The 72,089-nt window shown below is 33.5% G+C and overlaps 5 protein-coding genes across 9 annotated transcripts; 3 read left to right on the top strand and 2 right to left on the bottom strand.

Annotated features, from left to right (window-relative positions):
* Nucleotides 1-26,255: 26,255 nt before the first annotated feature.
* Nucleotides 26,256-27,866, top strand: IAA2 (indole-3-acetic acid inducible 2). Its single transcript, XM_011075182.3, has 4 exons — nucleotides 26,256-26,703; nucleotides 26,801-27,000; nucleotides 27,112-27,211; nucleotides 27,327-27,866. The coding sequence occupies exons 1-4, from the start codon at nucleotides 26,507-26,509 to the stop codon at nucleotides 27,400-27,402; spliced, it is 573 nt and encodes a 190-aa protein (XP_011073484.1). The 5' UTR covers nucleotides 26,256-26,506; the 3' UTR covers nucleotides 27,403-27,866.
* Nucleotides 27,867-36,554: 8,688 nt separating this feature from the next.
* On the bottom strand, nucleotides 36,555-42,090 carry LOC105158423 (uncharacterized). Of its 2 annotated transcripts, none has more exons than XM_011075180.3 (7): nucleotides 41,853-42,090; nucleotides 40,930-41,059; nucleotides 40,694-40,821; nucleotides 39,920-40,058; nucleotides 38,433-38,562; nucleotides 37,146-37,209; nucleotides 36,555-37,060 (listed from the first exon to the last, which is right to left on the bottom strand). In XM_011075180.3, exons 1-7 carry the CDS (start codon nucleotides 42,021-42,023, stop codon nucleotides 36,767-36,769), a joined length of 1,056 nt encoding a protein of 351 aa, XP_011073482.1. In that variant the 5' UTR covers nucleotides 42,024-42,090; the 3' UTR covers nucleotides 36,555-36,766. The 2 variants fall into 2 exon arrangements, with proteins under 2 accessions (XP_011073482.1, XP_011073483.1); XM_011075181.3 differs by having other exon boundaries at nucleotides 38,457-38,562; nucleotides 41,853-42,087.
* Nucleotides 42,091-44,853: 2,763 nt separating this feature from the next.
* Nucleotides 44,854-46,206, bottom strand: LOC148788796 (zinc finger BED domain-containing protein RICESLEEPER 2-like). Its single transcript, XM_088878141.1, has 2 exons — nucleotides 44,997-46,206; nucleotides 44,854-44,897 (listed from the first exon to the last, which is right to left on the bottom strand). The coding sequence occupies exons 1-2, from the start codon at nucleotides 46,204-46,206 to the stop codon at nucleotides 44,854-44,856; spliced, it is 1,254 nt and encodes a 417-aa protein (XP_088734267.1).
* A 7,388-nt stretch (nucleotides 46,207-53,594) lies between these two features.
* LOC105158422 (geranylgeranyl transferase type-2 subunit beta 1-like) lies at nucleotides 53,595-59,217 on the top strand. The gene is made up of 10 exons (XM_011075178.3): nucleotides 53,595-53,748; nucleotides 55,818-55,872; nucleotides 56,212-56,362; nucleotides 56,567-56,683; nucleotides 56,970-57,036; nucleotides 57,182-57,330; nucleotides 58,193-58,326; nucleotides 58,427-58,525; nucleotides 58,642-58,717; nucleotides 58,864-59,217. The coding sequence occupies exons 2-10, from the start codon at nucleotides 55,819-55,821 to the stop codon at nucleotides 58,956-58,958; spliced, it is 942 nt and encodes a 313-aa protein (XP_011073480.1). The 5' UTR covers nucleotides 53,595-53,748; nucleotide 55,818; the 3' UTR covers nucleotides 58,959-59,217.
* A 3,881-nt stretch (nucleotides 59,218-63,098) lies between these two features.
* LOC105158421 (Tetratricopeptide repeat (TPR)-like superfamily protein) lies at nucleotides 63,099-70,886 on the top strand. Of its 4 annotated transcripts, none has more exons than XM_088878805.1 (5): nucleotides 63,099-63,374; nucleotides 63,766-63,894; nucleotides 65,496-68,567; nucleotides 69,489-69,903; nucleotides 70,510-70,886. In XM_088878805.1, the coding sequence occupies exon 3, from the start codon at nucleotides 65,527-65,529 to the stop codon at nucleotides 68,341-68,343; it is 2,817 nt and encodes a 938-aa protein (XP_088734931.1). In that variant the 5' UTR covers nucleotides 63,099-63,374; nucleotides 63,766-63,894; nucleotides 65,496-65,526; the 3' UTR covers nucleotides 68,344-68,567; nucleotides 69,489-69,903; nucleotides 70,510-70,886. The 4 variants fall into 4 exon arrangements, with proteins under 4 accessions (XP_088734931.1, XP_088734930.1, XP_011073479.2 ...); XM_088878804.1 differs by having other exon boundaries at nucleotides 65,472-68,567; XM_011075177.3 differs by lacking the exon at nucleotides 63,766-63,894.
* Nucleotides 70,887-72,089: the final 1,203 nt, after the last annotated feature.

Below are 72,089 nucleotides of genomic sequence, written 5' to 3'. Positions count from 1 at the left end.
AACTAATAGATGTTGTGCAGTCGTATTTAATTATTATCCATTGTAATTTTTTGTTTTTAATCAAAATAATTAACTATAAAAAATCATATTTTTCTAAAGTTTTATTTACAGTAGATTATAAAAATATCAAACAATGGGAATCAAGTTGTATCAGTACAAATGTACGTACATCCCACTGCTTACACTATGTGAATGACCACATCGTCTAAAAATTTAAACTGTTCAAAAGAAGAATAATGGTGTAAATATTAAAAGATCACCTTATCTTTAAATTTATAAATTTTAATATTAATATCCTAGAACGCTCCTCTCACATGTAAACTCTGCTCGTAAAATATTTCTTTCACAAATGGAAAGTAGTAACAAGATTTGATTAAAAAATCTCTACTGTGTGGTTCATATATCATGTTAAATGATTGCCTCATTTAAATTTAAATTATTATAAAAGATATAAAATTATTTAGTATTAATATCTTAACAATCAATTTTAGTTCAATGTTTTTGCACTCAATTAATTCATCTTTTATATGCATGACAAGAGAAAGAAATCAACTATGATACATGAACATGGACATAGGCACATATATTATACAACACAAACACAACGATACGAAAAATATAAAACAATTAAGATATGACATGGCATAATATATTTTTTTTATTATATATATTGTCAATTTTCTTAAAATATAAAAATAGCAAGATAAAACATAACATAAACATGTCTTATATCTAAATTTTTAATCAAATATGGCTTCAAAATATTCCTGTTAAATTCCATGATAGGAAAAAGCATTAAGTTCGCAAAAAGCTTATTTGAGAAGAAAAGAATGTTAATTTGGAAGAATAAGATGCCGGCGACCGAAGCTACGAGGATGAAGACGTGCAACATGTTGCATGTTGGACATTGACATAACCATTTGTGCCCTTTGGTGTGAAAAGCAAGAGAAGCCCCTGTTCGGGACAAAAATTCGGGTCACATAAAATAAACCTGAAATAGACCAGGACAAGGGAAAAAGAAAATTTTTTTGCAGAAAGAAGTAAAAATTAGAAAATATAAAAAAAATAATTGTAAGATTGTCGGCAGAAAAAGACAAGGGCCAATAATCAGCATAGCAAGAAAGCCAGCTGGAAATTACATGACCGATAAGCCATTATGACCAACAGCTGGAAAGGACAAAGCAATAATGAACTCAGTGACGTCGTTCGAACGAGACAAGATGATGGCGAATGCAATGACGTTATCAAAAAACAAGTATGGAGTCCGAATTTGAAATCCGCGTACAACTATAAATAAAGATGCAATGAAGCAGAGGGGGATCATCATAAAACTTGTCCTACTCTTCAAAGCATTAGAGTTTTAAGTCTTTCAATCTTTTGTAATATTTTATTTCTTCAGTTTATGGGGATTTCTCCAACAAGTCAAGCTCTCTATCATATGAGAGGCTAAACAGTTGTCTCCACCAATAGAGAAATAATATTTATGTAATATTTCTATATTTCTTCAATAAAAGTAAGGCTTCTGTTCAACTTGTTCGTCCAAAATTCTATTAAGTCCCTATATTGGAGTCCTTTTCACGCCCTAAGGTAAGAAACAAAATAGGGCTGTACTATTTTGTTACTGAAGGAGCCAAGTGCCTGCGAACCATCTACTGCGGTAGTGTGGTTGTAGGAAATCCGTAAAATCGAGAACTTGAAAAATCCAAAAATAGAGCGGTTAAGCAATGTACGAATTTATGGGGTCTTAATTTATTTTGGAAGCATGTTGGGCCATTTTTATAGCATTAAAATGGACTATTAGGCTTATTACCAAAGAAGGGCAAAATGGTGATAAAAGTGGCTGAAGGATCGAATCTAAGCAAAAAGAAAAGATACAGGACTAAAGCTAATATTGTCAAAGTTAAAGGACCAAAACAATTTTAGGACATAAATAGAGGACTATTCGAATCTTTTTCTCTTATATTTATTGTAATTTTGTTAATTAAATTTAATATTATAATATATATGTGTGTGTGTGTGTAGGAGTCATCATTATGTTAAGACAGTTGAGGAGATGGATGTATGAGAAGAACCTTCCGCATAAAGCGACTCTTACTTCAAAGTTTCAGGATGGTGTTGCTACATTTATAAAATAAGCCAAGTCTTAACATGTAAATATGGACGGTGAGAAAATTAAGCGTTCTTGTCGAAAGTGTCCAGGCATACACTGCGAGCGAGAACTTCCAGCAAGAGTCCTCGGAGAATAAGGTAAACCGGGCAGCGAACCCCACGACGTCCTAGACTGTGTACCCGAGGGGGGGGGAGTCTTTCTCAGTTGGCATGCAAGAGGAAGTTGGTAAGTAAATAATAATATTTTATATGACTTATCATTATTTTTAAATTTGATGCAAACTTTTTTTATCTTCTACAGGAGATAGAGCTCAGTCGGCTTCCCAATTAGATAGAATTATTCGAATGGTGCTACAAGAAGAAAGACGACGGTAGTTGGAGGGGGCTGAGGGCGGTGTAGGTGGCGGTAAGTAGCTAAATTATTAATATTATTTTTTTATAATTAATTCTTCATTTAATATAAGTACTAACAATTTGTTTGTTTTGCAGGAGACGTTCCAAAATATGCTGGAGGATTGTCAGCCTCAACTCACGGACAAGGACCTCGATGCCCCCACTGAATCGGAGGCTTCGATGGTGATGACGGAGCAGCAAATGTGGCTGGCCACAGTCGATGGAAATAACAAGGGCCTAGTATTCGACATTTGTTTTGAGGCCCACGTCTCCAACAACACATTCACATCACCATCCCAACTGCCACCGCCACCCCCAAACCCGGCCATGGAGGACCTCATCGGTCCCCTCGAGCTCGTGATGGCCATGATGAGGGGGATGCGGGCCTCCTCCTTGACCGCAACACCGCCTTCGATAGACCCCCGACTCAAATTAGGACAATATAGACGTTGCTGACGAGGAGGGGTTAGATTAGGTTTTATATTTTTTTTTATTTTTGTAATTAAATATACTTTAATATTAATATAATATTTTTTTTAACTATTCATGTTTCATAATGTTTATTAAATTTTATTATTTTATATTTATTCAATAAATTAAATTTATAAATACAATTAATCAGAATTTCATTAAATTAATTTGATTTTATATGAAAATTTATTAAAAAATATAAATTTATTAAATATGTTAATAAATTATAAATTAAAAAATTAGTAATGATTTTAGTAATGATAAAGAAAATATTCCGTTCCAAATACCATTACAAAGACAGTCCCATAAAAGTGTTCCTAAACTGAATGGAACGTTCCAAATACCATTGTTAAAACCATTTCAAACAGGTGTTTTAAATTAGTGGATAACCGTTTCAAATACCATTGCTATTCCAGTCTCTAATATGTGTTCCAAATTATATGCTATCGTTCCTAATACCATTACTAAAATAGTTTCAAAACGTGTTCCTAATTAAGAAAATCGTTCCTAAATCCATTGTAGATTACAGTTCCAAAAATCGTTCCTAAATTAGTCCCAGTTACAAAAAAAAAAAATAGTTCCAAAATTCAAGTATGAGTACTACAATGTCCTCCCCAAAAGTTCCCCAAACTAATTTATTCGTTCCAAAACCCGTCCCCAACCGTTCCAATTCAAAAATTAAAAAAGATTTGGACAAATTCGACATTAGGAATGGTTTTCATAGACATTTACAGCTACCGTCCCAAATAGGCATAGTTATCAAATAACCGTTTCTAGTTGGGACGATAACTGTAGCTGTATGTGAAAATCGTTTTTAATGTCAAATTTGTCCAAATTTTTGTAATAACGCTGACTTTAAGAACGGATTCTATCCATTCCAAAATCATTCCAAATCGCTCTAAATAAGGTATGTGTTCTAAAAAACTGTTACAAAGACCAAAAAAAAAAAAATCATTTCAAAACCCGTCCTAAATTTTGTCTTTTTTTGTAGTGCGACTAAATTCCCAAACTATTATATGTAAAAAAAAATATTTTCAGTTACACCTTTTCTTCCTTATATATGAAGACAAGAAGTCCATCATCATATCTGTCTTTTCATCTTATTGCAAGTTAGGTGGAGTCGAAATCACAAAAGAAAACAAAAGGCTGTTTTTGGCTCTGCGAAAATCCACAAGTACTTGAAAAACCCTCTTCATTATCTACAAAAGACAGTGACTCCCCCTTGAGTTTGCTTTTGGAGTAGTACTAATTATTTCTTTTTCTTTCTACAATATATTTCTAGTGGTCCAAACACACCCTATCAAGATATATACATATTTATGTGGTGACAAAATATTTCAGGATATTATATATAATATGTATATATGAATGCATATACCTCTTAATATTCATTTCTAATACCCATTATGTTATACACCCTTTTGTATCCCCCATTATAATTTATAATTATAATAGTTATGGTGTATTTTGTAACCACAATTTTGGTGGTCTATAAATACCACCATGTATTTCATTTATAGATGGATTTTTGGAGAGAATAAGAAACATATATTGTTTTATTTATATTCTATTAGGAGTGATAGGCCAATAAACTTAGAATTTCTCTAAGTTTATAACACGTTATCAGCACGACATGACGAGCGATCAAGGTAGAATGTTAACTTTTCTAGTATAATTTTTATTCTTTGTTTGTTTACCTCTACAATATCATAGTTACTTTATTCTTGATTATTTCATAATAAAATATGAGTAATTATATTATATATATATTTCAATGTCTCCTGATGTAGACATATATATATTTACATACATAAATTCTTGATTTCATCCTATGAAGTGGATGTAATATTGCCTCCAGAATTACGCATATAATTCTTGATTTTATCCCTGAAGTGGATGTGATATTGCCTCCAGAAGTAGGCATACAATTTTTGATTTTATCCCCTGAAGTGGATATGTTCTATAAAATTTCATTGCTTCCTGAAGTAAGTAATGAGTTAAAATAATCTCCAGTAGTAGGTAAAATATTTTGTACCAATTATGTGCAATATCATCCCTGAAGCGATGATAAGTAATGTTTTGATTTTCTCACCACCTGAAGTGTTTTGAGATAATGGCTTGGTCAAGAAGCCCGACGCTTCTTCGTTTATTTATTTGATTCGTTATAATTTTTCAATAACATATTATAGCTATTGTTATTAAATGACTAACTTGAAGTTAATTTAATTAACTTACTTTACCTACATAGTTTTCTTTCATATGACCATGTATGTATTTTGCATGTTTGACTAATATATTTATGTGCAACAAAATTTATTTGTTAAGAAAATAATTTTGGCATGAATACCATTTTATTTTATTTGTAACATTATAAGATTTAAGCCAAACTTAAATATATTTAATTCCATGTATGCATGCCATAATAATTCATACTAATTACATGGTAACTTATATGTAACTTAATGTTAGTAATGTTTCATGTCATTTTTACTTTATATCATGTGTAATACATTTCATTTTACTTATATGTATATGTTGAATATTATGTTAAAAGTGTATATTAACTTATTGTAGCTTAATGCCCAATCTCACAAAATTGGATTTCGTTGCTCTTAATGTTTCTTAAAAAAAAACTACCTATCATGGGTTCTTGATGCCGAACTACATTTGGCAAGTAGCAAACTGGGAGAAACTATAAAAAAAAATAGTAATGCTTCTGAGCAAGACTGTGCTAAAGCAATGATTTTGCTTCGTAATCATCTTCATGAGAGCTTGAAGTCTCAATATTTGACAGTCAAAAGTCCTTTCAACTCTGTAAAAGTTTAAAGGATCGATTTGACCATCAAAAGATTGTAATCTTACCACGTGCAAGATATGAGGTGATACAATTGCGACTGCAAGATTTCAAAACAATTGCTGAATATAATTCTGAAATGTTTGTATCAAAATTGAGGTTATGTGGAGAAGATATGATGGATGAACGAATGTTGGAAAAAAATTTTTTTACTTTTCATGGATCCAACCTTGTACTCCAGCAGTAGTATAGGGAACATGGGTGTGGGATGTCCGGACACTTCCCGTACCTGTCGTACGGTACAACATCTAGTCAAATTATACCAGGCTTCTATGAAAGCAAAGGGTAAAAAAATTTAGACTAATTTTGTTGAGGTTAGAATCTCAGAGAATACCCACATGGATGCTTTAGATTTTTTTCAGTCTATTGAAAATGATGATAAAAATCTCTCTGAGCTGCCCTTACAGTTTGGTGACATTATTGAGGATTTCGACATGCTTGTTGATTAGATTTGTCTCATATGTTATTAGTATGTTTTCATTATTAAGTTATATTTACTTTTATTTGTAGGGAATTTCTTTTAATCTTGTAATGTTTTTACATTTTATGAATGAAAATTTTCTTTTACTTATTATATATTTATTTCATTTATATAGAACGGATCAAGCCATTACAAATCTCAACGACAAGCAGCATTGTCTTGTTGATAGTGCAACTACGCATACAATTATGAGAAACAAGAAATTTTTCTCAAACTTGTTAATGACAAGAACAAATGTGAGTACTATTTAAAGAGTTAGTAATCTTGTTGAAGGCTCTGGAAGAACTACTATCTTGTTACCTGAAGGAACAAGATTATATATCAATGATGCCTTATATTCTAGTAAATCACAAAGATTGAGTTTTAAGGATATTCGACAAAATATGAATGAAAATGATATCGAATATTTGTACCTTACAACATATAAAACTGACCAGAAGCAAGTTTTAGAAAGAATGAGAATATATACTTCTAGTTTATATGGCACATTGATAAGCTCCGTTGAAACACATAGTATCACTAACCCGAAGTTAGTTGATCAAAGTATTTTTACTTTGTGGCATGATAGACTTGGCCATCCAGGTAAAATAATAATGTATAAAATCATTGAAAATTCACATAGACACCCACTAAAGGACCTGAAGTTTCTTGTTAAAAGTGATTTTATATGTTCGGTTTGTTCTCTTGAAAAATGAATTACAAGACCATCTATGACGAAAGTGAATGTAGAATCTCCTATGTTTCTTGAACGAATTCAATGAGACATATGCTGGCCAATAACACCGTCATGTAGGCCATTTAAATACTTTATGGTGTTGATTGACGCATCAACACGTTGGTCACATGTAAGCTTGTTGTCAACATGAAATGTTGCTTTCACAAGACTGTTAGCACAAATTATTAAATTGAGGGCTCATTTTCCTGATTATCCTATTACAAGGATAATGTTAGATAATGCGGGAGAATTTACTTTGAGGTTATGTATATGGGGACATCTGGTGAGAGTAAATATAAACTTTTGACGATATCTATTACCTTTTGTGATATTTATATATTATATTGATAAAATAAAATTTATGTTATGGTTTGATAAGAAATTACTTATAGAATGAGTTGTAGTTAAGGAAAGAACGAAATTGTGATAATTAAATATAGTGAGTAGGAGGTGCTACAATTTTGGTTAGAAAAGTGGATTGAATTGTGCATGTGACACTCTAATTTGAGAATTTTCGACCAAAATTATCTCAAATTATTTTTTTTTTTAATTGCAAGATCAGATCGAAATTATAACCCTTTTATATACAGAATTAAAACAGTAATTTCCCATTTTAGTAAAATCATATAAAGAATCTACAAAATTATGGAATTCAAAATCTTAACTTTATAATCATAGCACGTCAGTTTTCCCATCATCAAATCAGTACTCGAATTGGCGTTGAGTTTGAACTTTCTTGGAAGCTGGCACATAACGAGTTACGAAATTAATCATCGGACAATATATATATATGTTTTATTTGTACGACATAGTGGAAATAATATGTCGGTAATACCTAAATAATCACAACCATACACACATATATATAATTATCAGGACATAATTATAAGGATCATCACCTAGTACCAATTGCGTTTGGTACATTGTTCAATCATATCTCATTAGGAAGCAGACTATTATTATTAAGGATAACTATATTAATACTTTTTAATTTATAATTTATTTACAAAAATTCTTTTTTTTTTTTTTATAATTATAACATCCGTCCATAACAGCTAAAAAATAGGGATAGTTTATGTAATAAATATCATTAAGAAAAACATATTTATAAAATTTTATTATTTAATAAAGTCTATATAAAATAATAAATTAAGATTAAATTTATAGAAAAAAGTGACAAAAAATGTATAAAAATTAAAAAAAAAAAAGTAATAACTATTGAAAGATAATGGGGGAATGGAAAGTTAGATGGGTGGATGGGAAGTAAATAAATGAATTAATAAGTTAAATAAAATATTAAAATTGACATACTAAAATAATTAAGACACCATTTCACCCTTCTTTAATTATATATAATATAGATGTCTGTGGAATGATTATTAGCCATTATTTTTGCAATTGAGGCAAAAACATTAGTTACAACTAAGATTCATAGCGAAAAAATTTCGTTATAGTTAAAATCATGACAAATGTTTATTAACCATAGTCGAAACTTTATTTCTGTGTCGATTTTAATTATTTCACTGTGTTGATATTACTGATTTATCATTATTTTTATGTTGTGGTAATTTTAACACAGGAAATAGTTCAAATTTTGGTAGTGAACTAACCTTACTTAAAAGAACTTATAAGCTCATACATCTTACAAAATATTTTCAAAACTTATAAAATCTTAGAATTTATTTTAGAAATAAGCTAATGAACTATTTGGATAAAATAAGATTATGAAGCTTATAAGATATCAGTATAGGAATCTGTAATTAATTTCACTGAGTTTGTTAAGATCTTAAAATAAGTTAGCAACTTCTTACTTTTAGAGTTTATAAGTTCTTTTACTAAAAAATCTATCAGATAATTAGTTTGTAGTATCTTATAAACTTTCAAACATCTTATAAAGTGTTTTATAAAAAGTTTATAAGTTCATCCAAACGCCCTCTAAATATATATATATATAACGAAGCAGAATTTAAGTTAGTACATTTTGTTTTTATTTTGGTTTAAAATCTTAAAAATGACAACTTTAACTTCTGTTGTAGTAAAATGTATTTAAATCAGTAAATGGTAATATAAAAATAGCAATTCTACAATCTTTGCTGCATAATTATAGTTTAGTAAATATCTTGAAGACTAGTTAATTAATCTTGAGGAATATATATGTCCCATAATTTATTGTTCAAGATATTAAATATTTAATAGTTTTCTCTTTAGTAATTTAACTTTTATGGTATGATATTCAATATTGTCCCAGAATCGAGGTGATAATTTTAGTCACGTATGAATTTATTTTAATAATATTGTTCTGTGATTTTTAAAAATTTCGAGTAGCTGAGGACAAAAATGGTTAAGTAGAATTAAAATTTCTATAGTTCTGAAATAGATTTGTATTGAATTAAAATTATTATTTTCTTATATTGGTAGGACTAAAATTATAATTTTTTATTTTGCAGTTGTCTTTATTTTTTGATCAAAAAGATAAGTAGAATCATTTAAAATTGATAGGTATAAATAATAAAGCTTTCACCTTGACATTCATTTTGCTAACTTTTAATTAAAATAGAAAAAATAAAAAATATATAAAGACCCGTTAATTAGTGGTCAACTAATTAAAATAGCCAAATAGATCTACTAATGCATGATTAATTAATTAACTTTAGTTCCCTCTTGATTACATATTTAAAGGGGACACTTTAACTACATCAACTAGCAAAATAATATTAATTAGCTAGACTAAACATCATTATGATTAATAATTAATTTGATTTAATTAATAAAAGTGTGGCCCACAAATGCAATATAAGAGAATCTTGGGGCACAATAATAATTATTCCAAATGTTGGTTGAAGAAGGGACAAAGAGATTCCCATGGTGGGGACTCATCAAACCCACTCAGCTGCTTGGAATGTCTTTAAGCTTATTCCCACCAACTTTATTTTCCCATCTAACACACGCTTTTCTGGTACCATTTCATTAGTTGATCCCATTAATTATACACCGTAAATTGTATTTTTCGTCCCATAACTTATAATTAATATGTATTTATTGCTTATATGATCTTTGAAAATAGTCATATAATTTGCAAAAATTTTAGTTTCAATTTTCATATCATTTTCTGTTAAGAAATTGAAGACCACGTGCAAGTCATGTGGCCGTTAGCTTTTCAAAATGGCGGAAAACAGCAACATGACTCGCACATGATTTTTTTTAGTTAATTTTCTAACGGAACTTAATAGAATGACTGAATGAAAGAATCTTTTCAAGTTATGAGGCCTTTTTTCGATAATTTCATGAATAATAGAACTAAAAGCGTACAAAAATGAGACTTTTGTTAGAAGAAAGGACAGAGAGTTCGTGAGTAGCATTTAGCACCAAAATGAACCAATATTTATTTATTTATTTTTAATAAATCGATCACAACCACACTACGATTCTAACTGTAAAAATCAATATCAAATATTTAAGTACTCAACAACTACCAATGATAATCTTAGCCTAGTAGCTGCGGTTAAAACTAAGGTCTTATGAACCGGTTCGATGTCATAGATTTCAGTTCCATCGAACGTTTATTTATTTGTCTCACTTTATGTGAGTTATTGTAATTTATTTACAGTTATATTGATGTACTGATTAAATAAAAAATTATTATAATTTATTATGTACTGTTTTTAGCATATTAATATATTAATTGAATAGGAGCAATTCTTAAAAAGAAAAAAACACTACCCGACAAATACTAATTAAGCCAAAAGCTGGATTCTAGTTTGATTGCTTCAACCCATAAGTCAAGAATGAGGAATTTGGATGTTCCAAACAGATTACGTGAAAAAAGATGTGCAATTTTCAGCAAATCAAACTGTATCCTGTTGTGTGCTCTTCCTTGTTTCGTGGGGTTGAGTTCTAAAGTTGACGAGATACCCATTTTGATTTTATAGATAATTATATTTGTATTTTCTAATTTATGATTTATTTACATAAGTTATTTTTGTATCTGTATAATTATATAAACCACCACCGACAGTTAAGAAGGGAAGGTAGTTTGTGTGATGATGTTGATATTTTTAGATACTGTATGTGTAATTTTTTAAAAAGTAGGGATAATTTGTGTAAATGATGTTGACTTTTTTATTGATGTATTTGTAATTTTTCAAAAAATAAAGATGATTTATGTAAATAAACTGTAGATGGATAGTGATAATATAATTATTCATTGATTTTAGTGATGAAAAGAGTGTTCAACCTCCCATAATAAAAAGAAAAGAAAAGGAATAATAATTCTTCTTTTTAATTTTTTTTTTTTTAAAAATGAAAAAAGGGGTTGGATATGGCAGTTGTGATCTCGCTCTGAATTGTTTTTATTTGTGAAATAGTGTTTCTGCGTGCATATGATAAATAATTTTTCATATTTTTATATATATTATAAATAAGAGTAAAACATATAAATCAGTACATTACACTAAAAAAAGAAAAGAAAACTAATTTGTCAGTTAATGTAAAATTTGAAAAGTTGAATTAGTTAATTATTTTATCAGTTGAAGGGTATTTTTCACTTCAACATAAATTTATACGGCAGTGTCATTAACCGTCGTTTGTGAGTGTGGGGGGTCTTTTCTTTTTCATATTAGTGTAGATTAAATTAAAAATTTTGTTCCATTCTAAATTCTTAAGCACTCCTATTGATTGATGCAGCGTGCAACACGATCGATATTTCATTATGTGAGGTATTATTCGCATTGATTTTATAAATTTTATGATTTGTCCTTAAAAAGGCATTTTAAGAAATTAGGGCTCGAGGCTTTTGAAGCGCACAAATTTATCACCTATAATTTTAAAGAAAAAAGAAAATAAAAAATTGGACCGACTTGGACCTACAGTCGCGAGCTAACTTCAACTGCGTACAATTTTAATTTGGGTGAATAGCAATTTCCCCCCTTGTGATATTAAACATGAGCACATTATCCCCTATAAAAAAAATATAGTAATTTATCCCTTATACTATTTAAAATAAAGCAATTTACTTCCTTATACAGGGAGATAAATTGCTTCATTTTAAAAATCATAGAGGGGTACATTGTTGTATTTTAAAAAATACAGGGAGGTAAATCGCTATTTATTTTTTCGTAAGGGGGTAACTTGCTCATTTGTGATATCACACGGGGTTACTTGCATTTTTCCCATTTTAATTTTATAGTGATTAAAATTAAATTAAAATCTGATTATCCTTTTAATTTCTAAATTATTTCTCTAATGAAAGTATATATTATACATCTGAAATACAATTTCCGACTTCCTAGTCACACAATATGTGTACATACGGACGCACATATGCACACAAAAAATACTTGCATATATTCGTGTCTATATATATCTATATATATATATATTATAGGAATAATTATGCCGCTAGCTTGTGAGATTTATTATAATTACACATAAATTTCATATGATTTGAAAAGTTATATCTAGTAACGCTGACGTTTATTTTTGTCTAACAAATAAATTCTAAAATATTTTTAATGAAAATCAATATTGACCCTGATTGACTCATTATTGACTTATTATAGATCAAACAAAACTTTTATGACCAAACTATCCTTATACATCTTTACACGCTAATGAATGTGATAAGTTATATCTTCACCCTTATAAGAGTAGTTTGATTAGGAAAAAAAATTGTTTGATTTGCAATAAGTCAATCAATAATAAATATGGATTTGCAGTAACCTTGTTTGCTAATATCAGTAAATCCTGTGTATTTTAATTAACAAAGAGATTTTTTTATTGGACAAAAGCAAATATCATAATTATTAAATATAATTTTTTAAATTATAAAAGATTTGAATATAATTACATCAAAATTGGGGGAGGAGGGTATAATTATCCATAGTATACAACAGGCGTATAAGATCAATTTGGGGGTCCAAAAAGATGAGGTGAATCAGCTTCTTTCGGATAGAATCTCCTTTACAAGTATTATTGGAGCTATGTTCGAAATTCTAAGGATCTTTTCCCTATCAATCAAATTCGCCACTTGATTTTGTGTTGTGTACATGACATATTTGCCCTTTTGGAGCCTATTTGAATAAAGGGTTGTCTTTATTTTTTTTTTTAAAATACGGTGACACACGCAATATTTATGTGCATAATTTTTAGTAATATTTTTAATTTTATTAAAGTTTATAATTTGTTTCATTATGTTGAAATTTATTATTATCTTACAACGTTACATACAAAAATTGTGTGATCTCTTTTTAATACAATAACCGTAAATATATATATTTTAGTCAAATTAAATTAAAAAATGACACTTTCCACAATATATATTATATTGATAATGATTATTATATATATATAATTATATATATATAAAATAAATATTAATATGTTATTTAAATTTCAATTAACAATAAGGTTAAACTAAATGAAAGTAAATTAATTTTCGAGTATATGTAATTGCATGGAATTAATTTTCTAAAGAACTTGATTGAGTGGTTAATTCAACAGAGTTGGGAAGTTGAAGGGTATTTTTGGTATTAAAACAATTTGGTTAGTGATATCAAAACTACCACTTTGAGTTTATAAAGCTTCTTCTCTTTAGAATAGTTTAGAAGAAGCTTTATAATAGTTTTAAGTCATCTACTGTACATGTGAAAAATGGATGATTGCACTCCTGTCCCTTGAGATTTGGAGTAATTATATGTAAACCTCCTATGGTTTGGAAACTACAACTAGTATTTTTTAGATTTGTTTTCGTCTAACAAACAAGTCCCTTCCCATTGATAAAAAATCACTGAATTTACTGATATTAATTAAAAATGGGATAAAAATTCTATATTTACCTTCCATTGACTTATTAATGATTTATTGCAAGTCAAACAATTGTTGGAATAGGTGATCAGAAGCCAACTGGATTAGCGATTTTGGGAACTATTCAAGCGATTTTTATTCAAGTAAAATTGCCCGATGAATATGGAAAGTATTCATCTTTGGTATATGTATCTGTTATGCTTACCAATTACGTAAGCATTGCTTCAATGTCAAAACAGCTGCCCACGGACCATTTAGATAACCCATGTAGTTGGGTTGGGCATTGGATAGTGGCTATGAAACCAACTTCTGAGGGTTGGTTTGTAATGTTTCAAGTTGAGGATCTCGAGACTGAGCATCGAGAGTATTATTGAGACTTGCATTCAGTATTGCATTCATTGGATGAATGCCGTGTTTCATCGGGGAAAGACGTTGGACATCTATGGAATTTCAGTGGGTTACAACATGGTCAACTGACTGTATTGAGTCGCGAGAATCATCATATGGATGTCTTGGAGGCATAGTCGGTATGACTTGAGTCCCCAGCTCCGATAGTATGGGAGTAGTCCTTAAACTTGAGAAACTATGGTAGTCCCGTGGACAAGATGGCCATATCTTAGATCTATGGGAGGTGATTGTGTCACAGACATGATCATTATAAGCTTTGTCCGGTGCAATGGGAATGTGTAGTGAGGGTGGTACATTCCAAAAAGAGGATCTTTCCCCTGTCAGTATGTGGCAGCGGTATCTTTTATGCACTTGGAGACTCGTTTACGCCTCACAAAATCTGTAGCTACAGTGGTTGTTTGAATAGGAAATGATTTTCTATGTCGAGCAATTAAGAGAAACATGATCTTAAGTATTAAAACATAGTTGCCTAGTCTAGGATTGGAACCAACACCAAATTTCATGCCTTAGACTAAATCCGGGAGACGGTAGACGGAAGGACTGTACCCGTATGGACTTGGGAGCCTAAATATTCACAAAGATGTTCACCTAGTCTCTAGAGCCATGCACCGTTGCTAGGTGACACCATCCATGGTAGTGGGCTTTCTTGATCAATAGTTGATAAAAAATGATTAATTAGATTGAATTTAATTAATTGGTAGTTTTGGACACTAGTCCAAATCTAGCTGAAAGGTGAACTTAAAGAGTAATACACAAATCACCATGGAAGCATTAAGAATTAATTTAGAATTAACTCCGAAAGATGTAAATAATTGGATTATTTACATGTGGGATGATCCACTGGATGGATAAAGCCAAAATTAATTTAAATGGAATTGTCTTAATTAATAATTAGATTTATTAATTAACGAGAATTGAGCTTATATCTTTAATTAGATTAGATGACATTGGATTTAATTTAGTTTTAATTTATTAACTTAGATTTAATTAAATTCATTAGGCCTTGGATTTAATTTAATTTAATTAAAATTAATTATGGTCCACTAAGTTAAGGCTTACTAGCAATAGAGTTGACTTTTATTGTTGGAAAGAAGGTTGATCAAATTGCACATTTGGAAAGTATAGAAATTTACAGTGCTTTTTATATGGCATGATTGAATCATACCATATAGAAAAGGGGTTGCCTTGTAGGTAGATCGAATGTAACTAGACGCATTTCCACCTTCTCAATACAAAGCATATATATGTGTGTTATCATCATTATTCACTAAATGATAACACATAGTGAAAAGGGTAGAGAACGCACTCATCCTTTCTCCAAAGCATGAAATTCGACCATCTCCTTTTCTCTCCCTCTCATCCCTCAATTCTCTAACTCTCTTTGATCTAGGACCAAATGAAGAGTTGTAGAGAATTTGTGATGAAGAGAATACACTAATTGATAGTGTAGTTCCCTTTTGTCAAATTCCAACCAATTTTGATTTCTTCTAGTAAAGAGATCAAAACTTTCTTGCAATGGTGTAGTGTGGATCATCTCTAGAGCCCGGGAACACCAAGGGTACACCCCTTGCTTGGTTGTAAAAATTATTTTAACTATGCGTATATTTTTACAGCTTTTTTTTATTTCCCCGCTCTTCCGTTAGCTCGTTCCCAGGCCGATCCGTTTGTTCTTTCCCTCAAGTGGTATTAGAGCTTGGTTTGGTATATGACTATACATTATATGTGTTCTTTATTTGATGAGCATGAAGAACATTTTTTTCGGCTATTAAAGCATGATTTTATTGATGTATTTTGATGATTATATGTTAGAATTAACTTGTTCAATTTTGAAATTATTTGGACATTTGATGTATTTAAGAAAATTAGATTTTCTATAAGTACTTGGATTTTATTTCAGTTTAAAATGCTAAAACAAAATAACAAAAATTTTAAAACTTGCTATAGCAGCGCACTGCCAGCCGGTGCTGGGTAGTGCGCGCACGGCCAGGCACGCGCGGGTGAGAGCCTGCGGGCTGCCTGGCCAGCGTGCGCACAGGTGCGCCCGCGCTGCGTGTAGGCGCAGGGCCGCACGCGGGAGCGTAGGCAGTGGAGCCTGTGCGTTGACGATTGGACGAGTGGGTTGTTTTTCACTGTTTTTTTGAAAAACTGAATTTGTGGGTTTCTGCATATTTTCTAAAATAATAAATTTTACTAATTTAATTTTGTATTAAATTGGATTTTTTTAAAATAAATTACTTAATTAATTTGGTATATTTTTTGGATGCACATGTTTTATTGTCCATTTAATTGTAGTTTTAAACTTCTATTTTTCTACATATAATTTTAATTTTATGATATTGGATATCATAGGTTATATAATGCATAGTATGTATCAATTAGGGACTAGCAATTATAAGATGAGGCATTCAACCTATTCAACAAGGAGAACAAAGTTGTTGTTCTTGGCCCTGCATACGCAAGAGGAGGGGCCTCGTAGATCCATTGTTTTGGGAAAGACCAAGCATGAGGAGGGATGATGAAAAAATAATTCTTCTTCCAGTATTTAGGAGGATGTGGAGTATGCAAGAATGGTACCTCCTTCCCGGGAACGAAGCAGAAGAACCTTTTTTCAGCCTTTTTGAGGTGATAACATTTAGCAAAAAGATGAGCAGTTACAAGATGACCATGGAAATGAAGAACTATAAAAAATCCAGCCAAAATATTGAAAGAATTTGGAGTCAACTGATTTAGAGGATCTTGAAAAATCTTTGCAACATCAAAACGAAAAAGAGGAACCTGAAAACGTAAACCCGACCATAGTTGTGCAGCAAAAAACATAAACAGTTAGGAGGAGGATAGAAAGGGCGATTTATCGGAGAAGGGGTATATACACCGAAAGAAGGAAGAACATGACACTCTTGAAGAAGTTGGTCTATGGAGGAGGTTCGTAAAGTGAAGGCCCCCAATCTATTGGTGATTGAGGAACACTCTCTTCCTCTTCGTACTCTTGAGGGACTACCCTCTCTTCCTCTCCTGAAGGAGACTCAGACGCCTTATCCTCAGAAGACGACTCAGGTGTCCCTGCCTCCTCAGTGGGGACCTTACCCCCCTCTCTTGCTCAAGGGAAGAACCCTCACCCTTATTCTCTCCCTCTTCCCCCTCTATGTCTTCATCTATCAAGCGACAGGCGGCTACAGTGGCCTGCCTCAAGCTCCTCCTCTGGCCCCTTCCAAAACGAGGCGAAACAGGGTCTGCCCTCTTGGAGTTTGCCTCAGAGGGATCATCACTTAAGAAGATCTCCTTAAGGAAGCGTATAGACTCGATAGAAATATATATTTTTTAAGACAAGATGAAACTCTAAGAAGATGAAAAGAGAATACTTACAAAGGCAAAAACTGCTACTGGGGTGGTTTTAACCTACGTTCCCTTGGCAACCGCTAGAGTGAGGGCAGTTACCACAAGCGTGGGAGAGAAGGAGCCAGACGTGGCTACTGCAGTTACCAAAGGAAGCGCCCCTTGCCATAATTACAACCACCAAATCGGCCTGACAAAAGACTGGAGATACACTTTTCCCAAGAGGCTGCAGCAAACAACGAGAAAAGCGTGTACTAGGCTAACAAAGATGGATCCCTCCTTCTCAGGCTACAAGGACCCCCACTTTGGAGAATTAGGAAGCACCCTCCTTCCTTATAGAAACCAGGCTAATAAGGACAGGTTCCTTCTTCTGATGATACAAGGACTCCTACTCTAAGGAGCTTAGAGTGGGGTAGACTGAATGATGGGTATGGTCAAAAAACGATTGGCCCAATTAGGAATACCAAGCCCAAGCCAAGTTCGTCAGCCCATGATGAATGTCGTCCGCCCAAGAGTGCCGGGCTTAGCCCCCTACAATAGGTTCGGCCTAGGAGGGAGGCCCACTACACTCAGGCCAAGAGAGAGCCCACCACGCCAGAGTCTGTTTAAGAAAGAAGCCTACTGCACCAAGTTTGCCCCAAAAAGGAGCCCAATAGAAAGGCCTACTACACCCTCTTAACACCAACATGGGAGAAGAGAGGTGCCCTCAAGAAACTCGACTCCTCAGCATAAAGGGATTCCTTGCAAGGCAAGAGTCTTCAGAAGAAGGAGTGCTTCCTTATCCGAAGACGTGCTGTTCAAGAAGGGATAAGGTGCAACCTTATCCACCAGAATCCCGCCTTCCTTCTCGGATACGTGGCTCTCTCCAAGAGTCTCTGCAAAGAGGGACTCCCCGTTATTACTATAGACAGCAACCCTCAACAGACCCCCCTTCAACAATCTGAAAACTTTCTTGAGATCTCTCTCTCTTTCAACTCGTGTTCTTGCTTACGAAATTCTTATTTCTCTCACAATTTCTGATTATAATTTATCTCTATACTTATTTACTCTTAAATTAAAGATTAATTTAAGCATTGGAGTGCTAATGTGTTGTTTTTTTTCATTTTTTTCTCAAGTGCTTTATCTCAATTAGCCCAAATCCAATATCAAGATCCAAGGACTTTGGACTCATGCTAAAATCGCACGTATCACTATTATAAAAAAGTAAATTAAAATATTATTTAATAAATCATAAGAAAAAGTATGCTTCGCACGCATTTAGTATTAGTTATATAAAAAGCAAAAATAATTTTTGTAAACGAATCATAGGTTAAAAAATATAAACATAAATATACCTAATCGAAGTAATAACATTGAATATAACTGGATGCACGTTTTCTTTTCTCTATTAAAAACACACACACACTTGTAAAGATTGAATGGTGAGTGTGCTGTGGACGTGGCAAGAGCACCAACATGCAAGAAAGTGTGGTTGTACGATTGGGAAAGTATCCTGTGCTTTCCGAGGATTGAAAGGTACGAGGGCCCTAAGCAGCCTGCCACTGACAACCAATACATGGGAAGAAAAGGGTCCACGCGCATTAGAGACAGTTTTCCTGTGCGACGGGTTGGCTGGGGGAGTGGGTGGGAGGGTATGAGGCCCCTTCTGTTTTTGATGGAGGGAGAATTTGACCGAGGGTAGACCGTATAATTTGAATTATCATGTAATTATTGGATTATTTTTAAATAATAAATTGTATTTATAAATTAACAGTTGGTAAAGGAGTAGAATTAACAGTAAAAAGTACGGGTAATTTGTACAATTATATTAATATTTTTTAGAGGTATATATTTAATCTTTCAAAAAGTAAAAGTGAGTTGTGAAAATAATGTCGACGTTTTCGATAGGTGTATGTGTAATTATACAAAAGACATAAATGATTTATGTAAATTAACAATAAGTCAAAAAATATAAACGTAACTATCGCGTTTTTATTGCCCATCTTCATTTGGCATATTTAAGATAGTACTAGTAGATGGTTATTAGTCATGTCACGGTGGGTTCAAAACATAAATATGTGCTGAACGTCGATGTGTGTGCATACTTGAGAGGTATTTTACTATATTTTTTTGTGCCTTCTTCCCAACTTATTCGAATGTCGTTCTTTAATAATCATCATTTAAAAATATTTCCTGGTCAAAATACTTTTATAAGGGTGGATTTATATCATCTCACGTGCGTTATCATGTGAATATGGTAAGGGTAGTTTAATTTGAAAATATTTATTTGACCTGCAATATATCAGTAATAAGTTAATTAGAGGTAAATATAGTTTTTCATTCGATTTTTTCGTTAATATCATCAAATTCAATGAATTTTAACTGACGAATCAATCTATTTATTAGATAAAATAAATATCAGGAATCTAAATGTAATTTTTTAAATTACAAAAAATCTATATTAGTAAACAAAACCTCAAGAGTGCAGCATAATAGTCAAGCCACAACTTCACATAAAACGAGATTTTTTTTTTTAATTCGCTTAATCGAAATAATAAAATTGGATTTATTTTTGAAAGTTTCTTTTTATTATTTTTTATAAAAACAACACTTTTGATAACCCTTTGTGTTTTTTCTTTTGAAGCTTTTTCAAGTAATTTTATTTTTCCTTTAAGAACTATTATAGCTCGAAAATGCTTATTTTTTAATTTTTTTCAAACTTTTTTAAAATTTCTTAAAAATGGATTTTAAAAAAAAAAGATCACTGTCGGGGAGAATCAAAAGGAACTTGAGCTTCCATTCCCCAAATTGCTAAAAAACAAAAATCATCTTTTTTTTTTATTAGATATTTCTGAGTGGAAAATCTATGTTTTCGCTCGATTTTATTCAATCGTGGTCAATAAAAATTATTTGTCATAATTTTTAGTCCATAGCTATTAAAATTGTAGCCAATAGTCAATTCTTTTCTAGTGAATGAATTGAGAATAGAGATGTACATGAATCGAATCGAGTCGAACACATTATCGTTTAAACTTGTTTGAATTATTATTGAGCTTTAAAAATTATATTTAAATTTGATTTGATTATTGATCTAATCACCTCAAATGAGCTTTAATTGGACCAACATGAATCGAGCTCGAACTTTGATATCTTTAAATATATTTTATTATTTCTACACTAATCAAACTGAGCTCGAACCAAATTTAAAAATTTACTGAAAAAAAAAATCTTATTCAAATTTGATCTCTTAAATTTAAACACTCATATAGTTTTAGCATATCTAAAAAATCTCGACATATGGACATCGTAGACTGCTGCAAACGACATGGGACCATACAGCTGAGTACAAAACTTTCTATACTTAAAATAATAGCAATGCAAGAAAAATTGTATTTTCGTTGTCCTTTCCCTTCTATTTTTTAAGGTTAAATTTTGGTTTAATTAGACACGAGCGACCCTTTTTAGTTTTATTAGGAAAAAATTAAATGACAAAATGAAAATTTATAACTATTATATTTCCTTGCGATAATTGTTTGTCTATATTATATATTAAAAGAGAGTATTTTTGTAATATCTTTCTTTTTCGATTTATTTTTTTTTCTTTTTCTCTACACAGCTTTCGTATTTCACTCACTATCTACAATTCATAAAAACTATTTTTTTTTAAATAGTTGTTTACTTTTAATTTCATTCAATTATTTATTTATTTATTTTTATTGTAATCATTTTTATATGATCATTTTTTCTACGATGAAAATATTTAGTAAATAGTATTTAATTATTTATATTTTTAAATTTTATGCGCACGTATATCGAATGTGTCATATACAACTAGTTTAAATTAAAAATTCATTTATAAAACTCAATTTTCTGCATTACATCCCTGAATAATAACCAAATTACAGGTAATATATAATAACGTTATAAACGAACTCACATAAAATAAAATAAACATTCAGCCATTCGACAAGATCAAATTCATCGACGACCTCATTAATATTTATGAAACCTTAATTTTAACCTTTGTCAAAACCTCTTTATTGTATCCTTAAATCTCTAATCAAATCATTCAATGTAAGAATATATACATATATATATTGAAGGCATAAAATGATTAATGTTGGTGTCAAGAACATATATATGTATGACATAATCATACTAATCCAAGTTGTATGTTTCTTTCTTGTCTAGGCTTTAAGGACAATTCCATTGCAAAAGCCAAATGTGATCATTATTATTCTCTACCAACCTCTCTACCTCAACCTTCTCATTTTCTATATTATAATAATATGCTCATTAGTTCTCCTTCAAATATATATAGAGGGTAATTTACAGGTGATTTTTTCAAAATTTGTCATAATTATAAATATTTTTTTATTATTTAAAAAAAATATAAATATTTCTCTAAAATTAACGATCGTTTAAAAAATACCCCCTACAATGGACTATCATAAGGGGGTATTTATTAAATAATTGTTAATATCAGAGGGATGTTTGTAATTATCAAACAAAGAGGAAGTAGTTTTAATTACGACAAATCTCAAGGGAGCCCGTTGTAATTTACTCTCTTTTATTGCGGTGGTAATAATCATTAAATAGAAAAAAGTTAATGTGGAAAGTATTTGGGTAAAAAAAAATTGGTGCATTATTAATTTATTTGTGAAATTATTTAACTATCGTAGTAAGTGGGTAAATCTTAACCATCGCGGGAACAAATATTTTTTAAAATGCAAAAAAAGTCACGCCAAAAGTATCATAAAGTTCAACTTATTTACAGGAACGCCTCAAGTTTAATAAACACATTCTCACAAACTCACATATTTTACCTTCTTTTAGCTTAACGTAAGAGAAATATAAACGGAAGTTATATTTCCAAACACCTTTATTTAGCTTAAATTTTAAATTATACTTTAAAAATAATTTAATTTAAATTTTTGCAAACACCCTCTATATTAAACATGCATATTAGCTCATTAAAATAGAGACGAAAATTTAGAACTAAGAAATCAGTCACAAAACTTTCTACGACAATGCAACAATAGAAATTCCGTAGCTAAACTTCATTATAAACAAAATTATAGACCTCACAACGAAAAAATCCGTCTCTAGAAAACCTATATATATATATTTTCCTAGTGGTTAAACTTGCCAATTGAAATATTTGGTTTGAACTCCTATGGATCTCATTGATGAGTGATTGTCATATCCAAATTTCACAATTCATTTATTTATGGAATAATTACATGTAAATCCCTTAATTTATGATTTATTTACTCAAATCATCTCTATTTTTTGTATTGTTATAGAAACCATCCCTAACAGCCAAAAAGCAGAGTAGTTCGTATAATTATGTTGATGTTTTTCAGGGATGTATGTGTATTTTTTTCAAAAATAGGGACGATTTTAATGTTGTCATTTTTTATGGGTATATGTATAATTATTTAAAATACAGAGATAATTTATATAAATTAAGGGGTGCAAATGTAATTTTTCCTATATTTATTTATTTGTGGACAGGAGACAAAGTATGAGTTGCCTAAACTTGATGGTATGTTTGATTTTGTTTGTTGTGTGTCTCTATGTTTGATGAGGCAAATTCCAAATTCTAGCTCATTACACCTACCTTTTGTCTCTCCCATTCATTTGCACCTTTGGTCATACAATAGCTCATAAATAGCTAATAAATCTCAACTTATATCCTCTGAAAAAAAATTAATTCAAATTCAATCAAATCAAATTTTATAAATTATTATTACATAATAGAGAAATACAAATTATTAAATTAATTGCAAGTGTGAACTTATTATTATTTTTTATAGTATGCGATTCATTATATTATTTAATATATTCAAACACAAAAACTGGTTCAATACATCATTAATTCATATCAATAAATAATGCATTCAAAACGAGACAGAGAAACAACAAACTAACTGTCAAAGTTGATATCACGTCACTTAACAGGTACGATGTCATGAATTGAAATTCTGATATATATATATATATATGTATTTTTCTTACTTTATGTAAATTTACTTGTAATATTATTTGATAATTATTGAAAGATATATTTATATTAATCGGTGGCCGTGATTTAAAAATATAATTTGAGAAAAATCTATTTTATTTTATAATTGAGTTGAGTGAGAGCTAGTATATTTCTTTAAATTCATTTAAATCAAATTAAAATTAGAAATTAATTGGTATTTTCCCTTTAGAGTAGCTGTCATGGCTTTCTTTTTGTAAACACAACATGGACATCATACAGAGTAGAGACAGCAGAACACAGTTGCAGTTTGTACGTTTGTTTGGTTCTTAAGGGTAAATTACTTTTTTGGTCTTATATATTGCCAATTATTCACTTTTGGTCCTTATCGTTTGCGTGCCACAGTTTTGATTTCTATAGTTTTAACGCTAGCAGAACTATAAATCCGCAATAATTAAGGGCCAAAATTGTGACACATGAATATAGAGTGAATAGCAATTTACCCCCTTTTGATATTGAAAATGAACACATTACCCCCCTATGAAAAAATATAGCAATTCACCCCCTTATATTTTTTTTTAAAATGAAGCAATTTACCTCCTTATATAGGGAGGTAAATTGCTTCATTTTAAAAATTATAGGGCGGTAAACTGTTGTATTTTAAAAAATATAGGGAGGTAAATTGCTATTTTTTTTCATAAGGATGTAATTTGTTCATTTGCGATATTACAAGGGGGTTGCTTGCATTTTTGCCAATTTAAGGGGCCAAATACGAATAAGTGGCGATTGAAGTGTTTGCGAGAACTTTTAAAAAACGCTTCCAACCTTCCGGTTTCAAAACAACATTTTTGAAATATTTGAGTTGACAGCTTATGCTTCTAAAACTATTAAAAGAAGCAGTTTTAAGCCAGAATATAACACATTGGAGGATACTTCTAGTTGTTTTGATTTTTTTGTAAATAAAATTATTTTTTTTTAAATTACTTTATCCTTATTATAATAACTTTAATTTAAATCTATCTTTTTCAATTTACTTTCAGAATTGTACATTTAAAAATGATAATAATTTTTTTAAAATAATTTGATAATTTAACACTAATAAATTTGGATGAAAAGCGAATAAATGACTATATATAGAGACCAAAAATATGCAACTTAGGTTCTTAACAAAAATTCCACGAAGTTTAATTATTTCATAATTCTTTGTTATACTGATGTATTAATTGAAAGATGTATTTCCCAGATACTAAGTTTATGGAAACATTGACGCAATCATATAATTATAGTTTTTTATAAAAATAAAATGTCCTTTCTTTGTTTTTCCTTTTTTGGTATTTTTATTTGGATTCTGAATAATTTTGATGTCCATAATTTCTTCATCTTGCAAGTATCTAAATAAACATTTTGTTTGAGTGTCTTTGTAATCATTTCGAACCTGGAAAATAAAATAGGAAACTTGTCCAACAAAAATCAGACAGAAAATGGTATCTTTTGCTAATTAAATAAGTAATTTTTTTAATTGAAAATTAACAAATAATTCCAATAATTTGTCATTTTTTTTTATCAGACAATGTTTATTAAATTAATAATATACTTAAAGTTTATGCATTCCACTAACCGTTGCTAAGTTTTTTTATTCACAATTGCTTGGGTTGATAGAGTATTTTGAATGAGTATTAAATATAAAATTTTTATAATACTCTTGTCAAAATAATAATTGAAAAATTCAATTACCATATATTGTCACTTTAAATTAAATTTCAACTAAATAAAGTATATACTGTATGTTTATACGTGTAAACCGTGGCTTTTTCTATTAAAATATTAATAGAATCTAATGTGTAAAAGTGAATTTTTATTTATATAATTTATGGGATTATTAATGAAACGAAAAATACACACATTATGAGGTATCGGACCAAAAATACAATTCCTCGTCAAAATGACAAGATATGTAACAAAATCATGAAAAAATCTATAATAGAGGATTCAAAGAACTAAGAAAATAAGATACTGCAATAAGGGAAAAAAAAATAATAATAATATCATCACGTTATCCCTTAGAGTATAACTCAATGGATTGGGTTGTTTGAGATTTTGAGTTCAAATTTAGGTTGTACGTGACTAAGAATATGCCATGTAAAAAAAAAGATAAATTACAATAATCTCTCATGAGGTTTAATATAACTACGAATATTCTCTTGTTGTTTGAAAAATTACAAATATTTTATAATTTGAACAGTTGTTTGACAACTATTTCAATCCGTTAGTGTTATTTTTTTATTTTTTATTATGAACTGACAAAAATATTGAAAGATATTTATAATTTTTTAAATAATTTATGAGTATACCAAAATTTTAAAAAATTTAATTATAATTTACCCTAAATTAAAATATTGTAAACCCTCTAAAGATTGACAAAAATTCTTGGGGCCACATGGTCATACCCCCCCCCATATCCAATACCTATGTAGGCCCTCTCCTTTCACATGGCAGGCACCTGTCTACCTCCACCTCACACCCACCCACCCTCCACCCCACAAAACGCATCTTGACCATTCCCTCTAGATATTCCTCATAAAAGTCTTCCATATGGGCGGCTGAGCTTGTCCCTCTCCTGTCCCCTGGAACCCGGAGCACTTGTCTTAAACCTGATGCTAATGCTTCCGACACCTTAACCTCCCTTTGTCCCAAGATTCAAGCAATAACATCCCAACATGCATCAAACCCCAACTGCAAAAACCACTCTATCCCTCCACACGCTTTATCACCGTAATATAATTACATCTATAAAACCACTCCCCAATGTTTCTTGTCTTATCATCCACAACCTCACACCAAGAAAACAAACAAATCTTGAGCTTGACATCTCCAAGAAACACAAACATACACTACTCTAGCTCACAATCTTGAAAACAAAGGTTTGGTTGAGTCTTCTTGATTTATCAGGTTGAGATCAGTCATTGTTGGCAAGAGATGGAGGGTGTCATGAGCCATGCAAGTGATCTAAACTTGAAGGCAACTGAGCTAAGATTGGGATTACCTGGCACAGATGAACGCGACGATGTCGAGTCAGTTGCGAGGAATAACAAGCGAGCCTTGCCGGAGTCGGCTAACGACAGTGGATCGAAAGGCGGAAAATCCATTGATCATGAGAATGCACCTGCCCCAAAGTAAGAGCCGTTTCCTTTATCTATTATGAGCTTATAGTGGAATTGCAATCAAGATTTGTATTAGTAACTGACCTGTTTGATTGGAATTCGATGGCAGGGCACAGATAGTTGGGTGGCCGCCGGTGAGGTCCTACCGGAAAAACAATCTGGAGGCGAAGAAAACAGAAACTGAAACAGGGATGTATGTGAAAGTGAGCATGGATGGAGCTCCTTACCTTAGAAAGATTGATTTGAGTATTTACAATGGATATGCTGAGCTCCTCAAGGCTTTGGAAAGCATGTTTAAACTCACCATAGGTAGGAAGATGGTTTCTTCTCATAGGATTATTCTTTAAGGATCTGTATGCAATTTGGGGTTCCAAGATTGTTTGAGCTGCTTCTAATATTGTCTGATTTGTCTCTTCCCAGGTGACTACTCTGAGAGAGAAGGATACAAAGGATCAGAATATGCACCTGCATATGAAGATAAAGATGGTGACTTGATGCTTGTTGGTGATGTTCCATGGGAGTAAGTTCTCCACTCCAATCCCATCCCACCTAGACAATGGAACACACACACAAACACATGAAAATTGTAATAACCTTGTATACTTATGTTGTTTTGAAATGTGTAATTCTTGCAGCATGTTCATGTCATCTTGCAAAAGATTAAGGATCATGAAAGGGTCTGATGCTAGTGGGCTGGGTTGCGGCGTATGAGAATTGCCCGGTGCTTGGGTCGATTAGTACTGTACGTGTGACAAGAAGAGAAGAACATGATGTCTCTCTCAGGAAGAGAGGAATCATATTACAGCTTGGGTTGTCGAAGAATCAAGATCTCCAGACCTCACTTGGAAGGGGAGGTTCAACAGACAGGGAGACAATATCCATTTGCCCTTTTCTTGATACCATTACAGCATGAAAACCATGGGTGGTTTTCAGATCCTGTGGTGTTAATCTTTGGCTTGTAATAAGTTCCAGAAAACAGGAAAAGCATATGTATTTTAGCTGTCAAAGTAATTGTGCAAAATGACAACATATATATCTCTTTATTATTAGGCTTTCCGCAGGTTTCTTAATGTGTTTGATGCAATCATCTTGTTTTGTAAACCACCATTGTATTTTCCTGTGTCATTGGTTTGACACACAGAGAAATGGAAAGAGATCATGTGATTATATTTGCATGTTTGTCTCCCCAAGTCTAATCCACACAACTTAAGATTTGTAGATTGCTAATGTTTTAAATTAAAAAAAAAAATGCAAGTAATCGTGTCATATTACAAATAAGTAAATTCCGTTATGAAAAAAAAATTCATAATTTATCTCCACCCCTATATTTTTTAAAATATAACAATTTACCCTTATGTGTTTTTTAAAATAAAACAATCTATCTCTCTAAACCGGGGGTAAATTGCATTTTTCTGAAACAATACAAGGGGGATAAATTGCTATTTTTTTTATAAGAGGTCAATTTATTAATTGCAATATCACAGGAGTAAATTGCATTAAACCCGTTCCAAATCTGATGTTATATTTCAAACATCATATATAAACAAAGATTTATTCTCCACCTATTACAACATATGTTGTTCTTGGTCGTTGTCCAAGCCTGAAACACCAAAAAGATAAAGTTTGCTTCACACCACTAATGAGATCTACATAATGTTGATACAGCGTTATCATCGCATTCTGGTGTACAATACCAAATGCATACAAGAATTATCTTTTTTTTTTTTTTTTTCATATGAGCCGTGAAATCTACATAATGCTGACGTGGCATGATTATCGCGGTTTGGTGTAAGAACACGGTGCAACTTTCAAGTCAAAGGAGATAAGTTGGCGAAATATGAGGACATGAAGAAGCTAACTGAGCTCAAAGGGCCTACAAATTTGCAGCGTGCAACCTGAAGTCCAGGGATCTGCCAGTGTGCAAAATCTTGACACATCACCGAAATCTTGAGGTCGAGAATAGGTTTCCCCATACTAGATAGGTACCTCAAGAATTTTATGGGGTTGCATAAAATACTAAGGTATCAACGTTGTTGGCGTAGATTTAGGCATTAAAGACATGAATTTTCACTACTGCTATTGTTGTTTCCTCATTATTACTTACTCAAAATAAAAAAGAAAATAAAAGTGGGAGAAGGAATATAAAATTAAAAAAAAAATACAAGTAAACACTTGTGGTATCGCAAATGAGCAGATTGACCCCCTATAAAAAAATAGTAATTTATTTCGATCCCTATGTTTTTTAAAAATAAAGCGACCGATTTACCTTTTTGTGTTTTAAAAAATGAGCCACTATGGCACACAGTTCATGCATGCGTGCGTATAAAAAATAATTTTTATTGTTTAAAATATATTAATCAATATACTACGTTAAAAAAAAGAAAGAAAGAAAAAAAAACTAATTTATCAGTTAATGTAAAATTTGAAAAGTTGAATAAGTTATTTATCTTATCGGTTGAAGGGCATTTTCGACTTAACAAAAGATTGGTATTGCGGTGTCGTTAACCGTCATTTGTGAGTGTAAATGGCCTTTTCTTTTTATATTAATATTAGTATCGATGAAACAATTTGCCTCATTTTCTATGGAGATAAATGTTATTTTTATATATTTTTATTTATAAAATAATTTATTCATTTATAATATGACAAACGAATAAATTGTATTAAACCCAATTAAAAAAATCTTGATCATCATCAATTACAGTCACAACCAAACAACTGTATAAGCCCAAAAAACATACTACCATGTAAGAATGAGACACGAGATTCCATTTGTAAATTTTCAAGTGATGGGAATGTTGTCTGATTTATTAAATCCTTGAGATGGCACATCCCACGTCATTGATGGTCTATCACAAAACATAGTCCGACTGGATATTTTCTGTAAGAATCTTTTTGAGCAAAGTTGAAAGCTTTTGTGCTTCAAGTTTGCACTATTCTGGAGCCCTGTGCCATTAAGCTAATTTTCCAGGAAAAGAGGCTATATATATATATAATATAGTACATACTCACAATGGTTTCAATTTTATTTTATAATTAATTACACTTAGATTCCGTCCTAAAATGCGAAACTTCACTTTCTTTCAAACAAATTTTAAAATTACACTTACACTCTTTTAAAAAAATTATTATTTATACCTGACCACCTTTCATTAAGATATGGATAAAAAGTATTGACCATAGCAAAAAAATTACTATAAATTTTTTATTTTGCCTCTCAATATATAACATTCTCAAATATAATATATATATATATATACGTATATATATAGAGAGAGAGTGGGGGGTTAATATTATTATATTTTTTTCTTTATAAGTGTAAAAATATTATATGAAAATTGTATTTTTCAGAGTGTGAGGTGTGTGCCGTGGTCATTCTTAGAATTGGGAGAATTATGTGGTTTGTTCTCATTGATTCAAAAAAGAAATCAATTACAGAGGCTGTATAACAGACTTATACTAACACTAACAAAATAACTGCTGCAAGAAGTGTAAATCTAACTAATGAGAAAACGTGCTTTACAAACTAAAACAAAGACTGAACATAAATTTAGGTGACGAGGCAGCCAACACAACTCCAGGTCAGCGCTAAGTTGGCAGCAGATTGAGCATCATCTTCAAGCTGCATCTCTGTTCTGCTCTGCGTTGATATGTAACCTGTAACACACACATAACACCCCCCCCCCCCCCCACAAGATGGAGCTTGGGGGGTCAAGCCCAGCTTGGCAAAGAGACGAGCAAAGTCAGAAACAGAGGCAGACTTGGTGAATAAATCCGCAAGCTGATCACGGCTAGGAATATGCGACGGCAAGATGAAACTCAGCTTGAATTGCTCACAAACGATATGGCAGTCGATGTCAAGGTGTTTGGTATGCTCGTGAAACACCAGGTTCTCAGTGATGTGAATGGCGGCCTGATTATCACACCAAAAAGAGATAGGGGTACGAAAAGAGACCTGAAAGGCGTGAAGAAGATACGATAGCTAGAGAAGCTCACAAACAACAGACCCCATGCTCCGATACTCAGCCTCGGCAGAGGACCAGGATATCGTGGCTTGTTTTTTTGTCTTCCAGGAAACGAGGGAGGAGCCTAAAAATATACAAAAGCCAGTGGCAGAGTGACTAGAATTGGAGCAAGAGGCCCAAGAGGCATCAGTTAAAGCGAAAGGCTGAAGCGAGTTGCTGGAGGAAAAGAACAGCCCTAGAGAGGAAGTCCCCTTGAGATAACGCAGGACATACAAGGCTGCATCCCAGTGAGAAGACTGCAGGTGTTGAAGGAATTGGGACAGCTGCTGTACGACGAAGGAGATATCTGGTCGATTAAAACCGAGGTAAAGAAGACGACCAACCAAATGTCGATAAGCAGTAGGATTAGCCAACAAGGAACCAGCATCAGTAGAGAGCTTGTGGCCCGGGGGAAGGGGCGTGGAGGTAGCTTTGGCATCCATCATGCGAGCATCAGCAAGAATGTCCGCTTTTCCACAAATGCACCCTTAATTTAAATTCAAATATCGAATAGGAAATAAAACTAAATAAATCTCATTATCCGTAATAAATACAACAATTCTCTATTATGTAATTAATTTAAATTCACCAACTGAGAGAGGACGAAATAATAATAAAAGTAATAATAATAATAATAATAATAATAATAATAATAATAATAATAAAAGACTTCATGCCTAGTCAAAAACGACATTAATAGAAAACTACACCCAAGAAAATAAAGGGCAAAATAGAGGGAAAGTCGTATTATATATGAAATCCAAATGGGCATTTCTTAGTCAAATAAATAGAAATACACACACATACACACAACCTGTGTGTTTGCGTGTGGTGGACTGAAAGTGATGGAGGAAGTCTGTATGGGACTTGTATGGGATTTGCAATGCACATGTCTACATTTAGCCCATCATGCTGTGCGAATTTGTATGGAATTTGTCAATGCACATGTCTACATTTAGCCCATCATGTGACAAAATTGTTGTACCTTAAATGAAGCAAAGAAACAAAAAAAATTGTACTGTAAAAGGAAAAGGAAATGGCAAGAGGCGTTTTGATTATTTTATAATTTCTCATATTCAATTATTTTGATCAACCCTAATAACTAATTTCTGTCACATCAAAAATACATATACCTATATTCTTAATTTTCACACCTGTATACCTATATTTGAAAAAAACTAATCCAAACATATTCTCAGTTTTCGCACAGAAACCAATAAAGCATTTTTACACAAATAAAATTGTTAGAAACTGAAAATGAAAATGAAAACACAATCAAATAGGCTCTAAATGCACACAGATATTCACATAGTCTGCATTGTCATGGACCGTTGCTAAAAGGTCACCCATCGTAACGGAATTTCTTGATCAATGGTTGGTCAAGAATGATTAATTAAATTGGACTTGATTAATTGGTAGTGTTGGACACTAGCTCAAGTCTAGTTGAACCTAAAAAGTTACACACAAATCACCTTAGAAGAATTAGGATCTAATTTGGAATTAATTTCGAAAGATATAAATAATTGGATTATTTACATGTGGGGTGATCCATGGGATGGATAGCCTAAGATTAAATTAATGTAATTGGGCTTGCTTTAATTAGTAAATTGGATTTATTAATTAGATAGAATTGGTTTATGTCTTTAATTGGATTAAATAATATTAGGCTTAATTTAGTTTGGATTTAGTTAAATTCATTGAGCCTTGGATTTATTTTAATTTGATTAAAATGAAATTCGGTCCACTAAATTGAGGCTCATTAGCAATAGAGTTGACTTCTATTGATGGAAGGAGGATTGGTAAAAATGCTCTTTTGAAAATTGTAGATTTAACCATATTTGGAGCCTTCCTTATATGGCGTGATTGAATCATGCCAGATAGGAAGGAGGTTGCTTTGTAAGTACGTAGAATGTATCTAGACACATTTTCGTTTTTCCGTACAAAGCACATATGTGTGTTATCATCATTATTCACAAAACAACAACATATACTGAAAGGTGGAGAGACCACACTCTCCAAGCCTCCTCCAATAGAAGCTCTCGACCTCTCCCTCTTTCTCACACTCTCATCCCTCTAACTCTCCAACTCTCCTTGATCTAGGTCAAGCGTAGAGTTTTAGAAATTTTTTTGATGAAGACAATACACTAATTGAGCGTGTAGTTCTCTTTCGCCATCTTCCAATCGATTTTGATTTCTAGCAAATAGATTAAAGCCTTCTTGGCATGGTATGCTGTGGATCATCTTTAGAGGGCTCCTACGTTGGAGCTTAGGGTGAATAAAGAGACGAATGCACAATTGTTGATTGAAAAATAAACGAGGTAAAGATTCATTCTAAATACAGGTCACTCTTTCCTAAGATTTATCTATAGCCTTTGTATGTTTTGATTTTGTAATTTATTTTATTTTTAAATCCACATACTATATCCAACGCCCGGCAACACTAAGGGTACACCCCTTGAATGGTCATAAAATAATTTTAATTATGCGTATGTTTTACCATTTTTAATTCTCCCACGCTTTCGCTCTCTCGTTCCCAGGCCGGTCCGCTTGTTTTTTTTTCCTTCAACCACGTCATGTGCTCCGCAATTGCTCTCAAAGCATACAACCTCTGCAAAAGGGGAGTAAACTGCAGGTACCTAAGAATGGAAAATGGGGATTTCTTGCGACGGGGCTTGTACCAAACATCTTCACAAAACTTGCAGTTCAAATCGATGTCATCCTTCCAGTACAGCATGCAATAATTTTACACGTATCAATCTTTTCAATGGGTAAATCCAAATTTCTTATCAATTTTTTCATATTGTAGCAATCTCTTAGCAGGCTGTGATCGCGGGGCAATATATTATCAGTCTACTGGGATAATTGATCATATGTTCCTTCGCAAGAATTGTTCTCAACCTTAATAGAGACCAAACCAACAACCAATGCCAACTGGGATTGGATACAACCGCTCCAAAACGGTTGATCAGCCGCGCACTACATTGAAAAAGCGGTCTGACAATCTTGACATATAAGCATAAGGTCCCCCCCCCCCAGTACCACGAACTAGGACGGCATTAATAGGTTAGGACCTCGTACCATTATCAGTCATACCATCATGGTAAGAAGAAAAATAACCTAACCCAGCTGCATAAAAAATCATCCTTTGCGCCCAACTCATTTATTGTTCATCACCCCAGTGCGAATTAACCTTCTCCTAAGGAGCTGGGGTTTGATCATCCTGAACTAGGGGGCAGTCACAACTTCAAAGTACTTTTGCACCTTTTCTCACCATGCGAAGTTCAATTAAAATATTCTGGCATAAACCTCGCATAAATAAGTGAAAAATGACATCGTCGTGGTGTTTTGAACCTTTCATTTTTGCACTTTCGATACAATCACCTAATTTTGTGTCCACCCATTTCTCCACAGTGACACTTGGCCCATTTTATGAAAGTTTTAAAAACCATTCTCAAACTCCAATATAAGACCCACCCTTTCCGAGAAGTTCTTATCATAAATCAATCTTCTCAGTTGCATAATCGCACATAGATATATATAATTATATATCGACCTATAAATTTATAAATATTACTTTCCACTATAAACCATAAAATCATTAATTACAGAAAATAAATATTTTCAAAATTCTCTTGTCCATGATCCAAAAGCAAAAACTTAACCATGTACATCCCTGAGCAGATAGAACTGCAATAAAAGCAATTAGCACATGTTTTCAAAGTCGATAAAACACATTAATATGCTGACATTCGTTAAAACATATTAAATTCTAGGTCTACACATCGAATCGGGCTCTAATACCACTTGTAAGACATCAATCTAGGAAACGTTGCGAAAACGCAAAAAATCGAAATAAATGATATAAAGCATGAATATAACCCAATGAATAGGTGTACCCTTGATATATCTCGGGCTTTCAGTATATAAAAATAAACTGTAGGCTAAGAATAAGAAAATCGAGGATGCATAAAACTAAAAGGATCCATTATCCTTGTTGTTTTCTTCAATCAGCTTCAAGCATTGTTCCTCTTTGACCGGATCGTTCTCCTCAAGATTTCAATCTTGAAATCCTCCAAATAAGTCCACTACCTCACCAGGGACACTCCTTTCTCGTGTTAGCAAGACAAGAAGCAGGAAGTAGAAAATCAAACACACATTATTAAATTAACTATTTTGATTTCTCTATTTGTTCCTTCTTTAATTAAAAAAGTCAAGAAAAATGGGAGCGGAGAGAGTATCTAGAGAGAGAAAATCGAGAGTGAGAGGGTGAAGGTGAGAGGTAGAAAAGCTGTTTAAGGAATATGAGAGTAGATATACGTTGTGACCTAATCTCAACACACTATGAGAAACCCTAGCTTTCCCAAGCTTTCATATCCCTCAACAAACAACACATTGGCCAATTTTTAGGTCTAATTAGGCTGAATTCGGCCAAGGCTTCTCCATCAAGAGAATTCATCCTCGCTATGACCTAAACTAAGTCAAACTAGGTCATGGGCATGGACTTAAATGGATTAGGTTTTAAAAGATCAATTCCATGTTTGGCCTAAACTAAATCCAATTTAATCATAAACCCATCATTTGTCGAACATCTTGCAGGCAGAGTTGATACCCTAGAAGCTCCGGCATAGATTGGAATTCAGTAGGTGGGGGATTTGAAGAATTTTGCTTTTCATACTGATATGTCGTGGCGCCAATCCAGTTTCCCGTTAAATGGTCACCTAATGTCGCACTCGCACTCGCACTCGCACTCGCACTCGCATGGCCTAACTTTTCTAATTACCATTTCTCACTTTTCCACCTTTGCTGTTTTCTTTTTTCTTTTTCAAATACATAAACAACATTATTTATTCTTTGGGATACATTACAGCAAGCTTTCCTAAAATTTGTAATAATTATAAATAATTTTTATTATTCAAAAAATTATACATATTCTCTGAAATTAATAACCGTCTAACAAATATCCATATAGTGAGCTGGAACGAGGGTGTATTTGCAATTATGACAAACTTTAAGGGATCACATTGTAGTTTACCTTATTTTTTTAGTAAAATCGTTCAATTATATTATTATATTAAATATTAATTAGGATAAATTACAACCGCTTCTTTTAAGATTTAACTTAGTTAGGAATCCTTTATTGTTTGGAAAATTATAAATACCTCCTCTAATGCAAAATAATTATGGCCCTATATGGTAACATAAAAATTACTACTTTATACTTGTTGAATCCTTTTTATTTTTCAAAAAATATTTGAAAAAATAAGAAAATTTGAGAATTGGTAGAGTAAATAATGCAAATGGCATTTTGGTTGGTTCATTGCAACAATTGAATATAGGCTATCGAAATTAGATCGTTTTCAGACGGATGCTAAAACTAGATGGAAGACTTTGCAGTTTTTCAAGTAACAAAATATTCATAATTGTACCAAATCTTAAAGAAAGTGATTGTAATTTATCCTATTGATAGTTCTATTATACTCAAGCTAGTGAAATTTAAACCCATAATTTACTCCCTTATAAATATAAAAAAATTAATTTGATATCTTTGTTAATAAATAATATAAAATACTAAATAAGGCATGAAATTATAAAGTTATTCAAAGTTGTTGTCATCAACATTCTCCCTTTAAACCCTACAACTAAATTTCTTAAAATGATATGCAAGTGTGGTTTAAAAAAAATGGGAAAAATATAATTTTATATTTTTAGAAAGAGTTAAAGTATATTACCCAGAAATTCATTTTGATTCGTATCCCATCTACCCTAATCCTAAAATTTAAACAATCACATCAATAATAATTTAATAAATAAGTCCATTCTGCTTCCAACGGTTAAAACCAGGAATAGAGCAATGCAGGATGGAGAATTTGAAAATGCTTGCACAAAATGAAATATTCTACAGCTCTGCACGTTCCGACTATTGGATAGCAGAACAAACGCAACGACGATCGCATGATCGATCACATTGTTCAGCTAATGAGCAAGGAACCAGTAGTCAGAAACTTTTTGAGGTAAAGTTGATAGTACAGTAAGAATTGTGACAATGCCGATAGAGAAAATGGCGAGTAGTATTACGATGTCTGTTGCTTTTTCTTCTTAGGTCTCCTTTTTCGTCGAGGTTTTCTAGCATCTGAGTTGGAGCTTAAGTTGCCACTGTTTCCAGTGGTCGAGTCCATGGGGCCTCTCTTTCGGAAGGAAGATCTACCGATGCTACTGGATGTGTTGCTGGACGTGGATATTTCGGCTCTGTTATACGATTTCTTGCTTGAGGATCCTGCAAATCTTGATTTATTCTTTGCTGAACTTGAAAATGGCTTCCCAGATGGACCCGGAGGTGGCATTAGAGCACGAGCAGAAATCTGCCTCTGTATAAGCACGACGTTAGCTGGGGAAAAAGCATCAGTTTTAGACATCAACTTACACGAGCAAATAGACAACTGATTTTCTAACCTGATTTCTTTCGTCGCTGGACATCCCAGATGCTGCTTTACCTGAGGCGCTAGAAGCTTGATCCCTGCAGAACAAATCAAAAGGCTGTCTAGATACAATTTGATGTTAAAGGGGTTGCGAACAGTAGATATTCCAGTGATCTAAAGGGTTCTGCCAAGCAGCCATTACCCAAGAAACTACATTTTTGTGGTAAACATAGACAGGTTTCTGTTTTTTCAACTCAAAAACTACCGAGAACGAGATACAAGAATACACAGAACAACGAAAGCCAGTAGACATGTTAAAGTTAATTGCATTCAGTTTTTCAAAACGTGTTGTGGTGCTCTGCTCTACAGAGCAGTGGCCATTAAACACTTTGCAGGCCGTGCTAGGGTGTTCAAGGCAAATTTCACATTCAGGGAGTATGCCACTTGTGCTCCGGGCAATTTGGTGTATAACCCACAGAAGTGCACAGTAGAAAGGTTTCTTTTGGCATTGGAAGGCCCATATGGCAAATTTTGTGCTCAGCTACCCTTTTAAGATTCAAAATCAATAAATTATGTCATCATTGCTGGAGGAAAAACAAAACAAAAAAAAAAAAGAAAAACATCCCTGAAAGATCTTTGTACCTACAATTCTCCAAATTTTGTACTTTTCTATTGTATGACCTGTCCAAGCTTCCTGCTGAGTTAGAAGGACTTTTGGCATTCCCACACTTTTAGGTATATCTTTCGGTAAATGATTAATAAGCGCCAAATTTTTTTCTGGCTTTTTCTTCTAAAAGTCATCATCTTTATTCTCAGGGTTTTAGAATCTGACGTTCAAAAGCATCGCAGTTAGATTTTATTGTCTTAAAAGTGATAGATTTTATCCTTGTTTGTTTATGCTACATTCTGCTTTTTGCGTCTCAATTTTCTCCTTTTTTTTTTTGCTTCAAAGGGTTCTCTAAGTTGATAACTCATTTTTAAATTTTTCAATACTATTTCATCTATCAAAAACATTAACTATGAAATTTAGAGGGCATGCGTCCCACACCTTGGAGCTTATGTTGTCCACACCCTAACACGAGCGAAACACCTTCATGTTTTAAAGCCCTACTTTAAGTTTTCTACCAAACAAATTTCTTTTACTGTGGCTGATATACTGATCTAAATGATATGAGTACAAAATTCACCTAGCCGTTTTCTGCAACCTTGTACTTTTTTCTTTGTTGTTTCCTAAATAGGACCTCATAAAATCAAGGACAAATACACAGTTTCCTGAGATCACTCAAAAGTAAAGCAAACAAAAATGAAATACAAAACCTACTTCACTGGCAATTGGGAGAGGTACCTTGCACTCCACTCGTCATCTGCATCAGCATCATCACTAGAGCTCCCATTTAAAAAGAAATCATCCTCACTGGGATCCAAGAGACCATCATCTTCACTCCCTGTTTCTGTTACAAGTTCAAGCTAAATATATAAGACCCACATGATAAGGGAAAAGACAAAATTACAAAGATAATAACACGTGCATGAGGTGATGATAAACACATGGTGTCTCTCCAACCAATGCAGAGAACGGATGAACGTAGCAATTTGAGTTCCTTCAGTAGTATATACCATTAACAATTGGCGTCAACAATTAAGATTTTATGTACTACAGAAACAAAATGCTACTGCTTTACAGCTTATGAGTAATACAGCTTAATAGTATCTCATTCATCAATTGAACTACAAACTTCCTTTTCTTATTATTTTATCATCCTTCACATTAAATTTAAAATGATATCCTTTAACTTTCAAATTAAAAAAAACTACTGCTAATTATGATAATGCAGCTCAAAAATGTCATCAGCTGTCCACCAATGTACAAGTATATGTTTTGTTTTCTCCTTTATCATCCTTCATTTACATTTAAAACAATTGCTTTAACTTTCAAATATTCTAAATTTTAAACAGAAGGCGTTCAGAAATTCAGGATAGGGAAAAAAAACTCTTGTTACCAGCAACAGAATGATACTTAAAACTTCCTGCACAAGAATCCAAATATAATTACCAAACCAAATTAGAGTATGCTTAATTATGTTCAACTGATAAGCGAGAATCAATTTTTAATATTAGATACTACTATGTGTTCAGAGTTTATTTACTACTCTCCCTGTCTCTGTCCTATAATCTGGAACTTTTTATGTAACAAAAACAGTCTGTAAATATTTGACTTTAAGGGAATTTTGTACCATTTAGAAGATGTATCTCCCATATCCAGTGGATTTAAGCACAACTGTAGGTGAATGATAAAGAAGCAGATCTAGTATAATAGAAGTAAAATTTTGTAGGCCACAATGAAACGTAAAAGCATTATTTGGTAAATAGCAGTATCAAATGCTTGGAAATGGGAGCAAAAGAATGTAATATTGGTAAATACATCTAACTTTTGCCAAAACCATTAGTATGCTCTTTTTTCTTTTTTTTTTTCCTGGGAAAAGAATGGATATAGAACAGAGGATTATTGCTGTGACATAGTAATCCTTCATGGCTGGATCATAGTGCTAAGCTATCAATATGCTCTAGAGAGACATGCAAACAATCTCACACAACCATATTTCAGAAGCATAGGCACTAAAACTTTTAGGCTCTGCGCCCAAGGGTTCCACAATCCTCATCATTTATGACATTTTTCCAGAGAGAAAACCGGACCAAGAGAAATTTGAAGTCAATTCAATAACAATGAAGAATACAGAATTACAGATGGATATTTGTTTCCTAGAATAAGCAAGCAAAATTACTTGTACAAGTAAGAAGAGAAAGTACCTTCCAGATCCTTTCCACTTGCTGCAGCAGCGATCAGATTAGCCTTAATTTGCTTACGCAAATTATTTCTTTTTTCTACAATTTCTGCCTCATCACCTCCCATAAATAATGAGACATATTTCTCAGTTTTGGGGAAGAACTGCAGTTAAAAGTTTTAGAACATAAACAATAAATGAGTATAGCACAATCAGGATATAAAGCAATGCTGAACCTAATTTTCCTGGCAAAGTTCCCTAGCGACCTTCCTTATGAAAGATTCAATTTTGACTTTCGATATCATATTGACATTAAAAAAAAACAAAAAGGAACCCAACAGTCAAGTGGTTTCCAGTCATTGGGTACAAAGATGATGGTTGTGGGTAAAATAGAATGAGCTCTGATTTAGGAACATCACGCATTCCAGGCTTTACCAAACTGTTGATAACAAACACTATAATTTAAGCAATCAAAGTAAATCTTGAAGCTGCAACAATACACTTGTACCAAGCACTTCAAGAATCTGAAGTAAATGATAATATCCAACTATGAACCTAGATCCATTGTAGTTCAGTCTGTCACCCCCCAACACCAGTAGGAGATAAAAATAGCTCGCTCTCTTTTCCAGGTTAATTCTTGTGAGTCGGATTAGTATAGGACATCCAGAACTAGTTTTGGTTTAAAAGAGCAATAAAGCTTCAGAATGAAGATCCGATGCCAGTTAAAACACACTGATCACATACTAAGGAGTGAAAACAAGAGGATAAAGTTTAGACTCTGAAATATTAGATGCCATACCCTGACATATTCAAGATCTTCTTTCAATTTAGTGAGTTGCTCAGCAATCTCTGCCTCCTGGGCCTGACCAGTTGAAGCACGCTGCTGCTTCTCCAAGCGTCTTATCCTTCGCTCAATCTTTCTTCTCTCTGGGCATACAAATTCAAACTACTAGGTCAGTCACAACACTTTATAGCATGAAATACAGTACTAGGCAGAGGACTTTTGAACTAAGATACAAACGAGCTACTCCTTACCAAAAAATTTGATCTTTCTGTTCCTCAAAAATATTTTACGCTCCAAAGCAAGACGATTGTGAATCTCTTGTTGTTTCTTGAGTTCGTCCAACTTCTTCTCTTGAGCCTCCTTCACTTCATGTGGAAGTTCCTGCATGTTGAGTAAGAATTAATTAACAATATCATTCTGAAAATTCAATAACAACAAGATAAAGCAAACTCAATGTGTCATTAAACTTGCCTGACAAAACATATCCAATTCAAGGAAAAAAAACTTTTTCTTATGAACAACAACTAAGACTACTTCACAGCTAGAAAGTAAAATAAGTAGCAGGACCAAGAAGCACTGAATTGCCATCACTACAATCTCCCAGAGGGCTTCCCTCTTGTACAAAAGAAAAACAGAACCTTTCGGGTAACAACAATCAGCTCAAAGTAAATACAACCATGCACCTCTATAACAACCGACTTCAACGATACACAACACTACTACACTGCCATCCCAGAAACCCAAGAAACTGGAGAGGACTTCTATTATTTTCAACAAGTTTAACAGCAACAGTCATCCAAAAAGAACTATACTTATTACTTGAGAAAAGCACTAATTTCCTTCCTTTTATTTCCAATAACTATCTTTTGACATGAAATCAAGCAAAGAGTGGTCTTCTAAAAGCTGATATCTATTCCCAAAAAATACAGGATTCAGAAACAATTTACAATGAAGCTCAGGAAAACACAACTCAGAGTAAGGACGCGGATAATCACACCCTATGCTTACAGCTTGTACGCCATCAATTCAACAGCAAAAAATACCGCTACAAACTAAACCAATTGAACTCAAACCTTTTCCACATATGCACATAAATTCTTACAGATACAATTACATATATATAAATGAGCAGAGAAAGGACGGGGAGTTAGTGAAAGTTGAGACAGTGAACTACTTTGCGGAGCATTCGTTCAATGGATCGAATTTGGTTCTTGAGAGAGACGGATTTCGGTTTGTTGGCCTTCGATTTCTTGTCGATGGTTAGGGCTTTGGGCCGCCGCTGGCCCGCGGGTTTCTTCCGCTCGGCGGCGGCGGCTCTGCGCTTGCCGTAGCCTCCGTGCCCCATGTTCGATAATATTTTCACGCAATCTCCTTCGTCTTTATGCACAAGCCATACGACGTCGTCACTGCGACCTATGTCCAATTGCTGCAAATTTGGGAGCCATAATTCCACATTACTTATAATATACTAAAATATTATTAAAGAGTAAAAAAAATTAATACCAATAAATTACTGCTAACTCCTCTTAAATTTAACATACTTCTAAATATCTCCTCATTGTTCAAAAAAATATAAATATCATCCTCAAATAAAAAATAATTATATAGCTCGATATGATAAAATAAAAATTATTGTTTTACGTTGCTCAATTTTATTTTTAGAAATATGTTTGTAAAAATATAAAAAATAATTAAAGGTGTTAAAGTAATAATTCATAGGACATATTAATTAATATAAATATTATAAAGTATTCTAAAAATATATATAAAATATAATTCATGTTCAAAAAACATTTAGTTAATTTACTATAAACATTGAATAAAAATTCATTCGATGTTAAAGAATACAGCTTGTTGTTTGACATTATTTAAATAAGAAGTATTTATAATTTCTATATTAACAAAAAAGTATTTGTAATTATGCAAAATTTGAGGTAATTATAGTTTTAGGCCTCATAAATAGCTTCACTTTTCGTCCTTAAAGAATTTGAGGTTATAGTATTAGTCCTCCAACTTTTTAAAATAAAATAGCAGATTTGGCCCCTAGGCCCACTTAATAATCATTTTGCCCTTTAAATTGAAAACAAATAGTCAAACCATATGTTCCATATGCTCATGGTCAGGCCCAACATGCTTTCGAGAATAAAATAAAGCTTCTATAAATTTATACCTTGGTTTGACCGCCATGCCATATAGTATTCCAAGTCCTCGATTTTACAGACTTTCTCCAACCACACTACCATAGCAGATATTTCTCAAGTACTTGGTTCATTCAGCAACAAACAACGCAGCCCTATTTCATTTCCTTACGATAGGGTGTAAAGATATTAGAAAATAAAGACTTAATAAAATTTTAAATAAATAGGTTGAACAAAAGCCTTGAACTTTTTCAAGAAAATTTAAAATATTATATAGATATTCTCTTCCTCTATTGGAGGAGTTAATTGTTTAGCCTCTTATAAATTAAAAAATTTGACTTGTTGGGGAAATCTCAATTCACTGAAAGTTCTAATATTCAGAAAAATTTTAAAAGATTCAACTATTGTTTGCTGAAGAGTTGGAGAATTTTTTTATGTTCTCCATCTGCTTCCTAGCTCCTTATTTATAATGCTATGTGTACTTAAATTTCGAACATCAAACTTGTTTTTAATGACGTCATTACAATCATCATCCACTTTGGCTCTGCTTTTCAACTTTGGTCATTGTGACTTATCGACCATTACTTTTCCAGCTGTCACCATCCTGCTTTTCAGATGTGTGCCTTTTTTGTCTACTTCAGCCGATAGTCATTTCCTTGATATTTTACATATTGAGGTTTTTACCTAGTCTTATAAAAATTCTCTTAGTATCCTTTACTTTTCTCTGGTTTGAATTCGAGGTTCTTTTGTTTTACCCTTATCTTTGTCCAGAAAAGGTTTTTTTGTTGATGTGGGGATATTTATAATAGTCATTAAAGACCTTCAGAACAGTTGAGACCATAAGTATATGGTTATCTAAAGAAGGGCTCTAGGGGAGACCTAGAGACCTCCGATAGGATATAATAAAGGTCTTCTCAAAGACCCGCTTATGAGAATATAATATTCTGAATACCCATAGTATCCAGCGGAGCCCTCGTACTTCCCTTTAGAGACTTAACATCTTCTGTAGAAAGTATCCATGGTTTGGATATTAGACCCTAAGTTACTATAAAATTACATAAGTCCAAGGTCTCTAGGAGACCTTCATATTTAGTGAAACAGACATTCGCCTTGTCTGACATATAGATCTGTATTGTTTGCCTGTGCCACATTTTTCACTATAATAGGCGTGACATATATGACCCACAGTGACTTTTAGACCATTTTGACATCTATGGCATACGTGAAATCGTACAAGTAGGATCTCTTATACATATAGGCCCCTCATATTGCAGGTATAAGTTTATGCTTCCCATTCTTTCTATTTATATGCTTCATTTCTTCAACCATGGACTAACTTAAGCATCAAAGGGCCATCATGGGGCTTCTTGGACATAGTTCTAACAATTGTGTGTTTTGCAGGTCCTTTACAGGAGATTCAAGACATACCTATTTGAATGGGAGTACCGGTTAGTTGTTTTATATTTTTTAGAACAATATCTAGCATCATTTATGGGAAATTACTAGATTTTCTCTTGAATTTGAGAAATATGTTAGAAAATCCAAATAAAAATGGTGTATCTACAGATCCTAAAGGAGAGGAGGTCTCAGACTTGTTGGACCGTTTTCTTCTTCACACCTTGCAGCTAGGGGTGGGCGTCGGGTCGGGTTCCTCGGGTTCGGGTTCCTCGGGTCGGGTACCCGACTCGTCGGGTAGTGTATTTCACTACCCGACCCCGAACCCGAGTAGGGCGGGTACCCGGCTAGTCGGGTACCCGACGGGTTCGGGTACCCGACAGTCGGGTTCGGGTAGTTTTGCCCAAGTGTTTTTTTTTTTTTTATTATTATGAAGTAATGAAATTTTATTCATACAATAAATTGCAACGGCAAAGAGTCACAAGAGACATTCAATTTTTGCAAATATCAACATGAACAAAATAATCCATCAAGTCATTACATTCTAATAATCAATTTACAATTAAATGTGAATTGTGAAGTACCACATCCAAAATATTCCAAAGTCCAAACTCCAAACTCCAAACTCCAAACTAGTCCAAGTCAAATATCAATTATGGTTGAATCGACTCCCAATTTTGTCAGCTCTACAAGAAAACAAAAAAAAAAAAAAGAATTGATATTAATATAAATAAAAATATATAGAATTTAATATAAAACAAAGCAAAAGAGAAAATAAAAAGTACCTTGCTCAAACATTTCAATTTCACTTAAATCTTCTTCTATGCTTATTGGCTTGGAATCTTTACGGATCCAATCTTGAGCACAAATAATAGCTTGAACAATTTTAGGAGATAGTGAGCTCCTAAATGCATCAAGAACACGACCACCAGTGCTAAATGCAGCCTCTGAAGCAACAGTCGAGACAGGAACTGCCAATATATCTCGAGCCATCTTTGAGAGAATCGGAAACCTCTGAGTGTTCACTTTCCACCATTTTAATATATCAAACTTTTCCCTATACTCTTCAACATCCTCACCGAGATACTTCTCTAACTCTGATTTCACGTGATCTTTTCCTCCTGTCATGTACATCATGTACTCTTGTTGTAAAGAAAACCTGCGAGTCTCGCTCTCTTCATCATGCATAAACATTTCTTTTGATGAGGAAGAAGATGAAGAAACACGACTGGACGATGAACCCGGGCTTTCTAAAGTTCCTTGAAGAGCGTGTCCATATCTTAACTTGTAATCATTGAACAACTCATGAAGACCATCTCGTACTCTCTCTTTCATTACATCACTTTGTCCAATACCACCATATAATTTATCAAAGGAAAATTCTACAAACCCCAATTTGTGACGTGGATCAAGTATCACACCATAATACAAAACCATATTCATCTTTTCAATTGATCCCCAATACTTGTCAAATTTTTCTTTCATTTTTCTTGCCATATCACTTAATTCAATATCATCACTATGCAACCATCTTCGGAGAAGCAAATCAACTTCACATATTTCATGAAACACAATATTAGATGTGACATATGAAGAACCGGAAATGCACAATGTGAGATTGTAAAAATGCTTCAAAAACTTCAATAGCATCTTTGCCCTATCCCAATCAGATTCAATAGGAACCCCATCAAATGGTTTCTTTGAAAGATCATTCTTATAAGCAAGATCAATATCTTCATAAGCATCAAATGCCCTTTTAAGACATGTCGCAGCTTCTAACATCAAATTGGTGGAGTTCCATCTGGTAGGTACATCAAGAGACAATAACTTCTTTGTTTCCATAAATTCAGCGCATTCTTGAATTTTTTTGTACCTAGCTGGAGAATTTCTCACATACCTAACTGCCCCTCTAATACGAGATATTGCCTCATGCTCATCCTTCCCTTTCAAACCATCCTGAACTACAAGGTTGATTATATGTGCTATACACCTCATATGCACATATTTTCCACCTAAAATATTTTGACCCCAGTTTTCAAGTTTCTTTTTCAAGTAAACCATAGCTCCATCATTAGAAGATGCATTATCAACCGTAATCGTAAAAATCCTATCAATTCCCCATTCAAGCAAACATTTCTCAACACCTCTACTAACTTCTTCACTTTTGTGTCCGATAATTGGACAAAAATTCAAAATTCTCTTATGTAAAGTCCAATCATCATCAATAAAATGAGCAGTGAGACACATGTAATTGACTTTCTGAATAGATGTCCAAGTGTCTGTTGTAATGCAAACCCTTTGAGCATGATTTTTAATAAATGACTTCAATTTTGCTCTTTCATTGACATACATATGGAAAATGTCTTTTGTTATCGTCCTTCTGGATGGAATAGCAAACATTGGACAAGCCACCGACATGAAATGTCTAAATCCAGAATTCTCAACAGTTTTAAACGGGAGCTCATCTACAACCAACATATAAGACAAAGCCTCTCTAATTTTCTCTTGATCAAATCTCCAATTGACAAGAGGGGCCTCTTTTTCGCCTAAACGAATTGATTGAAAAGACAATCTCCTCTGATTGGTGGAAACATCATGAGGTTTATTTTTGCAAGATTCAAAGTGGTTCTTTAGAGGCCTAGTTCCATGTACTTTTGGATCGGCTTTGATTTCCCTACTACAATATTTGCATCTAGCTTTTTGGACTTTATCTTTTTCACAGTAAAATTTATGAAAATGATCCCACCAAGGTGATCTAGAAGTCACTACCCTCTTTTTTCTTTTCTTAGAATCAAGTGGAATATCGTCCTCATCCTCTGACATATCCATACCCTTATCAAAATCAAAGTCAACACGATCACTACTGACCTGATTTTGAATCATGTTCATATTTATGCCTTGATCTTGAGCCTCTGATAAGTCTACAGTAGGTGAAGATTGAGATTGAGAATTTGACATCTGCAAGATTAAAACAAAAAGAAATTGGAATCTCACACCAAAAGAAATTGCAACAAAGTAACACGAGTCCGGGGACAACAGAGTCCGGGGACATTCCCCATCTTATGTCATTCCCACTATAAATATCAAATAACCAATAACACGATACAATAAAAGAAAATAATGCACACTAACAAGTGGATATAATGTGCTTCTAGAATAAAAATTAAACTCCAATTTTCACTTAATTATAGTAAATGCATGTGGCTCATAATTATACACAACTGCCCTTGTAGAGTTAAGGGCGCCAGAAATTTTGGTTCATTCGATTTAATAGAATCACAATAGTCCATCTTTGCATTAAGATTAATATATTAAGATTTATCAATGAACATTCAAATACAAGTTCAAACCTAAAGATGCTTCTTTCTGTACAGCTGGCCACAAACAACAGTAAACAAAATTCGAAGGCAGAGGCAAAGGGAGTGATTAAGATTAATATATAAAGTTTTATAGAGATAAAATTTATAGAAATTTCACCGGATGAAAAGCTCTTTCAACAATCTATTAAAGAATTTAAAGTTTTAGAAATAAAAAATATACCTACATTAGGTATATATAGAAATTAGAATAAAAAGTCCAAAAAATTTTCACAAAATATCTAGATAAACTCTTCAATAAAGCTCAAGAAATGTAAAAGAGAAAACATGTTCACAACCACAATCATTCAGAATTTTTTCATCAAAACTGATGAGACAGATAAACGGATTTAATAGTGAAAACTTAGAATTTAATACTAACTCATCAAGTATCAAATCAAAGACAAAATAGATCCATTTTTCCATATAAAACCAGCAGCATTTCACCATAAAGATAATAACTTTATCACAAGAAATACATAACCAGCAGCAAGCACTTGAAAATCCATGAATCATGGGAATGATCCATCATCCACAATTCAAATATGCACAATTCAAGCACAAAACCAGATACAATAACACAACAATGGACGCGAACGCGATGGATATCATTCCCGCATTTGTTTACTGCAGCCTCACAACAGAAATTGGAATAATGACCTTTTTGAACCAAGTCAACAAATTCACTCAAAATGTTGAACAGGCTTTACATACACATATATATATATATATCAACTAAAAAGTACTCAACACAAATGAAGTAAGATACTAAATTCCAGTCAAATTTGAGACAATTCAAGCAAGGTACAAACTTTATTGCACATTGTACCACATGGTGAAAAACATAAACAGAAAAACTTACGGTTTGTGTTTCAAGTTTCAACTTTCAAGGAAGCCCCAGTTCAGGCTGGAAGAAGTGTGCGACGGCGATGGGCGGCGAGTGGCGGAGATGATGCACAGTGAAAGAGAGGAGATGGGTTCAGAACTTCAGATTTCAGAAGTTTAGAGAAGAGAGGAGAGGAGAGCGACGGCGACTCGCGAGTGGTGAGTGGTGAGTCCGGTGAGCGGTGATTGAGAAAGGTACAGCGACGGTGACACTGAGAACTGAGAAGTGAGAAATCGGACAAAGGAAGAAGGAAGAAAACTGTGTGAGAGAAAGGGAAGAACGAGTTTTATTAAAACCCTCTCAATTTTGCCCCTTTTAATTCGGGTACCCGATCGGGTAAATCGGGTTGGTTTTTACAACCCGAACCCGATCCGATTAAAAATAGGCGGGTTTCGGTTTATCCGAACCCGCCATAAAAACCCGACCAACCCGACCCGTTTTACCCGAACCCGATCGGGTCGGGTCGGGACCCGATCTACCCGACCCGACCGCCCACCCCTACTTGCAGCTCCACTTTGATCAACTCCATATATTTCTTCTCTCTCCTTTCATTACTACGGCTACTAGTACTATTTGTTGGCAATGACTAATGCAATTGTCCCACATAGAAAATGCAAATAACTTTTCTTCTCTATATATTAAACCATCTTGCTATCTTTGGAATGAGAAGTGTGGGTAGGTGGATTTTGGAAGAATCACCACACGTGGGTGTCCGCCTGTCCCATCCCGGTCCGGGCCGGGCTAGGCACTAGCGGTTATATATATTTTTTGGGAAAATTACATTCAAATTCTTCATTTCTCACATTTTTTGGACTCCTAAGTGACCTAGTCTCCTCATTGCCGAATTTTTTGCTTCTGTTATTGAAAGCTCCGTTGGTCACTTTTGTGTCTGGTGTAGAGTCCCTGCTTCTCCAGCAACCAAGTTGTGCATCTATAAATAGGCCCAGCTTCATGAATTATTTTTGCGAGGAAAAAAAATATAAGTATTATTTATTTATTTTAAGTTCTGAATTTTTTTTGAAAATATATGTATTTTCAAACTATATTTCTTTGTTTTCTAGTGAATTAAATTATTTTTTATCATATAATACATCCAAATTTATTTTTTTATTTTATTTTCAGATTAATCTTTGTTCAATTAAAAATGTCTGAAGCTTCAAAATGGAAGGATCTAGGATGGAATTATGCATCCTTACGTGATCCTAACAATACAAACACTGTCACGTGCAACTTCTGTGCAAAGGTACACAAAGGAGGGATTACAAGACACAAACACCATCTTATTGGTGGTTTTCGTAATTTCAAACCGTGTCTAAAATGTCCAAAGCATGTGAGGGTTGAGATTAGAGAATATGTGGCGAAAAAGAAACAACTAAAAGAGCAGATGGAGTCAATCCCACATTTTGATGATATTGTTGAAGAACAAGAGCAGTGCGAAATGGTACAAATTATTGTTTCGGTCAATAGAAATTGCAGTTAGCGAAACACCTCCATAGGGATCCTTTAGATGACACCCATCCACCCCTGTCACAGGTCTACAACCAGATAAAAACCTTTCCTCAAAGCATCAAAGCACACATAGAATTTAGAAAATTTTCTCTGCCCCATCATCCCCATCTGTCATTACCATCATCATTGTGGACCCAGGATTACTGCTTCTTAATTCTGATGCATAGTCCCACAAACAATCAAATTGATCTTCAGCTTTGCCTTCAATTTTTTCAAGTGTTTTTTTCTTTGCTTATATGTTGATTTCTTGATAGATAACATCTAAGTTTTTTAATTACATTCTTTCTAAACCCCTTCACATTCCTTTTAAGATCTGTTCTGAAAGCATCTTCATATTTGGTTGACAACCATCTGCTATTCACATTTTTCACATTAAATGATCTATCACATTTATGTGTTGGGTTATACTGTTTGATTTGGAATGTACTCCCTTCCCCAAATTTAAGGGCATGCCATCCCCTAGACACTTAATATAAACTCTTCTTTTATCATTCTTGAATATTTTCAAACTCCTCTTTGTACACATAGCATGATTGTGGATTGCCTCTCTCAGTTCTGTTTTATTACTAAATATCATCCCAATTTCAAAGTGAGGATCATATTTGTTTCCAAAATTGAAAACATGATGAGGTTTTTTTTTTCTCCTCATCAGAACCAGCAACAGAGTCAAAATCATCTCCACTCGAGCATACATCATCACATGAATATTGCAAACTATGAATATAGCAACCCTAATCTCATCATCATCACCTGCCCCATTACTCTCTCCCTCATTGTCATCTGCATACATATCCACTAGTCTGCAAACCTCATCCCATTCTACTTCATTCAATTCAGGATCATTCCCATCATCCACTACTACCCCCGTTCCCTTTTTAGACATTTGGGGTTCAACATTAGGGTTTGAGAAATCAAGCTGACTATTTGGGGTTTCTACGCACTCCAGTTACAAGGTAAGGATTCTGTTTTGGGGATTGTATGCTTCAGTAAATTTGACAACCTCAGTTTGATACTTGAGTTGTGTAAATCTGTTTAAATGTAGTCTGTAAAATTATTTAGGCCCCATGTAACCCAACTTCTCACCAAGTTTGTTCAAGTACTCCATAGTAACATTAAATACATCCACAAAGTCAAACTTACTTTTAATCCTACCACATATTCAGGTTTAGGGCTACGAATAATTGAACCCCCATGATGCATAATGATAGTGTAAAGGGTACATTCCCTGAAAAATATAAAAAAAAAAAAAACAAACAAAAAAGCATGCATCAGAAAAAGGGACCACAATACACAAGTAACACAATAATTTATCCTCAGAAACAGAAAGCAAAGTTACAACTGGATGGACCACATGCCTTTATTCTCAGAAACCGAAAACAATAACATCGAGGGACCAAAAATATATTTCAGAAACAACACACACAACAACATATAGACAAAAACAAACCCATTTATCCTCAAAAGTCGAAAACAATAACATCGGGGGATCAAAAATATGTCTCAGAAACAATATACACAATAATATAAAACAAATCCATTATTTCACAAAACAACAGTACAAACAACTGCAAGTTGACAAAAAACAAACCCAAGCTGGAAATCGTTGAAATCGTAAAACAATTTGCAAGTTTACTAACCGTATTTCTCATACTTAGGGTCTGAAAAATCGACGAGCACTTGGTGCCTCAAGCTCATCTTCCTTCCGCCACTCTTTGCTCCAAAAACTGAGATGATTTGTTTCGTGAATTTGGGAAAAAGAGATTTGGGGGATTAGGGATTTAGGGGATTTGTTTTGTGGATTTGGGGAAAAGGGGGAGAATGTCTTTTTTTTTTTTTCGTCTGAAATGACTTACTAGTTGACCGACCTGCTACTTACCAGCTGATTAACGGTTTCCGTTAGTTGTTAACAGAGCAGGACTAAAGGTGTTAAAAAAATAGAACTTTGGGACTAAAGGTGTTGAACACGTAAAGCGTGGGACCAAAAGTGAAAAGGACCCTATCTAGTGGGACTAAAAGTGATATTTTGCCTATATATAACTACTAATACTACGTATCCTTTAAATTTGAATTTATGAAATTGCTTCTCTAATTTTTGCAAGGAAAAAAATATAAGTATTATTTATTTATTTATTTTAAGTTCTAATTTTTTTTTGAAAATATATGTATTTGCATATTATATTTCTTTGTTTTTTGGTGAATTAAATTATTTTTTGTCATCTAATACATCCAAATTTATTTATTTTATTTTATTTTTAGATTAATCTTTATTCAAATAAGAATGTCTGAAGCTTCAAACTAGAAGGATCCAGGATGGAATTATGCATCCTTATCTAATCCTAACAACACAAATACTGTCAAGTGTGACTTTTGTGCAAAGGTACACAAAGGAGGCATTACAAGACACAAACGTCTTATTGGTGGTTTTCGTAATTCAAAACCGTGTCCAAAATGTCCAGAGTATGTGCGGTTTGAGATTAGAGAATATGTTGCAAAAAAGAAACAACTGAAAGAGCAAATGAATTCAATCCCACATTTTGATGATATTGCTAAAGAACAAGAGCAGTGCGAAACTCAGCAAAAAAAGATATTGGTCATGGCAAACGTCTAGCTAATGTCTCCTTTAGAGGCTCATTTGAATCTGTTGCACAAAAAATATAACAAAAAAAGCCAAGATCACTAGGTTCTATTGACCTGTATTACATGGATTGAAACCGTTCAGTTTACCTCATTGGTGGTTGGTTCACTAACTGGGAGACATTTGATAACTTAGCCTTTTATAGAGATCCCAAATTCTTCTAATGGGGGATGCTCGCTGGAAATTATCAATCCATCTATTTTGGTCCATTTTTTGAGGGTTTTTTGAATGACTGTTGATTTATGCTATCCATATATTTGTAACAAATATGAGAAAAAAAAGAATATTTTATTTAATATATGACATGGTTTCATACCGTTCAACTCTTGATTTTTGAGACTTAGAGAAAGTACTCATAAACCATTTTCTATTGGAAGTATTTTTTTCTGAAAAAAATCTTTTCTAAAAAGATCTTTATCAATTGAAAATTCTTTAGTAATTGTAAGAATTTGGGAGGGTGCCAACTTAGGAGATTCTATTTCCTCATAATTTTGGTAAATTGTTTGTGCAAGGTTTTGATCTATTCTTATTTCCTGAAACATTGAGGTAGTAGGTCTAATTGTTTCTGAAGTTCAGTATCTAAAAGGAGCAATGTGGTGGGAGTAAAAGGTCCTATTTGTTTTTAGTAAGTTTTATTTACAAAACTTGACTCTACAAATCCATCAGGATGTTAAGTAATTTGATCAATTTCTGAATTTTCTATAGATTGAATAGATGGTGCCGACCCAGGAGGTCGTTTTTGTTAAGGTGATATTTTCTCATTTTATGATTTTAGGAACCATAAGATTAGATTTGACTCTATTTATTTTCAAATATATTGTTTGTTCTAGTTACTTGGTGTGTGATATAGTTTGGATATTTAGATTAGTATTCATAAGTAATAAAGCCTATAAAGTATTTCATAAATATGAGACCATAACTTTATTTTATTAAAATGAAAATGTCAATAATATGAGGATAATTAAGAGAAATGATAAATTTTGGAAAATAAATAAAATTAATTAATTATAACAATTAGATTTACAATTAGCTTTGACTGTCTCTTCTGTTTTCTCTTCTCAGTTCTCAGTCACGATAGAAACCCCTAAACCCTCAATCGATCGGAGAACATCGCCGGCGGTGCCGTTGCTGTGGTCCACAACCTTCTCCAGGTACATTTCCCCTATCTTCCTCTAACAAAATCCACCTGCTTGATTTGAAGAAACCCATAATTTCTGAGGGCAACAATCGCAGTGAGAAATAATTTTACCAATGATTTGCATTTCTTCTGAACTCGGTAGTGATTGGATCATTTTATGCAGTGAGAACAACCAGAACCGTAAACTAATTAAATGTCTGTTTTGGAAATTTTAATGTCATGAGCATAATCAAGCATCATATGGTAGCTGAAATCTATAATTGTCTGTTTTTTTTATGAATAGTAGTGATGTCAATATTCACTATGCTGCCCAGAGAATTTGTGGGTTCAGTAGAGAAGATATAAGCAAAACACCCTTGGTTTTGTGACCCAAATTGCTCAACACCGTAAAGCAAAACAAAAATGAAATACAAAACCGACTTCACTGGCAGTTGGGAGAGGTACCTGGCACTCTACTCGTGATCTGCATCAGCATGATCACTAGAGCTCCCATTTAAAAGAAATCATCCTCACTGGGATCCAAGGGACCATCATCTTCTCTCCCTATTTCTGTTACAAGTTCAAGCTAAATATATAAGACCCATGTGATAAGTGAAAAGAAAAAACTATAAAGATAATAACACGTGCATGAGGTGATGATAAACACTTGGTGTCTCTCCAACCAATGCAGAGAACTAATCAATGTAGCAATTTGAGTTCCTTCAGTAGCATATACCATTAACCAATTGGCGTCAACAGTTAAGATTTTATGTACTATAGAAACAAAATGCTACTGCTTTACAGCTTATGAGTAATACAGCTGAATAGTATCTCATTCACCAATTGAACTACAAACATCCATTTCTTATTATTTTATTTCAGTTTCAGACTTTCAATAATTCAATTATAAGGCTGTATGTATTGTTTAGTTTAGTATAAATATAATATATATAAGTTTTCTTTAAATTTTAATTTTTTGATAAACTATTTAGGATTTATTTGAATCTTTAGGACTTTTGCTATCCTTCAACGGTTCAACATTGATCGTTTTAATTACATGAAGTTTTGTTATGTTGAATTTTTTGCTTTATATGTCTTATTTAACTCCTTATACATTAATCTAGTCAAAATAATACTAATTATATAAATATATAGTTATTTCTTATATTTGCGACATCCTTAGAAAAGGCGCGTGCCGCACCGTGCGCCATGGCTCCAAGAGCCCTTGGCGCCATTGTGCGTCGTGCGCCACTGACTACTATGGGCACTAAAACTTTTAGGCTCTGCGCCCAGGGGTTCCACAATCCTCATCATTTATGACATTTTGCCAGAGAGAAACCAGGAGAAATTTGAAGTCAATTCAATGAGGTCTATTTATGATTGTTCATTGTTATTGAATTGACTTCAATTTCTCCTGGTCCGGTTTTTCTCTCTGGAAAAATATCATAAATGATGAGGATTGTGGAACCCCTGGGCGCAGAGCCTAAAAGTTTTAGTGCTAGGCTTTAGAGGACGAAACTTGTAATGTACTTGGGATGAAAATCTGACATCTAGTTACAAATTTTTTCTTTACTTGAAGTGGAATTTCTTGTAGTGTAATGAGCAGCGGATCCTCTTACGCCATTGTTCTTTGACTCCCTTCCTACATAGAGGGCATTGCTCTTAGTGTAGTAAGAATAGCGCGAAGCCGAAGGTTAGTTCGGTTCTTTCTTCCTGGAAAGTGCACCAAGTACCCCAATCCGGTTGTATTGACATAAGTAGATGTAGATAAGACCTTTCACGATCTGATTTGGAAACCAACAAGTTCAGATTCCTTTTCGCATACTTACCCCTCTCTGGAAATTTGGTTAACTTGAATAATTAATATTCATTTGATCTGTTTGTTACCGTAGGAGTTGGATATTGATCTGAATCAAATACTTGTGCCTATTAGCAAATGAAGAATTTTATTGCTCAAGTATTTACAGCGTGAATGAGTAATTAATTGGAATTGGAACAGGAAGATGTATGCTATTCCATGGACTTTTACGGGATGCAATAAACCTTTTATTTTGAACAGCTTTACATTTTCTGGTCTTTATTCTCATTTTGATTTGTTGACAGAATGGGAGAGCTCATGACTGAAAAGCATGTTAAGTACATCTTATCAGTTGAAAAGGTATGCCTCCTATGCATTTATTTCTTTATGCTGGGTGTGGTTTTAATAGCATTTTGGAGCATTAAGAGATGAGATAATGTATCTCATAGATTTGAAGGTTCTTTTATTCTTTGGCATAATGTGATTAATGCTTACATCTGTGCTTAAGATTTTTTAAACCCCTAATAAATCTTGCTTATTTTGTGTTTTCATTTACTTGTTTTTTAAGTGAGCTGGTACTCATAATTATTTGATTTATGTATGTTCATTCTGCTTACTTGTTATAGTTTACATAAATAATCAGGACTCTCTTCTCAATTAGCATAAAGAAAAATTAATGTTGAGCTCCTTTTGTATCAGAAAAAGGATGATTTTGAGTCTGTGGTGATGGAGCACCTAAGGGTAAATGGTGCTTATTGGGGATTGACAACACTTGATATTTTAGGAAAGCTTGATGCAGTGGATCAAGATGAGGTCGTGTCATGGATCATGCAGTGCCAACATGAATCTGGTTTTGTATTCTTGCATTGATTATTCTATTCAGAACTATTACACTTATAATCAAATATAAGTCGAATAGAGGTCTATAGGAAAACCAAATGAGTTTGTATCTTTGACTAATCTGAATTTCCCAGCTTGTTCTAGTTAGCCAATGCAGTAACTCCTTCACCCTGATAAATTTGATTTATTCTTTGTCACACCTTTGTTCATGCAGGTGGTTTTGGTGGTAATATAGGGCATGATCCTCACATATTGTACACACTGAGTGCCATTCAGGTTTTGGCGCTGTTTGACAAGATAGATGTTCTTGACGTTGAGAACGTTGCAAATTGTATCTTCCTATATTTATTTTTGAGTCTTTTGGATAGTTCTTGAAGTTGATTTCTATGAGGTAAACATAGGCATCTAAAGTCCTTGTTAAAGTGTCAACTTTTAGTTACCTCTGTTGAAAATTCTGGATGTTAGTTGCTAATCTGCATTGATGCAGGCGTTACTAAGGATGACTCTTGGAGTTGCTTCTCGCTGAGCAGTTTCTTTTTACTGTATTAAGCTTATTTCTTTCTTTAATACATCTAAGAAAAGATTCAATATGCTAATAAACTTAACCTAGCAGCTAGATATTGCAAGCCTACAAAATGAAGATGGATCATTTTCTGGTGACATGTGGGGTGAAATAGATACAAGGTATTCTCCAGTATTCTGTGTTCCCCTGTTAATTTGTTTATTGTTTCCTTTCAAATTGGAAAATTGTTACCATTTTTATCTTATTAATTTCAGTTTAAATTTTCTGTTTGAAGGAAACATAATCACAAGCCCAATGTTTTCCTAGGTTTTCGTATATTGCAATATGTTCTCTTGCATTATTACATCGCTTGGACAAAATAAATGTGGAAAGAGCTGTAAAGTACATTGTCAGTTGCAAGAATTTGGATGGTGGATTTGGATGCACACCTGGAGCAGAATCTCACGCTGGGCAAAGTATGTATGTCTTAAGATGCTGCATGTACTTGTGGATTGTTTTCAATCATTTGTTATGTCCCCTACCTACATAGGATGTGGATTTTGAGTGGTAATGTGGTATTATTCTACTAACTTATAGACAAACAATTGGAATGATGATTTTGACCCATTGGTTGACTGTTTCCCTTTGCGCATTCTCTTGATGGTTAGAACGCAACTCTTTTAAAAAAAATGGATCTGAAAGATTGTATTTAGCCCACGCATGAGGAGAATATATAAATCCGTAAACTGATCTAATGGGACTTTGGTTGGGAAAATGTTAATTAGTTTATGATGTTCCAGTAGGTAAATATATGAGACAAAATAGAACTGTCATGTTCAGCAATTCAGTTATTTGGCAACTTTTTTGTTTAGAAGATGTCAGCAAGCTAAAAGGTAAAGCAAAATTCTCATGAATGAGCCTAACTGATATAAATTCCAGTCGTCGTCAGTGTACTATTAGAATTGATACCAACTATTTATGCCTCTCATCCTCTTTCTTCCTCCCCCCCCCCCCCCCCTTTTTTTTCGCTAATTAGTCATCTTCCCCTGTTAATTACTGAGAGCAAACTGGGGTTGATAGTCCATTAATGTCTGAACTGCTGTAATATTTTTAAGCATTGCTGATAACTTCTCCCATTTAAAGGAACAAAAGTAAATGGAAGAGGATTAGAATCAAATATTAGAACTTGATTCATTCATAGAGAAATCTAAGATTAAATGTCAAGTGGTGATGATTTTACACAACTAGGATGGCACAAGATCTGAGCCTGTTTGAACTTAATCCAGAACAATAAACAAGTATTTTCATGACATTCATTTCATTCCACTTTTATTGCAGTTTTCTGTTGTGTCGGAGCTCTTGCTATTACTGGTTCTCTGCATCATGTTGATAAGGACCTCCTTGGATGGTGGCTCTGTGAACGACAAGTAAAATCTGGAGGTCTGAATGGGCGTCCCGAGAAGCTTCCTGATGTGGGTGATTGTTTGCTCGTATATACTTTTTTCTGTCAAAGCAAAAATAAAAAGAAATTAAAAAACACAGTTCTAATTTAAAAACAAGTCATAATTTCAGGTCTGCTACTCATGGTGGGTTCTTTCTAGCCTAATCTTGATTGATAGAGTTCACTGGATTGACAAAGGAAAGCTTGTTAACTTCATCTTGGATTGTCAGGTTATAATTGGTTTGGAAAATGAGTTTCAGTTTGGAGTTGCTATTCATAGAATCATGTTTTTTTACCTATCACATGAAGTAAGAAATTCGTGCGCTCACATCCTTTAATGATGTAGGATAAAGAAAATGGAGGAATTTCAGATAGGCCAGATGACGCTGTTGATGTCTTCCACACCTATTTTGGTGTCGCTGGTAAGTGATAGTGTAAGCTTAATTATGCACCCAGGTATAAGAAAATGTGTACAATCTCTTAGTAGTTTTCCAGTGTTCAGCCAGACATCATTTTTATTTTTCCAACACCATTCGTTTGACAAAGCTTTTCCTGTTTGTGGCTTCAGGTCTTTCACTTCTCGAATTTCCAGGATTGAAGGCTATAGATCCAGCTTATGCATTGCCCGTCGAAGTTGTAAATAGAATTTTCCTTGGAAAATAAACATAGCAACTAATACAACTCGCTGGTGATGACACATTTTGCCCATCTTTCTTTCTTTGACTTGAAAATAATTAAAATAATCAAGAAACCTTGGCAAATATGTTGTGTACTTGTCTTGATTAATTTCCCGATATGGGTTTTGTTAGTTTGCCACAGCCTCCAATCATGATGGCATGAATTAAAATCATGGCAAGTGTGCCCTATCTGGTTGCATCCTAATGTTACATTGGTTCAAGATTTAATTTGATTCTTGATAATATCCTAGTCTATGGTAGGGGTATAAGGAGGTGGAATTGAACCAGATCCTTACTTTGTCAAAAGGACATGGTAAGTTTTGTGGGACATAAGTTTAACTACAATGGAAGGCATCGAACCTTGGGAAACACAGTTTTGAGCAGTGTGTGAAGTATAAGTTGGTACTAGGCTGTCAATTTGGCGTGGTGGTGTGTATTTAGGCAGCGGTGGAAACTGTATGATGAACAATTACTGACAACATATTATATGTGGTGCTATCTGTGTTGTAACAAGTATGATTACTCTGTAAGAATAATGTCTGGATGTTGATACAGGGGATGCTAATTTCTGATCGTATGAGACATTTGTAGTTTCAATCTGTAGGCCTCTTTGCCTTGAGATGCAGTTGAGGGAGGAGACTCTTTGTTGCCGACTTGGCTTGAGCCAGCGGTGCACGTTGCTTTCCGCCGGCCCTTGTTCCCCCTTGCCTTTTGAGCCCATCCAGTAAGCTTCTCTTCTATGTGTTCCTCAAAAATTGCCCTGTTGAATGAGCTTCCCATCTTCAGTAGTAAAGTAGAAACAAGTTAGAAAAGTTTCCGGCTACATTCATACAATTGGAGAACAAGTGCAATTCTATTCAGGTGAAATGCCACATACCTGTGCAACAATTGCATATGGTGGTAGTGTGTGTACTCACTGTCACTGCACAGGGGCTGCACCAGAGCCCTAGTATGGAACTGGTATCAAATACATGCTTTAGATCATTCATTTGTTCTTCAACTCTTCAAACATGTATATATATGTGTGTGTGTGTGTCTGTGTGTAATTGTACAAGGCCAAGTTCGGAAAAAATCTCTCTCTGTCTCTTTCTTTTTCTTTTTAAAAAGTGTGTTGCTTCCATGAGTAATGTTCATTTTTGTCACCCGCATCTACAAGAAGAGAATGCTCATGAGATTCTCCATAGGCAAGGAGAAAAACGCAATTCCAAGAAGATAGAATGACCTAAACTAATTCAAGCTTTCCAATCATCATATAATCCTTTAATTACATAAGCAAAAAATGATCCATAGATATAGAGAATATTGATTCATGTGATCAATGATGTATTCAATTAGCTTCACTGCTTCAAGCAGCAGATTTCAATGTCATTCTATATCACAACAAAACAATTCGGCACCAGAATACAAGGCATAATTGTGCATTAGTGTGTTGAAGAATAAGTTGCAGTAAAATAACCTGGATTCTGTCGAAAATATTTGTGCAGAGTTCTGAAATAATAAACAAGAAACTTGGTAATTTATTTCCATTGATGAATGAGTTATAAAGTAGATTAACCAAATACCTGTCTCTTGCTCGGTAAAGCTGTATCGCCCTTCTACTAATCATACAATGTGTTCATACATCCATTCTATTAAGATATATCGGTAGCACAAATAGATGAGGGTTCAACCTTATATTATTTCTGAATTAACTCAATCTTACATTAAGCTAGACATATAAGTCAACACCTTATTACCGCCAATGAACTTAAGGGTGCTAAGTCGAATCCATAATACGTTGGAACGGCCAAATGCCGTTTCGATGGAAGAGTAAATGGAGGCTGTTCAGAACCTACTTATCTGCAGACTCCAATAAGTAATTTAACCAATAAAAAGGGCGAAAAAGAACTATATCCCAAATTTATTTGATGTGGTAAGACAATCGACAACAGAAAAACCTCGCTGAATTTAGAACGACTTCTTTTTAATCATCGTAGTCCTAATGAAATGGCCGATGTTCTGACCATTCACACTTTAATCTTCTTAGTTTCTAGTTCATGAATCTGGGGCACACATCATACTATTTAGAGCTATTAAAAGAGAAGTATGTGCTTTTGAGAAGTATTTCGAAAACTACATATACATGAATTATAAAATAAGAAAAAAAGATAATAAGAAAAACATTGAAAAGCAAGTGAAAAAAAGATTTTATACCTGCTTGAGTATTTTTTTTTTCTTTTTTTTCATTTCTTGTAGATTTAAAAGATCATATTAACGCAAAAAATCACATATACGAACTATAAAACAAAAACAAGATAATAAAAAAATAAAAATAAAGCAAAAAAAATTATTTCATACCTGGTTGAGTTTTGAAAATCCTATTAACACATAAAAAATAATATATGTATGAACTATAAAGAAAAATAAGATAATAAAAGAATATTACAAATCAAGAAAAAGGAAAAACTTCATACCTGTTTGAGTTTTTTTTTTATTATTTTAAATTTATAACTAATACAAAAAAATAGATATACGTGAAATATAAAATAAAATGGGATAATGAAAAAACATTTAAAATTTCAAAAAAAAATAAAATTTTCATACCTTTTGATTAGGGTGAAACACCAATTCCCCGGAGCGGGAATTAAAATGTTGAAAAGTGCAACTAATTAATACTAATCATTTTTTACTTTGTCGAGATTGTCTATGTATTACGTAGTTGATTAATTACAATTTTGGCAACAGTATATAGAAACTAATTCACGAAAAGCAAAAACAAATTAGTTGGAGAAAGAAATGTGAATGACTTTTGTACCCTCTAAAAAATAATAATACTAATAATAATAATAATAATTGTCACGCCCCAAAAGTACGACTCCAATTTTAGGCCTTATTCTCAAGATGCGACCTAACTGAAACCGTAATACAATGTACTCACAAATTTAGAATCCGATAGCCAAAGCAACTATGAGTCCTAACCATTCAGCCTCATCCCTTTTGGCCTTGATATACTACCTAGGTCAACCAGATCTCATGTTTGTATAATTTTTAAATGGAATTTTTGTTTCATAGGCAATTATATCTGGTGTATTAATTTATAAATGAAAATCTGTTTCTGAAGTTCATTCTTCATTTAATTTGGTTTTTAAATCTCACCAACAATTTTATTAAAAAAATATATATTCTTTCTTTCTCACAACTCTAAATTTTAAAATCTTGACTCTTGCGGTCTCCCACACGTTCGATTCAAAATTGTAATTGACCCCCCGAGTTGTTTTCTTGATACCGATTGCCTTAGTTTCTGTTATTGCATTATTGTCTGTTTACGACTGTAAATTTATGTCTGTTGTAGTTTATTTTACTACTTCTGTTAATGCATTGTTGTCTGTCTACTGTTGCGAATTTCTATATGCTGTAGCTGATTGTGAGTTGATGTTTGTTGCAAATTTCTGGCTGCATGTCGTGCCTGACACTGTAGGGCTGGTTATGGCTGATAGATTCCGCTCCTATTTCTTGGTTGTATTCTCTGGAGCACTCTACCTTTTTTGTCTTGTGAGCATGCTTGGGTTGTGCCCCAATTTTGTGCATACATAGTTATTGCTTTGATGCTCATCTTTTAACTTGTTTTGCTCCTCTACTTTGATGAGAGAGCTGAGTTTCCATGTGACAAATGTACAGTTAGCTCTCCCCCCATTTTGTCGCATTACATATGTTGATGGTGCACCACTTTTGGTGGCAATTATTGGATTGCTTGTATAGCTTTATTTGTAGGGCTAATTGGAACCGATGATTCGAGTATAGTGACATAAACTTTTTGACACACTAGATTATTGTCTCCAACTTTCTCTCCAATCTTAGGACGTCTCACTTTTGTAAGGGAGTAGTACTCATTTTTTATGCTTTTGTAATTTATTGTAAGGGAATAGTACTTCTCGTTTATGCTTTTGGTGAATATTTGTAAGGGAGTAGTACTCTTTTTTTTGTACAACTTTTTATAAATGATAGGGAGTAAGTGTTCCTCATTGTAAATTTGCTTGATTTTTTATCTTAATAAGGAAGGGTTGAGGACTCCAAAAATCTCGCCTCAGATGATTTTAAAACCCCAATTTCATTCTCATTCTTCTCATTTTTGTTCTTTTTAAATTTTCCCTTATTTTCTCTCCCTAGCATTCCAAATTCCCTCTTACTCACTGCATGCGTCTCGGGGGGTGTGAGCAATTTTTACGCAATTTCCATTTTCTTTCTCGTTTCTTCCCACTCTTTTTTTTTTTTTCTTTTTTGTTCTTTCTCCCCAATTCCCAAATCTAAGTCCTAAAAGGCTAAAACCCTAGCCCAAACCAACGATTGCAAGCCCCAATCCATCTACCACCGGCAACGAGGAACGCGATTGCTGTTGTGTCGGCCAAGCAAGAAGCCCGAACAGGTTTGCCATTAATCTCAGTCTTGGTCTCACCGTCGGCTTGTGTTTATGGGCGGCGCTTTTCTGTTGTTGTTCTAGTCTTTTTATACTTGTTAATATTTTTGTTTACAATCAGCACTAATTCATATTATTGAATTCTCCAAAAATCTCGCATTTCGCGCTATTCTGGAAAAACCCTTTTGAGTGTTTGCAAGAATAAAAATAAAATCTACAATCAGCACATATTTTTTTTGGGTTTTGAACATATATTTAAAGTTTATCATTGTTAAATCTTTGTTATTGGAGATGTATGTAATTCTTGAATGCTAAAATGTTATTCTTATACACCAATTTGAATTTTCTGTATTGCTTTGGTGCTTCAAGAAATGAAAATGGATATGAACTGATTTGGTAGGTGAAGGGGGAGACTGTTGGGGTGGTGCTGGCGGTTATGAATTTGATGAAATTTGAGGTTTTTGGTATGCGTATGCACATACTTACACGTGGGTTGGTGCTGGTGGTTATGAATTTGATGAAGTTTGAGGTATTTGGGAAGGTCCTTTTGCATTTTCGTTCTTTCTTAGGAGGATGTAAATGGCTGAAGATATATCTCTTCACCAAAGTCAGTTCTTTTTATCCTCTGTTTTTGCCTTTATTTTTGTGTGCTTAGGAGTAGTATTGTTTCTGAATACAGGATGTAAGCTTTTCTGGTTCTAGATTGTGTGTTTTGCTTATGGAGTTGGGTATGACATTGAAAATTTTGAAATCTTTGGTGGGTTGGGATGATTTTAAGGTTTTTTTGGGGTGTTTTCTCTTTTCCTAAGGTCGGAACTCAGGGTATTGCTTGGAGTATAGAAGCTGAAATTTCATAGTGTTTTTGGCTAAATAGAGTGATCTAAGTTTCTGTTAAACTTTGCTTGCAATTAGTTTTTCTTTGAATGCCGTTGCAACTATAAGCCACTCCAGAAACCCAAAAAGTACAGGTGATTTAACCTTTTATGTATATTTCCACATCTTGGACGAACAATAATAGTTTAAAGAGAATGACAGAGAGACCTTAATATGTAAAATTTCTATTTTTATCCTTTACATAAAAAGAATGAGGAGATTATACAAAAGTAATGGGCAAATTATGTAAAAAAAAACATTATAACTTCTAAATCAGACACAAAAGAAGGTTTCTTTTTATAATTAGTATAGATAACTAATTACTGTTTGATATCATAACAATTGCTTTGAATTCTTTTCCAAATTTTGATAAAAACTTATCTCATTATCTTACTATCATGAATAATTAATATAAATTATACCTGAGTAATGAATTTCATCTCCCGCTTTTTCACTATGAATGTTGCTCAATATTTTTGAATTTTAAACTTCTTGAAATTATAAGATTTTTAAAGTCTCTTTTTCATTTTGTTACGAAATATCTAGAGATGTACATATGCTCAACTTCCAAAATGACATGCTTTAATGGGGTAGATGAAGGTATAGAGGTTAATATTAACATCACTAAATGCAATATGAAATAAAAAATATTAAAAAAATTGCGATTATTTAATATAAATACGGAAGTTTGTGGATGCAAGTTTTGAGACAAATATAAAAGTTTAGAGAAGTTTTAAGAAAGTTTTATATACAAGTTTAGAAACCTTTATAATATTTAAAAATATTTTTGAAAGAGTTCTCGAGAGCTTCTTAGCACACCATTAAGATTAATCTTCACCGTCCATTCAAAAAGGGAAATGTATAAGTATGAGGTTGCAGTTCATATTTTATAATCAAGTTTCAGTATCCATATTTATCAAAAGTTTTCAACAATAAAATATTTTTCATATTTTTCACTTTATCTAAGGATGCAGAAAGAAAAAAAATAAATATTAAATAAATTAAAAACTAGGCATCATGCGCGAGTTTATACTATATTTGATGTCACATTTATTCGATTATTTACTTGTTTAACAACTTGTCGATGTATGAGTGGATTAATAAGTGTACTTATTTGGTAGCTCAAAATAATAAAGTTATAAGTCTCATACATAGAGATGTAAATGAGTTGAATTCGATTCGAAGTCTCAATCGAAGTAATTACCTTTTCCAATCTGTATTTTATTGTAACAGATGGCTTTTCTTCTTCAATATCAGGAGGCTCCTCTCTTTCAACATAATTCTGAAAATGATTGTACAGTTTCAGCCTTCAGACACAACCAATTGTTTACGCATATTGAGTTCAACAAAACCCGCATCACTTATTGTGGGGCTTTCTGTCACGCCACCTGTCAAGAAATCCAATGATCAAATCAAACAAAAGAAGCAGAAGAACCAAGTTCTTGAGTGCCTTGGTCATGAGCATATGTCCAAGAAAAATGGTTTGGAGAGAGCCCCTGGAGGTAGAGTTGAGAGAAAGTACAGCTTTTCTGGCCGTTTTGGAACTCAAGGTGGTGGCTTTAATGGCGGAGGTCGGGTTCTTGAGAAAGAAGACGTGACTACGGATGGTTTATTGGTGAACCCAGATAGTGGAGTTCAGAAAAATGGATGCTTTGAAGTGAATTTGAGGTCTGCAAGTGGGGTTAATGGTGCCGTGGAGGAATTTCGTACAGGTAGTTCGTTGGCTGAAGGTGGAGAAAATGGTGTTTATAGGAAAGAAAAGGGGAAAAGAAATGGTTATGTGAGAAAATTAGGTGGGTGTTTTGAAAATTACGGTAAAAATAGGGGTGATGTTAGGTCGGGGAGAGTGATTAAGGAAATGAAGACCAAGTGTTCGACGAAATGGGCCAGATATGGGGGGTGTATTCCCGCCATGTTGGAAGCTCTGGAGACCGTTAATGATTTGGATGAGGCTTTGAAGCCTTGGGAAAGGACCTTGACTAATAAGGAAAGGAGCATACTATTAAAGGAGCAGCTAAGGTGGGAAAGGGCACTGGAGATTTTTGAGTGGTTTAAGATGAAAGGATGTTATGAAGTGAATGTAATTCACTTTAATATAATGTTTAGGATTCTTGGGAGAGCTCGGCAATGGTGTGAGGTTGAGAGGTTGTGGGGTGAGATGTGGAAGAGGGGGATTAAGCCAATAAATTCAACTTATGGTACTTTGATTGATGTGTACTGCAAAGGAGGATTCAGGGACATAGCCATAAAATGGCTAGAATTGATGAATGAAAGTGGGATGGAGCCAGACGAGGTGACCACGGGGATTGTAGTTCAGATGTATAAAAAGGCAGGGGATTTTAAGAGAGCTGAAGAGTTTTTTAAGAACTGGTCATGGAGCAACTCCGTGATGGATGAGTGTGGAAGTGCTATAGCAAGGAGCGAAGCAGATGTTAGTAGTGATTCTTCAGCAAATGTCTGTCTGAGCACCTACACATATAATACTTTAATCGACACATATGGAAAAGCTGGAAAGCTGCAAGAAGCTAGTGAGACTTTTGAAAGAATGCTCGCGAAAGGTATATTGCCTACTACGGTGACTTTTAATACTATGATACACATGTTTGGAAATAATGGCCAGCTAGATGAAGTTGCTTCACTGATGCAAAGAATGGAGAAAGCTAAATGCTCTCCTGATACCCGAACGTACAACATCCTGATATCCCTACACGCTAAGCACAATGATATAGAATTGGCAGCAAGATACTTGACTAAGATGAAGGAAGCTTCTCTTGAACCCGATGCTGTGAGTTATCGGACTCTCCTGTATGCATTCTCAATAAGGCATATGGTTGCTGAAGCAGAAAAGCTGATTTCAGAGATGGATGAAAGAGGAATGGAGATTGATGAATTTACCCAGTCTTCTTTGACTAGAATGTACATAGAATCTGGGATGTTGGAAAAGTCTTGGTCATGGTTCCAGAGGTTCCATCTTGGAGGAAATATGACTTCTGAGTGCTACTCTGCCAACATTGATGCTTTTGGGGAGAGAGGGTATATTTTGGAAGCCCAGAAAGTTTTCGACTGTTGCCGACAAGTAAAAAAAATGACTATTCTTGAGTTCAATGTGATGATCAAAGCTTATGGTATTAGCAAGAAATTTGAGCAGGCTTGTTGCTTATTCGAGAGCATGGAAGAACATGGTTTAATTCCTGATAGATGCGGCTATAATTCACTGGTACAAATGCTTGCGAGTGCAGACCTGCCGCAAAAGGCAACATTTTATCTAAGGAAAATGCAGGAGGTTGGCTTGGTGATTGATTGCGTTCCATATTGTGCTGTGATCTCAGGTTATGCAAAGTTGGGCCTGATGGACATGGCAGTTGGATTATACAAGGAGATGATTGGTCATGGCATAAAGCCTGATGTCATTGTTTATGGTGTCCTAATCAATGCTTTTGCTAACATTGGAAGCATAAACGAAGCAACATATTATCTTGATGCCATGAGAAATCTGGGCTTGCCAATGAATGGTGTCATATGTAAGTCGTTAATCAAGCTATATACAAAAGTAGGATACTTGAAAGAAGCGCAACAAGCATACGAGACGCTTCGGTCATTTGAGGGAGGGCTTGATGTGTTCTCATCAAATTGTATGATTGATCTCTACAGCGAACGGTCCATGGTATCAGAAGCGGAAGAGATTTTCGAAACTTTGAAGCAAAATGGAGACGCAAATGAATTTACATATGCTATGATGTTGTGTATGTACAAGAGGAACGGAAGGTTTGTGGAAGCATTTTGTATTGCAAGAAAGATGAGAGAACTAGGACTTATGAGAGACTTGTTGAGTTACAATCACGTGCTCGGATTGTACGCATCGGACGGGAGATATAAGGAGGCAGTAGCCACTTTTGATGAGATGCTGAAATCTCTCATCCAACCTGATGACTCTACATTCAAATCACTCGGCATTATTCTCCTGAAATGTGGAGTTCCAAAGAATGCTATCGAGAAGCTTGAACTGATTAGGAAGGAGAACACGGAAAGGGGCCTCCAAGCATGGACTTCAACCCTTTCTTCTGTCGTTGACATGGACGGTGATGTTACAGATGATGATGTCTAGTTAATGCTTGTGTCGAGTCTAGCCTTCTTTTCTCACAAAAGGAAAAATATGTCCAGAAAAAGGAAGGATAAAGAAGCTAAGGAGACAGCAGTATATATTTTTATATATATACACAGCTCACGAGGAGCAGAGATCTACTCAAAAGAAGAGACGCCACTACAGAATCTCTTTATCCTACGTCGATCCTCTGCATTTCTCTCTTTCCAGAATCAAAACTTTCTGAGGTGAGTGAAACTAAATTTCATTTCCTTCAAGAGAAATGAAAAATTATATATATATATATATATATGTGGTGTGTGTGTGTTTGTGAGTGTTGTTTCACCCTGTTTTCTTGAGATTATGCTGGAAATTCATGTGTATGATGGAGGGCGTGTTTGGGGTTTGTTTAAACTGTTGGTTTTCCAACTTGGGTTTTGTTAAAGTTTGTGACTTGTTTCATTTTTCCGGGAATTTTTAGAGCGCTGAGTTAGCATTTCCGGTTGTGTGTGCTCTGTTTCTTGGAATAGTTTCTGGGTTTTTGTTGATTTTGATTTACTGAACTTGGAGGGATGAGTGAGGTTATGTTTGTATATGCTCTGTTTGTTATAATCTAAAAGCCTATTTCTTGACAGCTTATTTGTTAGAATTATGTATGCAAACTGTTTAATGTTCAATTTCCCTCCTTATGGCTTTGCTACTTTTCTGCAGTTCTTGAATCATATTGTACAAGCTTCTTTGCTCTGTTTTGAGTAAATAAAGTATTAGAATTGTGCCTCTTTCCATTTTTCATTTATTTGGTTTAGCTTTATTAGGTGGCTGAGAATGTATGTGTTTCTAGAGGTTAATTTGTATTTTAGAACAAATATTATAGTTCTACTTATATTTCAGTAATTTTCTCTTTTAGTTACCTTGGTTTGACATATCTAAATAATGGTTGGTTTCATTCAATTGTATATTTAGTTTATCTTCCTTGCGTCGGCCGCTGTTTCAGTAGTTCTTGATATGCTTTCAGATTATGCTTTCCAGTAACCAGTGGATGCTAATTCTGTGGTTATGTTGACTTATTTGATTTTACCGGCCTTTTTCAGTCCGAGTCCAGTGTAGATTAATCTCTTTGTTAATTCTTTTTGTTTGTCACATTCTGGAATTTTTGTGCCCGCTGGTAGCATAACGGGAAGCGCCGGTGACACCAACTATGAGGCATTACACATGAAAACCTCGAAAGGGAACCCTACTGGCTGTCACAAAAGCTCCAGATTTCCATTACAGGAGCTGGTGGATTTTATTGCTTCTCACATTGCCAGGCATTTGAAGAGCGTGGCCCATTATATTATTGCTTCTGACTGGAAGAAAAACGAGCACATGACCGAGGATATGGTTCTGTCATGAGTTTCATCTCGTTGATTTGAGGGTGATGGATAACTGTTTAAAAGTTACCAAAGGAGTCGACCATGTGTTCAATCTTGCGGCAGATATGGGAGGGATGGGCTTCATTCAGTCTAACCATTCTGTCATAATGTATAACAATAAATGATCAGCTTTAACATGATCGAGGCTGCAAGGATTATTGGTGTTAAAGAGGTACTTTTCCATAAAAGTTAAAACTTCTGTCCTACTTTCTGATATGTGCATTTATATGCATTTGGATTTGTAAAGGGATACTGCTATGAGCAGTGGTGTACCGTATATCTAATGATGCGTGAGCATGAAAACTGAACACTACGAAGCATAATCAGACAACGGTATACATTGATAGTTGTTTACTTCTGTTAACAAACAAACTTATCGTTCTCGGAGACGCTAAATGCATCTTTAATGAGTAATTCTTTTCAAACAATGTAAAGTTAAAACATCAATTATCAAAGTTTAAGAATTTTCGCTGGGTGGAGGCGTGGGAAAATGAATTGACTAATCTTTCTTGTGTGCCTACTGTTGCTGGTAATTGTAAGGAGTGAACGATAACTCAACTAATTAATTGTGGTCTGACACAGAAGGAACCTTGAATTTTCCCTTTCCCCGAGTGTTTCTATAATATTTTGCTAAGGTGCTACTCAATATCTAGTATGCATAATCACAGTGTTTCTTTTGTGTTCATTTATTGTTGATAATTACCTTTTAACCAGATGCAATATGACACATCTGGTTACGGAAAAAATCTGAATATTGTTACGTTTACTTTGTCTTTAGGTTTTTCTATGCCTCCAGTGCTTGCATCTACCCTGAATTTAAGCAGTTGGATGCCAATGTGATGTCTGGCCTGCGGAGGTTTCCTTCTAATTTCTTGCATAATTTGGTTTCATTCATATCGAAGGTTGATAATTTAACGTCGCAACCTCATAAAAGTGTGATGTCGAGTGAAATTGCGAGTCTGTGGAAAGAAAAAGGTGCAGTTTTGTTTTTTAGGTGGTCCACGAAGCAGCAACCTTGGAGCCATTTGATTCAGATAAGATGGTAAAGAAGCCAATATGGCTATGGATGTGCTTGTGGTCAATGTTAGAAGTTAAGGCTGTGTTTGGATTCGTGTTCTCGCATTTTTTGAGACAAGATAAAATACATTTAATGTTTGTTTTTGTGTTTTACACCTTATCTGTGTGTTTTTCTGGCTTTTCAACTTTCTATATATATACATAATATGAAACATATATGATTTGACAATAAAGAATAATTTTTGTCTCCAAAAAGTACAATATTAAACATAAAATATTTATATATAAAAATATATAATTTGACAATGAACAGTGATTTTTGTCTCTTAAATTCCAACATCAAACCTACATTACTTATTTTAAAATATTTTAAATTATTCCAAAACACAAATTCAAACATATCATCTATTTTCAACACACACTTAAAACATTTAAAACACAAATCCAAACATAATGTAAGGTTCTTCGGAGGTTATTCTTGCAAGCTTGAAGGTTGTTTTGCTAATATTTTCTTTTGGGTAAATTCCAACGAATTTTTTTGAGATTTGGCATAATTATTAATATTTGTTCGTTTTTTTTGGAAAATTATCAATAATTCCAGATGAATACTTGATGAAATTATGTAATTTTTGGATGGATGTCTGGATTTGTCAACATTGTTATTGTTTTTTTTTCCTTTTCTTTTATAAAAATTAAATTTTTTTAACAAAAATGTACAAGATGGATTTAAAATTGAAACATTGTAAAAAAATCGAACGAGGTGGATTAAAAAATAAAAATTTGTGAAAAAAAAATTGTTCACTTAGTCTACAAAAGAAATTTGAAAGGAGTAAATAAGATTAAAATTTACATCTAATGGGGATTTTTATCATTTTGTTGCAAAAAATAGATGGTAATATGATGGATACTGATAGATTGACTAGTTGTTGGATGCTCGTTAAAAATTAAAATTTATTGATAATTTTTTAAATAATAAGAGGATATTTATAATTATATTAAGTATCAAGAAAGCTTATTATAATTTATCCTTCATTTTCAGATAAATAAACATGGGAATATCACTACTTGTTTACTAAGATGTTTCTTGCTCTATTTATATCTGTATTCAGTTTCTTTGTTTGGAGGACTACTAGAATTGGAGAAATATCTTTATGACGATTTTTTTGGTTCTATTTTTAAGGTTCTTTTTAAGAGATAGAGAGAAAAAGATACAAGTAACTATGTATCTCTTCTAGAATTTTTAATATGTTATTTTGTATGATTAGAGATTTTACACATTCAGTTCTCTAACTTTGCCCGTAACACATTAGGTCTTGTATCTTTCCTGACTCAACTCATTTG

This window comes from Sesamum indicum, linkage group LG3 (assembly GCF_026168435.1).
Source record: "Sesamum indicum cultivar Baizhima isolate 11 linkage group LG3, ASM2616843v1, whole genome shotgun sequence".
In the NCBI taxonomy this organism is placed as follows: Eukaryota; Viridiplantae; Streptophyta; class Magnoliopsida; order Lamiales; family Pedaliaceae; genus Sesamum; species Sesamum indicum.
Note: the sequence above shows the minus strand (reverse complement) of the source record. Positions and strands in the feature narration are given on the sequence as shown.

Bases quoted from the DNA above. Each gene is read 5' to 3' on its own strand.
- LOC105158422 (XM_011075178.3), top strand. From the start codon at position 55,819: ATGGGAGAGCTCATGACTGAAAAGCATGTTAAGTACATCTTATCAGTT. The intron at 57,037-57,181 runs GTATTCTCCAGT...ATGTTTTCCTAG, and splicing joins TGGGGTGAAATAGATACAAG to GTTTTCGTATATTGCAATAT. The intron at 58,327-58,426 runs GTGGGTGATTGT...TCATAATTTCAG, and splicing joins GTCCCGAGAAGCTTCCTGAT to GTCTGCTACTCATGGTGGGT.
- IAA2 (XM_011075182.3), top strand. From the start codon at position 26,507: ATGGAGGGTGTCATGAGCCATGCAAGTGATCTAAACTTGAAGGCAACT. The intron at 27,001-27,111 runs GTAGGAAGATGG...GTCTCTTCCCAG, and splicing joins CATGTTTAAACTCACCATAG to GTGACTACTCTGAGAGAGAA. The intron at 27,212-27,326 runs GTAAGTTCTCCA...TAATTCTTGCAG, and splicing joins GTTGGTGATGTTCCATGGGA to CATGTTCATGTCATCTTGCA.
- LOC148788796 (XM_088878141.1), bottom strand. From the start codon at position 46,206: ATGAGGTGTATAGCACATATAATCAACCTTGTAGTTCAGGATGGTTTG. The intron at 44,898-44,996 runs GTACTTTTTATT...GTTTTCTTGTAG, and splicing joins AATTGAAATGTTTGAGCAAG to AGCTGACAAAATTGGGAGTC.
- LOC105158421 (XM_011075177.3), top strand. From the start codon at position 65,527: ATGATTGTACAGTTTCAGCCTTCAGACACAACCAATTGTTTACGCATA.
- LOC105158423 (XM_011075180.3), bottom strand. From the start codon at position 42,023: ATGGGGCACGGAGGCTACGGCAAGCGCAGAGCCGCCGCCGCCGAGCGG. The intron at 38,563-39,919 runs GTACTTTCTCTT...AACTTGTAACAG, and splicing joins AAGTGGAAAGGATCTGGAAG to AAACAGGGAGTGAAGATGAT. The intron at 37,210-38,432 runs GTAGGTTTTGTA...TTTGTTCTGCAG, and splicing joins CTCTCCCAATTGCCAGTGAA to GGATCAAGCTTCTAGCGCCT.